This window comes from Trichomycterus rosablanca, chromosome 1, assembly GCF_030014385.1.
Source record: "Trichomycterus rosablanca isolate fTriRos1 chromosome 1, fTriRos1.hap1, whole genome shotgun sequence".
In the NCBI taxonomy this organism is placed as follows: domain Eukaryota; kingdom Metazoa; phylum Chordata; class Actinopteri; order Siluriformes; family Trichomycteridae; genus Trichomycterus; species Trichomycterus rosablanca.
In genome coordinates, this window is record NC_085988.1 from 71984232 (window position 1) to 72056320 (window position 72089).

At 37.7% G+C, this 72089-nt stretch overlaps 1 long non-coding RNA gene across 1 annotated transcript; it reads left to right on the forward strand.

The window, feature by feature from the left end:
* Positions 1-2225: 2225 nt before the first annotated feature.
* LOC134315100 (uncharacterized) lies at positions 2226-52567 on the forward strand. Its single transcript, XR_010012466.1, has 5 exons — positions 2226-2912; positions 5637-5700; positions 34182-34248; positions 51283-51386; positions 51998-52567. It is a non-coding gene; the product is annotated as an uncharacterized LOC134315100 (long non-coding RNA).
* Positions 52568-72089: the final 19522 nt, after the last annotated feature.

Here is a 72089-nt window from a genome sequence, read left to right on the forward strand (position 1 = left end):
TGTACTCCACAGAGCTGACACTCATGAAAACAAGCAATTCAAAATGTCGTGAAAGTGTAAAGGTAAACTAAAGGTAAAAGCCTTGGGATCTGTACAAATCCTATTCAATTCTGTTTCTTCAATGCTGTTTATTAGTTCATCTGTGTCAGTCAAATTTAACCATTTTAGTATAAAATATGGTAGTGGATTCACTGTAAGTGTTGCAAAATCTGAACCAATGTAATTCAGCTTTCTAGGCCAGTATCAGCACTGATACCAAAACTCGGCATCAGCCGGTTACCAAAATTCTAATAGACATTTACATTTAAAAGTTTTTCTAAAGTTTGTGTAGCAACAGTATTTACCTCAAGCTTTTTAGTTGCACATCTACAATCATTATACACAGCAGACCATATATAGCCCTTTTTTCCAAAAAAGACATACATTTACACAAATAATTAGGACAGTTAAAATACTGACATAGACTAATGCAGAAATAGTATATTATTTGTCATCAAACCCTGCTGCACCTGATACAACACACACCCATTTCATAATGTCATTATCACTCCAATAAAAAATGCAAATGCATCAGTTTAGGGTAACTAAACTGATGCATTTGCATTTTTTACATTTACACCTTACATTTTTTAAAAGGTACCTGACCTTATTTATTTCTTCAAAATAATACCTTACTACATTTTACATACATGGATTCAGATTATTTTTTTTACAAAAGCATTGGTAATTAATGTATCAATGTGCAGATTTGGGGGGAATAACCTGACCCTTAAAAACCTAAGTTTTTGTAATATGATTTACCTTAAATTAACAAGATTATTTTACTTTTCACTACAGGCTGTTTAGGCTTGTGGTTGTAACACACACGCACAAACACACACACACACACACACACTTATATAACGATTATAACACAAAAACGCAAACAAAATGATATTCTTTTGTTTTATCGTTGAATCATTCCTAAACTTATGCTTGTTTATTAAACTTTGCAAAATAACGATACTTAATTGTGAGTAAGCTTTGTTTGTAATTTTTAATGTGTTTATTGCCTCTAAACACTTTAAAGAAGCTGTGTTCAAAAGGTTTTTTAGTTTTAAGTTTAAGTTTTTTAAATGGTCTTTAGTATATGTACCATGCACATTTTACTACAATACACCTTAACGTTTACCTAAATTCTATTTAATTTGCTATTTAAAATGCTATTTAAAATTTTTAAGGTGTAAATTAAAGGGTTGTGTTTCGGATTGCTTCGATTTTTTTTCAGCATTTATTTCTGAGAATGTAAAGACACACACACACATGCAATGATCTGAATGATACAAAATATGTGTATTTGTTCTTGTATTTTTATATTTAATGTAATATTTGCTTCTTAGAGCTGCACTCTAATTAAAGGTTGTAAAATCATTTTTGCTCCTGGGTTGTTTCATCATTTGATTTTTTAAGTAAAATTTTAAGTTTTAAAGCTGTTCATTATGTTAACTTACTCAACCTGGTAAAATAAAAACCTGTCGCACTGAAGTCTCATTTCTGAGACAACGAATATACATTTTAGTCTGGATAGTTTCATTTAGGAGTCAGTACAGTCCAATACAGTTAACAATATTACACTTAAATGTTATTGCTGGTAATTTGCTTAATGCAAATCTAAATTTAAAATAAATATATGATGTTGATTTCAAATATTTTATCTTAGTAGCTCTTAAAGTGTAAGAACACAAAGTCAATTAGAGGTAATATGGTTAGGTTACAACCGTATAGTATGTATACTACAAAAGTACCTAACTGAACAGTGTACACGGCGTGTTTTTGCTGTTTGGCAATGATTGTGTTGATAGGTTTTATTTTAGATTTAATTTATGCTGCAGTGATGCTAACATTTGAGTTGATTTGAACAGAATATATTACTGCTATGCTGTTCTACTGTATACTTATTTTGGGCTTTGCAGTAGCTGGTGACATAACTGATTCTTAGTTTTTTATGGTTTTATCTTTTAGTAGTTTTTATATAAGGGAACATTTTTGATATGTTTATGTATATTTTAAATTTTTGGTTGTTTGCTAGTCTGGTATGTGGGGAAATTAGCATCTCTCTCTCTCACACACACACACACACGACGGGATAATTTCAAACTTCCTGACTTTGCTTAAAGTCTTACATTTGTCGTCGTTTTGCGAGTGTGTGTGTGTGTGTGTGTATGGGTGTGTGTTGTTTGTTCGCGCGTTTGTCTGTTTGCTAGTAAGTGAAACGGTTCTATATTTTATTTAGTTAGTGTTTAGTCAGGCTCAACCACTTCAGTATCAAATGGCGGCTGGTCTTATTTGCTTATTTTTAGAGCGAGTAGATACTGTAGAAGAGAAGCACAAGCAAGCGACCACCATTACGTTATACAGTGTAACCGCGGCTGTTTTATACATGATGAAATGTGTGAATACTATAAATGTGGACATTTGAAACGGTCTCGTTGGGAATATAATGTGTGTGATATTAAAAAAGGAAACGAGCTGTATTTAGGCTGAACAGAATGCTCTTGTGTAACGGGTCGCTCCGAATCCTCGTTCACCTTATTTGAACTTGAACTCGTTCACCAGCCACATGAACACTGACGGGCCGGTCTGGCTGCTGCGTGCCGCGGGGGAAAAAAGGATTATAAACACCCATACCGGATCGTTACGGCATTCTTAAAACATACTTATCTTAATGTTTAACAGTCATGGCAAACCTGCTTTTATCTTCGTTATTTTTAACAACAAGACGGATTGTTTGATTTTTTTCTTCTCGCTCCGAGACGCTCAACAAAAGGAAGACGGGACTTCATGGCCATTAATGACAGCTCTGAACCGACTCTTTTCACTCCTCAGCTTCGACTTAAACTTACACCGCCTCGTATTCCACACACCGAGCCTGTGTAAGTTTCTATTTCTATATTATACCTAAAAATAACGATTTCAGGACGTCTAATCGAGTTTATAGAGCGGCATAGTCGAGGAGAAGGCAAGAGAGCGAGTTTTACACTTAAATATACACTTCACTAGTCTGCACTAACTCATTGAACCGGTTTAGGTTTCTCTTTGGAGTTTTTATGTCCCAAAACAAAAGTTAATCCCTCACTTCAGTTGTGCTACACAAAGAACCTGATCAACTCAGTGACATTTAAGCACCAACTCTTGGTAATCAAATTCAGAGCAATGCCATAACCAAGAAGAGCCATTATTGGTTTCTCAAGAACCTTCAGACCTTTAGTGCAACAGAACATATATTTACCCCACCCTTGTGCAAAATCATCTGAGCTTTTAAATGGATTTATGTCCCAATATTCTACCTAGTGTAGTCCCTAATATTTACATAAACACACCATGCCTGTTAGAATTAAATCCAGTGTGTTATAGAAGTAAACCCAGCTAAGGACTGAAGAAAAGTTTAACTGCTTCGATGATCCTTAATGTCTATTATGTTATTTAGGTTCTCAGAGGACGTGACCAGAGCAAAGACTCAAATAATCCAGTCCTAAAACTAAATGGAACTAAAAAGCAAATCACAGCAATATTATAGATTAATAAAAACACATTATGGTTCCCAAGACCCTTCAGATTGTCTGGCAATTGTGCGTTTACATTTTTTTTAACCACCACTGGTGCAAACAATGTATAAATAGTGAAGAATTTGCATTAAAAATAAATATTTTTCAACACAGTAGGCAAACTTGACCCTGTAGTCCAAGTTTCTATGCTTTTTAGAAACTCTGCACATCAATGCCGTACCATCTTTATCTTATTAAAAATAATGAAATAACATTATTTATAAAGAATAAATGCTACTACTGTCAGAGACCAAATTGAAATTTCTGGTAATCGCAAGTGCCTATGTGCATATTTGAACAAATGGACAAGTTCGAATTACTCAAATTACTCAAAAGGGTTACTGATCCAGGCACCGAAAGGTTATTACAGGACAAGATATGACAAATAACTTTTACATTTAAGATTACACTTATTATTTAGGCAAAGATTTGACCTCCTAGCTAGAGTGGATCTGCTTTCCATAAAGTGCTGTAGTGGCTCTGCCTATTAATGCCACGTTACCTTGCATCCTAATAGAATAAGAAAAATAGGCATTTATATAGAATAAATAGTACTATTAGGAACTGAAAAACTGTAGTGAATTTATAATAGTCAATATACATTTTGCAACAAAAAATACCAAAGACGTGATTGAATAGAAGATAAAAAGCTTTTCACTAGGAACTGTTTAAAGCATCCTTATGTAAAATGTACAACTAAAACTTGACCTAGCCTTGGCCGATATGCTTTTCATAAATCTAGCAAAGCCGCATTGGCTTTTATTTCACTGGAATGATATGAAATAGTTCGCATAGCGAAATTTTACTCTTAAATGCTAAAAAAGAAAAATTGTAATACTAGTGTGCTGGAAAATGTTCATGTTCTTGGGGCCTGGTTTTTATTACACTAATCACAGCTAAAAAAGCCATATCTGCATATCCAGGAGAATGCATCTGGTACACACCAATGTGCAACTGATTAAAATGCTTGCTGGATTTACAATACAGGAGCTGTTTCGTAAGAAATTAGGCTAGTCCTTGTAAGACATTTAATAGCTAAGGTTAATGTAATGTCCCAGCAACACAGTCATATAGAGGATGTGACCAATTTGAAGACATTTAGAGTCACCGATCTTTTTAAAAGTGCCTGTAATACATATAAATCATATAAATATATAATTACTGTATAATTATTTCATGTTTGTATATATATATATATATATATATGCACTGTTCATGCAGTGTCTATTCATGAACTTTATTAGACTTATTGTGTCCTATGTTTATATTAGTTGCAAAAGGCATCGAGCTGTTTTCCTTGCTTTTCTCGATCTGCTTTTCACAAACCCTGCTTATTAAAGTGAAACTGCTTTGCAGTGTATTAAAATTAAATAAAACAAACATACTTGTATAAGACCTACTATTTTATGGGCTTTTAAAAACAAAGACATCTCATTGTCACTGTGTATTAGGAAAAAGGCTCCTGTTCTTGTGGCCTGGTTTTCTTGTGGGTTTGGTAATGACTCATGGCTGGTAGAAGCTAAAAAGCCATATCTGATTATCCAGAGTGAATAAACCTGGCACACCAATGTGCAATTGCTTAAAAAAGTTTTTTTTGCTACAAAAATTAGGTTATTTCTTGTAAGACATTTAATATGCTGGGCTACAAGCTGCCACAATATTTTATTACAAGCTAAACAGTCTGTACATTTATTTTGCTCTGACTGCATTTACAGCCTCTTGCTCAGCATTTTGTTAGTTTGTAAGATAACATATTAAGTTGTTGTTTTAACACTGATTTGGGGTACAGACCACGTTTAGTAGTCCGGAACTTAGATTTTGTTTAGAAAAAGCTGCTCTTGCCTTCTCATTTTTCCTGTTCGACTTCCATTTGCAGGCTGATTTATAGTCGCTAATTATGATCACAATAAGTAGAAACATACATCTTTGGGTTGAAAAGTCGATCTTGACAAATAAGTTTACATAATGTTAGTCAGAACAGATCTTTGTTTAAATCGTGGTGTGTATGTGTGTGTGTGTGTGTGCATGTGTGTGTGTGCATGTGTGTTACAGTGGTGCATAAAATGGCGTAAACTTGTGCACGTTGTCCTTCGATTGTTCGTCTGCTGTTAATCAGGTAAGCTTGTCTAAATAAAAAAAAAACCCAACAACTTAACCACTTGGTGGGACTTGAGATCGACAGCACAGATAATACAGAGTTTAATGTTTTGATGCTTTCACATAGACTTTCTTCATTTATTTTTGCAACTGTAAGAAAGTGCAAGGTGGTAACACGGGCTAAATGGGATACTTCACACAAATAGGGGGCTGTTACTGTCATTATTGGGTTAGTATGGCCAAATATGTAATATACATGAAGCTTTGGTTTTACATCTGTACTGAAACTAAGGCTACTAATGCACATGCTTAGCTTCAGACATTTGACCCAGAAGGCATTGCTAGTAATACAATTTAATGTGTATTAATATATCAATGCACGTATGTATAAATACTAATAATAACAATACTAGTGAAAACAATAATACACCAATAAATATAGGATCAAGAATATAGGACTGGTTCATATGGACAAAAACAAGATAATAGTTATTGAGATAATATAATATTATTTATACATATTGTGGCATGGTGGCACAGCAAATAGTGTAGGTGCTGTACAGCAGCAAGGTTTAAACCTCGCCGTTATAGGAAGCTTATTCACCCTCTGTTCGATTAGGTTTTCCCTAGGTGCTGCAGAATATGGACTGGTTGACTTAAACTGTGTAAGAAAATGGCTATGTGACAGATGCCTTCAATAGATTTGCTCCCTGTCCACAGTATATTTCTGCTATTATGAAAAATATATAGCTATAAATATTACAATAAATCTTATTTTTAGATTTTTTTTAAGTTAGCACTTTTAGCTTGACGCTAATGCTATTCGTTGGCACCTGTTCTACATTTCACACTGCACATCTCGTAGACCTTCTTGTAGAGGTTCAACTTGTGCTATCTTGTAGTTGTTGTATCTTGTAATTTTTCAGAAATATACTTTTAGCTCGTTTATCTGCTGAAGGTTGGCTTTCGTATTTCTAAAAAACATAAATGGCTCAAAGGCTGGCTGCATTTTAACCCTATCCCTATCTAAATGGTTTTTTTATTTTTATATATAATTTAATGGGCGTGGTAATGTGTGGTTGCAAAGGTATCAGATTGACTGTAAAAATGAATAATATTTAGAGAAAAGTTCCTTTCCTATTCTAGCATGACTGTGGCCCTGGGCACAAAATAAGATCAACAAAAACATTATTTGACAAGTTTGGTGTAAAAACTCCAGTGGCCTGCATTGTGCCCTGACCTTGATAGAAATACATTGATAGAAAACATGGTTTTACAAGTGGCTGATCTTACCAGTGACCATGGTAAGGTCAGCCATGGTAAGGTTATATTAATATTTAGAGAAAAGTTCCTTTCCTATATTTTTTCAATATCTTAATACTGGCACTGTAGCGAATATCTTAAATTACTGAATATCTTGCAAAAGCTTAATCTGATATCTCTAATATTTGATATTTTATATCCTCCAGTCCTAACTGTAACTTTAATAACATTCCAATAACTCCTGGTGTATAATTTCACCTTACAGTTAACCACACTTTGTACCAGAGTTTAATGATTGCCTGGAGTAAAACAAAACTATTGTGACAAAGAAACTGAATCATGCTTTCACGGCTTGTAACTCTTGCACATCTGTTGAAGCCTGGCTTTAGCTAATCCTAGGTTATACAATATTAGACACCATGTAGGTAAGTCAAAGTAAAAAAAATGCAATTTATTCACAGTGAACGTGATTCCAACAATTCCATTGTTTCTTTTCCATCGGACTGTTGACACCACATACACTACCATATGGTATATAGACACCCTAACATGAGCTCGTTGGGCATCCCATTCCAAAACATGGGCAGTGGTAAGGTCAGCAACTCGTTGTAGAAGCATGTTGTCAATCAATGTTCCAGTTCGTCTCAAAGATGTTGAATGAGGCTGAGGTCAGGGCACAATGCAACCACCTGGAGTTCTTCCACAGCAAATTTGTCAAACCATGTTCCCATGGACCTGCACAGTGGCACAGTCAAGGGTGTTTTCCCCAAATATGATTTATTTTATATAATTTATTTCATAGTAATTGGTGTTAAAACAACTGAAATAAAAATAAGAGAGGGTGTCCACATACTTTTGGTTATATACTGTATGTGTTGGCCAAGTGCCCAACAATTGGCACTTTGTCAATTGTAGGTTTACATTATAATGGTAATGATCATGTTCATGGAGCATTTTTGTGCTGTTACATAGATGTTACACACTGATCAGGCATAACATTAAAACCACTTCCTTGTTTCTACACTCACTGTCCATTTGATCAGCTCCACTTACCATATAGAAGCACTTTGTAGTTCTACAATTACTGACTGTAGTCCATCTGTTTCTCTGCATGCTTTGTTACCCCCTTTCACCCTGTTCTTCAATGGTCAGGACCACCATAGGACCATCACAGAGCAGGTATTATTTGGGTGGTGGATCATTCTCAGCACTGCAGTGACACTGACATGGTGGTGGTGTGTTAGTGTGTGTTGTGCTAGTATGCTGGAGTTTTTAAATACTGTGTTCACTCACTGTCCACTCTATTAGACACTCCTACCTAGTTGGTCCACCTTGTAGATGTAAAGTCAGAGACGATCGCTCATCTATTGCTGCCATCTTCTAGACCTTCATCAGTGGTCACAGGACGCTGCCCACGGAGTGCTGTTGGCTGGATGTTTTTGGTTGGTGGACTATTCTCAGTCCAGCAGTGACAGTGAGGTATTTAAAAACTCCAGCAGCGCTGCTGTGTCTTATCCACTCATACCAGCACAACACACACTAACACACCACCATGTCAGTGTCACTGCAGTGCTAAGAATGATCCACCACCCAAATAATACCTACTCTGTAGTGGTCCTGTGGGGGTCCTGACCATTATAGAACAGGGTGAAAGCAGGTTAAAAAGCATGTAGAGAAACAGATGAACTACAGTCAGTAATTGTAGAATAAATTTTTTTATTGTAGAATAAAATTAAGGTTTTTTATATTAATGATATACAATAGATGGACAAAATAACAAAAACTCATAGCAACATGTTACTAAATGACCCAATAAAAAAAAGAAGAGAGTTTTTTTTTTGTTAATAAAATTGGTCACCATGAAGCCCATGAAAGGCATTAACATACACCACTTGGGTGGCCAGGGTGCTTTCTGTGTGGAGTTTGCATGTTCTCCCTGTGTCTGCATGGGTTTCCTTCAGGTCCAAAGACAAGCAGGCAGGTCAATTGGAGCTGCCAAAATTGCCCTGTGAGTGTGTGTGTGTCTGCCCTGTGATGAACTGCTGACTTGTTTAGGGTGTTCTTGCTTTTTGCCCAATGAATCAGACCCACCATGACCCTGACCAGGATAAAGCATTGGTAAAACCGACAATGAATAAATGACTGAATGCAGCTGCACAGTAAACTAGTGCACCACTATCCGTGTCAGATTAAGCTTCCTGCAGGTCCTTTGCTGTCATATGAAAACTTTGCTTTATCTTTCCGGCCAGCATGCTAGTTGTTCTGTCCAAATATTTTCCGTTATTGTCTTAAATTCCACGGTTGGCATATATTTGCCTATTTTTTTTAAGTTGAATTTTTTTGTTTACCATCAGGGCTTCATTATTTTAAGTAGGACATTATTTTCCACCAAAGCCATTTCTCAAAGACATAATAGAGACTGTTACAGTTGCAAATAAGTAGCCAACTCAATGGGAATGCCAATGGGTTTGGAATGAGCTGTCCAACAAGCTCATAGCCGGGTGTCCACATACTTTTGGCCATATAGTGCTTGTTAGTGTGTGATCATGCCTCTTTAACTGCCTTAATCTAAAGACATTTTAGTAAGTAGAAAGTGCTATCTGAAAGCACCTTGATGTCTTTAGCTTTTCTTGGATTTATGGGAATCAATTAGATTTTTTATATCTTCAGTCAGGTACTTAGAGGAGCCCATGGAAGAGTAGAGTGAGAGCACAAGGTTTGAAGTTAGAGCATTTATTGCACTCTAGAAACGTCATCAGCTGACCGCTCCTAATGACATTTAACCTGCCCAACAAGGTCTGACAAGTGAATAAAGGTCTAACAAGTTAATAAAATTTTGGAAAACTGGAATGGTGTCCAAATTTTTGCATGTGCAAAAAGTACGAAATATTTTTTTAATGCATTTTCTCCCTTTTTTAGCGCGTCCTATTTTTACCCAATTGCATTATGCTCCCTCTCTACGTCCCGATTGTGAAGAGCGAATTGACACACACACCCTCTGACATGTGAGCAGTAGCCGACTGCATCTTTTCACCTGCACGAGGCGAGTTCATATGCGGATCAGCCTTGTGTACAGAGAGCCACACCCTGATCAATGCATTATTCCTCTACTCTGTGCAGACGCCATTAATCAGCCAGAAGAGGTCGTAATTGCATTAGTTATGAGGTCTCTATATGGCTCCCTCCCTGGATGAACAATAGCCAAACGTTGTTCATATAGCCACCCAGCCCAGCCGGATGGCAGAGCTGAGATTTGATACGATGTATTCGAAATCCCAGCTCTGGTGTGCTAGCGTATTTTACCACTGCGCCACCTGAGCGGCCTAAATATTTGAATATTTTGCTAAGATGTGATTACTTTTTTGATTAATTTTTCATTGTCTGTTTTACCACCACTTTATCCTGGTCAGGTTGCAGTGGGTCGGTTACATTGGGCGAAAGGTAGGAAACATCCCGGACAGGTTGCCAGTCTAACAGAGAGCATTCCCCTTATATCATGAACTAATTTTTCAGTTGTTGTAGGAAATGCTGTATAGGAATCTCACTCGTCATCGTGTTAAATGTTTTTTATTGTGTGTTGACATAATTTTATTTGTTGCAAAAATTCAACGTTGTTTGAGCTGTCAAAATTAATATTTATGTAAAGGACTGTAGATAATCCAAACACACAAACAGTGTAGTATTTTTCTTACTCTTCATAAAAATTGCCTGTGTTGCTAGTGTACACATTGCTCCATTATTGAGGTTGTACAAGGGTTGGTCTGTTTTTTTGCTATTTATTGTTTTTTGCCAATGAGTTTTGCATACTATGTTCTTTATTAAAATACATTTGATCCTCAGTCATCTAACTGCCCACTGAAAAAATATTTTGTTGTTCTGGTTTGTTTACTGGTCACTCAAGGCTGGGCTGTATTCGCTAGTGAGAACCTTGGATCTGTTTAGACCCGTCTAATGTGTATTATGATGCTTTGCAGGCTAATAAAAGAACAAAAAAAGAAGAGAAGAAACAATAGGATGAGTTTCCGGTGTGTATTATACGGAAACGAGAATCCGGGCTGATTTTTTTTTTAACAAACGGGAAGGTCATGCAGACTTCAGCTAGTAACTGAACGCATAAGCTTTTTATAGGCATCCCATGAAGCACTATCAATCACTGCTCTACCTGACACTAAAAAGAGAGCTTGAGAATGAACGGCATGGCAAACACAGACATATTACAACCTGAACCATTCTGGTACATCGCATGGAGCCTTATCCTGCCGCCCTGAGGTTACTAATGCAATAATCATGCTTTTAACTCTGCGGTTACCAGCACAATGATATTGCTTTTAATTCTGTGGTTACCAATGTAATAAGCATGCTTTTAACTCTGACATTATCAGTGGAATTCTAGATGTACATTATATAGGATTTAACATTAATGAAATATTGAGCAATATGCGTACTGCATAATGGAGGTAATATGGAATACTACATGGGGAATAGAAAAGAAAATTCACAGTGGTCCACTTGCAGCAAAAAGCTTTCCATTTTTAAATACATTACACAAACTGTTTTTTTTTTAGTATTCCTGTATTTGAATAGGCGTGTATTTTAATGTGAAGTGCAAGCCAATTCAAAGTAAATGCAAGACACACTGTTAGGTGTTTTAAATGTAGAATGCATACAATATGTAAAAAAGCAAAAAGAAAACTTGATGCTTAAAATCAACTGGTCACTTGTTCTACAAACCAGTGGTTTGACCCCTGAAATGTAAACAGTCTGCACATTGTTTTTGCTGACATGCTATTCATTGTTAAGTTTTTGGCATTAAACAGTTTTGAGCTACTCAGAATTTAATGGTGTCAAGGAGCCTAATTTACAGAGTGTATTTTACTATTTATTTATGCTAAATAAGTTTTAAGAAGCCAGTCGAGAAGTGGAAGTTTTGTACATGATGACAGGCTTTTCCAAATGTACTTGCTTCCAAAGTATACTCAATAAATGTTTTAATAATTATCTATGGACGGTTGGGTGGCTGATTCAAATCCCCAGCGGTGCTGTTGGCCGGTCGGGCGCCTGCATAGAAACATGATTGGCTATGTCTGAATGGAATAACCGAATGGCTCGTCTATGGCTTGGTGACCTGTCTGGTGTGTGTTACTGCATTGTGCCTAGTGACTCTGGAAAACTGTGCCCACTGTGGCCCAGACCTGGATAAAGCGATGGTAAAACAATTAATTTTGTTAATGAATTTATAAAGACTAGGACTAGTTATACGTGTAAATTATTAAATGCTATGATCAGGTTTAGATCTATAAAATTAAATTGCATATGACTAATTATGAGCTTAAATTATTGAAGGCTTTAATAGATTATATGTTTGAGATTTTACAGTATATAGGCAATTATTAATTAAAATGATGGATTAATATAGACAATAGTAAGTTATAAGTTTGTGATTTTTTGTAAAACTATTGAGTGTATAATGAATGATAGGTTTGTGAATGAATACAAAGGCTATGATTGATTTTAAGTCAGAAATTTACATCGACTATGAACAATATATTTGCACAGGCGTGATGCTAAGCAAAGTGCAAGCCAATTCAAGTAAATGCAAGACACACTGTTAGGTGTTTTAAATGTAGAATGCATACAATATGTAAAAAGCAAACAGAAAACTTGATGTTTAAACTCAGCTGGTCACTCGTTCTACAAACCAGTGGTTTGACCCCTGAAATGTAAAGGGTCTGCACATTGGTTTTACTAACATGCTGTTTATTGTGAAGTTTTTGGCATTAAACAGTAGCTATCGTGATGCTTTGAGCTACTGTATGCCATTAAAAAAATGGTGTAAAGGAGCCTGATTTAAAGAGTGTGTTTTAATATTTATTTATGCTAAATAAGTTTTAAGAAGCCATTTGAGACTGTAGAAGTTTTGTACATGATGACAGGCTTTTCCATGTAAACTTACTCTTTGGACTGTTTGGTTGCTCACGATTTAAATCCCCAGCAGTGCTGTCGGTCGGTCGGGGGTCCGCATAGAAACTTGATTGGCTATGTCTGAGTGAAATGGACGAATGACCTCGCTATGGATTGGCAACCTGTTTGGGCTGTGTTACTGCATTGTGCCTAGTGACTTCAGGAACCCGGGCCCACTATGGCCCAGACCTAGATAAAGCAATAGTAAAAGAATGACTTTATAAAGACTAGTATTAGTTATACCTCTAAATTATTATAAGCTTTAAGGTTTAGATCTATGAAATTAGATTGACTATGACTAATTATGAGCTTATGTTATTGAAGGCTTTAATAGATTATATGTTTAAGAATTTACAGTATATAGGCAATTATTGATTACAATTATGGATTAATATAGACAATAGTAAGTTATAAGTTTGTGATTCTTTTGTGAAACTATTGAGTGTATAATGAATTATAGGTTTGTGAATGAATACAAAGGCTGTGATTGATTTTACATTTGGAAATTTATATCGGCTATGAACAATTTCAAATTGGTAAATTAATTCAGGCAGGTATCAGTTTGTGGGCAGATACAACTTTGTGAATTTGTAGTGGCTAAGTAATTGTGATTTAGGCTGATTATAAATTTAAGTATATATAAAATATGACAGTTTTTTTAATATAAGTAAGTTATTATTGTCCATTTTATAAATTGATTTTAATGCTGCTGTATGCAGGAAGTGTTTTTGATGAAAGGAGCCATATACCAGTTATCAAACTTTCAGCTGTGTAAAGCTCATGTACAGGTTTTATTAAGATTGAGTCACAAAGGTCAGTTGTGTGGTCATTTTTTGGCTGTACTGTGTGAATGTTGTGGAACATTTAGCAACTATCCTGTGAAGTACCATCCGTTCTTGTTAGTGAGCTGTAACTTGCGTCCACTGTTTGCCATTTCACATAAGCTGCCATGAAATTTAGACTTTTAATTGTCGTCCATGCGCCAACAATTTGTGCATTTACTATTTGGGCACTTAGTATTATGGGACAGTGGAAGCCTATTGAGTATAGAGGTTTGGGCTATCAATTGAAAGGTTGAAAGTTTGAGTCCCTGGTCTGCCATGCAGCCACTGTCGGGCCCTTGAGCAAAGTACGTAACCCTTTCGGCTTCAGGGGTGCTGTACAATGGCTGACCCTGCGCTCTGACCACAGCTTCCAAATGAGCTAGCATACGTGGAAAACGAATTTCATTGTGATGTACATGTGTATATGTATATATAAATATGACAAATAAAGGCATTATCAGTTGACGCATGCTAGTTTAAACTCTTGGATCTGACCGTGCTATTTTTCAGAGCTTTTTCAGACCAGTAAAGCTCACCTGTGTTGGTCATTATGATTTAGTCACTACGTCAAGCTTATTTTTCATTTGTTTCAGTTATTTTGCTCACCACCTGTACAATTTGCTGACTCACACCAGAGGACTAGCCTCCACTCTTCTAATTTCTGTCATCTGAAACCTGCAGCGAATATGCAACATGGACTAAACCTTTTATTTAAATCTTACTTAATCAGGGGACAGAAAGGGGTAATGGCCTGGAAATTCCAAATTCACTTTCATAAATATTATAAATAGATGTTTTGTTATTGTAATTATGTAGTGTTGAGTGTGAACAGTTTGTTCTGGTTTTCAATACTGTGATATCTGTGTTGAAAATTCAACAGAGTGCATGTGCAGCCAGGTAACAGCACGCCCTTTATAAAGTATGCTGGTGGTAGCATCTACTCTGGGTTGTTACCATAATACACCGATCAGCCATAACATTAAAACCACCTCACTGTCCATTTGATCAGCTCCACTAAGCATATAGTAGCGCTTTGTAGTTCTACAATTACTTACTGTAGTCCATCTGTTTCTCTGCATGCTTTGTTAGTCTCTTTTCACCCTGTTCTTCAACACCCCCACAGGACCACCACAGAGTAGGTATTATTTGGGTGTTGGGTCATTCTCAGCACTGCAGTAACACTGACATGGTGGTGGTGTGTTAGTGTGTGTTGTTCTGGTGTGAGTGGATCAGACACAGCAGCGCTGCTGGATACCGTGTCCACTCACTGTCCACACTCCTACCTAGTTGGTTCACCTTGTAGATGTCAGTGTCACTGCAGTGCTGAGAATGATCCACCACCCAAATAATACCTGCTCTGTAGTGGCTCTGAAAGAGTCCTGACCATTGAAGAACAGCATGAAAGGGGATAACAAAGCATGCTGAGTAACAGATGGACTACAGTCAGTAATTGTAGAACTTCAAAGTGTTTCTGTGTGGTAAGTGGAGCTGATAAAATGGACAGTGAGTGTAGAAACAAGGAGGTGGTTTTAATGTTATGGCTGATCAGTGTAAATGACAGATTTTGTTAATTAGTGTTGCCTGTGATTAATTCTACACAATCAGCTGTTAAATGATTATGGTTGCAATTAAGTTCAGGTTTTTATTGATATATGCTGTAAGCTTTGTGAATGTTTGGTGAGCTAATCTAGGCTTCGGTACATGCAGTTTAAAGCTGAGGAACCTGTGAGAGAACTCCGAGCAGGCCGTCACACAGTGTGCGAGGCCAGTAAGCATCCAGTACAGCTGGCTGAATTTGTGCTGTGTGTGCACTGGAAGTGTCTTTCCACGACTAGCTGCTGAATCTTTGGCCATACCAAACTGTCAATCCCACAGGAATGTCTCCCCAAACTCTCTGCTGTAGCAACGGATGACAGAAAATTGGCTTTTGGAATTGCTGTGAGTTTTTTTTCTTCTCTCGGACTTTTTACTTGATTGCTCCTTGATTTTGCTTGTGTAAATAGTTTCCTCTTCCTTTGTTATTCTTCAGAAAGAGGTGCACTGTTTTAGTGCCATTAGTGACTAGTGTGACAGGGGATAAGCAGAATGACAATTACAGTCACTTTCAAACAAATGTAAAACACTCCACTACTTTATTTCAAACATTCAAATTCAATTAATGTATTAATAAGTGAAGTGGAACTATTTTGTGGTATAATTTGTAATCCCAAAAAAGCACAGGTGGACAGATTTCAAATTTGAATAAGATGAAGCATTTATTCCCATTATTGCTATTTTAATATTAATACATACACTGATCCTTGTTTTTACACACACTGTCCATTTTATCAGCTCCACTTACCATATAGAAGCACTTTGTAGTTCTACAATTACTGACTGTAGTCCATCTGTTACTCTGCATGCTTTGTTAGCCCCCTTTCATGCTGATCTTCAATGGTCAGGACCCCCACAGGTCCACTACAGAGCAGGTATTATTTGAGTGGTGGGTCATTCTCAGCACTGCAGTGACACTGACATGGTGGTGGTGTGTTAGTGTGTGTTGTGCTGGTATGAGTGGATAAGACACAGCAATTCTAATGGAGTTTTTAAACACTGCACTGTCACTGCTGGACTGAGAATAGTCCACCAACCAAAAATATCCAGCCAACAGCACCCCATAGGCAGCGTCTTGTGACCACTGATGAAGGTCTAGAAGATGAGCAATTCAAACAGCAGCAATAGATGAGCGATCATCTCTGACTTTACATCTACAAGGTGGACCAACTAGGTAGAAGTGTCTAATAGATTGGACAGTGAGTGGACATGGTATTTAAAAACTCCAGCAGCGCTGCTGTGTCTGAGCCAGTCATACCAGCACAACACACACTAACACCACCACCATGTCAGTGTCACTGCAGTGCTGAGAATGATCCACCACCTAAATAATATCTACTCTGTGGTGGTCCTGTGAGGGTCCTGACCATTGAAGAACAGGGTGAAAGCAGGCTAAAAAGGCATGTAGAGAAATATATGGACTACAGTTAGTAATTGTAGAGCTACAAAGTGCTTCTATATGGTAAGTGGAGCTGATAAAATGTAGAAACACGGAGGTGGTTTTAATTATTGTTTATTGTGGTTATTGCTGATCAGTGTGTGTGTGTGTGTGTGTGTATGTATATATATAGGTGCTGGTCATAAAATTAGAATATCATGAAAAAGTTGATTTATTTCAGTAATTCCATTCAAAAAGTGAAACTTGTATATTATATTCATTCATTACACACAGACTGATATATTTCAAATGTTTATCTCTTTTAATGTTGATGATTATAACTGACAACTAATGAAAACCCCAAATTCAGTATCTCAGAAAATTAGAATATTGTGACAAGGTACAATATTGAAGACACCTGGTGCCACACTCTAATCAGCTAATTAACTCAAAACACCTGCAAAGGCCTTTAAATGGTCTCTCAGTCTAGTTCTGTAGGCTACACAATCATGGGGAAGACTGCTGACTTGACAGTTGTCCAAAAGACGACCATTGACACCTTGCACAAGGAGGGCAAGACACAAAAGGTCATTGCTAAAGAGGCTGGCTGTTCACAGAGCTCTGTGTCCAAGCACATTAATAGAGAGGCGAAGGGAAGGAAAATATGTGGTAGAAAAAAGTGTACAAGCAATAACCGCACCCTGGAGAGGATTGTGAAACAAAACCCATTCAAAAATGTGGGGGAGATTCACAAAGAGTGGACTGCAGCTGGAGTCAGTGCTTCAAGAACCACCACGCACAGACGTATGCAAGACATGGGTTTCAGCTGTCGCATTCTTTGTGCCAAGCCACTCTTGAACAAGAGACAGCGTCAGAAGCGTCTCACCTGGGCTAAAGACAAAAAGGACTGCTGAGTGGTCCAAAGTTATGTTCTCTGATGAAAGTAAATTTTGCATTACCTTTGGAAATCAAGGTCCCAGAGTCTGGAGGATGAGAGGAGAGGCACAGAATCCATGTTGCTTGAGGTCCAGTGTAAAGTTTCCACAGTCAGTGATGGTTTGGAGTGCCATGTCATCTGCTGGTGTTGGTCCACTGTGTTTTCTGAGGTCCAAGGTCAACGCAGCCGTCTACCAGGAAGTTTATCAACTTTATGGAGATGCAGATTTCATTTTCCAACAGGACTTGGCACCTGCACACAGTGCCAAAGCTACCAGTACCTGGTTTAAGGACCATGGTATCCCTGTTCTTAATTGGCCAGCAAACTCGCCTGACCTTAACCCCATAGAAAATCTATGGGGTATTGTGAAGAGGAAGATGCGATACACCAGACCCAACAATTCAGAAGAGCTGAAGGCCACTATCAGAGCAACCTGGGCTCTCATAACACCTGAGCAGTGCCACAGACTGATGGACTCCATGCCACGCCACATTGCTGCAGTAATCCAGGCAAAAGGAGCCCCAACTAAGTATTGAGTGCTGTACATGCTCATACTTTTCATGTTCATACTTTTCAGCTGGCCAACATTTCTAAAAATCCTTTTTTTGTATTGGTCTTAAGTAATATTCCAATTTTCTGAGATACTGAATTTGGGGTTTTCATTAGTTGTCAGTTATAATCATCAACATTAAAAGAAATAAACATTTGCAATATATCAGTCTGTGTGTAATGAATGAATATAATATACAAGTTTCACTTTTTGAATGGAATTACTGAAATAAATCAACTTTTTCATGATATTCTAATTTTATGACCAGCACCTGTACATACGTATATACAGTGTATCACAAAAGTGAGTACACCCCTCACATTTCTGCAAATATTTCATTATATCTTTTCATGGGACAACACTATAGACATGAAACTTGGATATAACTTAGAGTAGTCAGTGTACAGCTTGTATAGCAGTGTAGATTTACTGTCTTCTGAAAATAACTCAACACACAGCCATTAATGTCTAAATAGCTGGCAACATAAGTGAGTACACCCCACAGTGAACATGTCCAAATTGTGCCCAAATGTGTCGTTGTCCCTCCCTGGTGTCATGTGTCAAGGTCCCAGGTGTAAATGGGGAGCAGGGCTGTTAAATTTGGTGTTTTGGGTACAATTCTCTCATACTGGCCACTGGATATTCAACATGGCACCTCATGGCAAAGAACTCTCTGAGGATGTGAGAAATAGAATTGTTGCTCTCCACAAAGATGGCCTAGGCTATAAGAAGATTGCTAACACCCTGAAACTGAGCTACAGCATGGTGGCCAAGGTCATACAGCGGTTTTCCAGGACAGGTTCCACTCGGAACAGGCTTCGCCAGGGTCGACCAAAGAAGTTGAGTCCACGTGTTCGGCGTCATATCCAGAGGTTGGCTTTAAAAAATAGACACATGAGTGCTGCCAGCATTGCTGCAGAGGTTGAAGACGTGGGAGGTCAGCCTGTCAGTGCTCAGACCATACGCCGCACACTGCATCAACTCGGTCTGCATGGTCGTCATCCCAGAAGGAAGCTGACGCACAAGAAAGCCCGCAAACAGTTTGCTGAAGACAAGCAGTCCAAGAACATGGATTACTGGAATGCCCTGTGGTCTGACGAGACCAAGATAAACTTGTTTGGCTCAGATGGTGTCCAGCATGTGTGGCGGCGCCCTGGTGAGAAGTACCAAGACAACTGTATCTTGCCTACAGTCAAGCATGGTGGTGGTAGCATCATGGTCTTGGGCTGCATGAGTGTTGCTGGCACTGGGGAGCTGCAGTTCATTGAGGGAAACATGAATTCCAACATGTACTGTGACATTCTGAAACAGAGCATGATCCCCTCCCTTCGAAAACTGGGCCTCATGGCAGTTTTCCAACAGGATAACGACCCCAAACACATCTCCAAGATGACAACTGCCTTGCTGAGGAAGCTGAAGGTAAAGGTGATGGACTAAACCCAATTGAGCACCTGTGGCGCATCCTCAAGTGGAAGGTGGAGGAGTTCAAGGTGTCTAACATCCACCAGCTCCGTGATGTCATCATGGAGGAGTGGAAGAGGATTCCAGTAGCAACCTGTGCAGCTCTGCTGAATTCCATGCCCAGGAGGGTTAAGGCAGTGCTGGATAATAATGGTGGTCACACAAAATATTGACACTTTGGGCACAATTTGGACATGTTCACTGTGGGGTGTACTCACTTATGTTGCCAGCCATTTAGACATTAATGGCTGTGTGTTGAGTTATTTTCAGAAGACAGTAAATCTACACTGCTATACAAGTTGTACACTGACTACAAGTTATATCCAAGTTTCATGTCTATAGTGTTGTCCCATGAAAAGATATAATAAAATATTTGCAGAAATGTGAGGGGTGTACTCACTTTTGTGATACACTGTATATTATAGTGGAAGCATTTTATCATTTACATTTTTTTTAAGTTGATTAAAGTGACTAGAAACTTTCAACCAGTAATCTATGACATCTGGTTTCCCTGGGGTATATAAACATTATATGGCCAAAAGTATTTGGACACCTGACCATGTTGGAGCTTGTTGGAGCTTGTTGGATGCCCCATTTAAAGAACAAATGGTATTAGAAAAGAGTGCCATATTTATCTGTGTCATCTTTTCAGCTAATTTGTGCCTGTTCATTTAAAATAAGATGGCATGGGACACTCAGGTGACACAGCGGTAAAAACACACGTTGAAACACCAGAGCTGGGATCTCGAATACATCGTATCGAGCAGCCACATGATTGGCCTGTTGTTCAGATAGGGGTGGGATATTAAAGCCAGATAGGGACTCTCTCATAACTGATGCAATTACGACCTCTGCTGGCTGATTGATGGCGCCTGCACAGAGACGGGAAAAGGGTGCTGTCAGGGTGTGTCTCTCCATACACAGTGCTGATCCGCATTGCACTCATCAAAGTGTAGGTTACAAAATGCGCTAAAAAGGGAGAAAAAGGAGAGAAAATGCATAAACTATATATATATATATATATATATATAAAATTATAAGATGGCATGGCTGGGCACTGATGTTGCTCAAAAAAGCCACAGTTGATATTCCAAGGCTGTTCAGTGGGGCTAATGTCAGGGCTCTTTGCAGGCCACTGGAGTTTACTTTTGTTTATATAATGTATATATAGTGTAGAGGTGAAATTTTCTCAGTCTTTTTTTTTTTTTTTTTTTTTTTTTTTTTTATTATCTATTTTTTCCCACTTTTTCCCCCAATTTTTATCCCAATTCTAGTCATATCCAATTACCCTGATTATGTCCTCTATACTGGTTCAACCCCTTGCCGCTGACTGAGGACGCCACTCAACCGAATTGCGCCCCCTCCGGCACGCAATCGGTACAGACTTGCATTTTACACCCGCACGAGCCGAGTTCATACACCGAGAGACACTGCGCACGGAGGGTCACACTCCCCTCAATGTTATTTCTCAGCCCTGTGCAGGCGCCATCAGTCAACCAGCAGGGGCCGCAGTTGCACCAGTTATGAGAACCAATGCTCCGACTCTACCCGCTAAACCCATGAACAACAGCCAAACGTTGTTCATACTGCCGCCCAACCCAGTCGGAAAGGTAGAGCTGAGTTTCGATACGACATGTCTAGAAACTCAACTCTGGTGCACTAGCGTACTTTACCGCTGCGCCACCTGAGCGGCCAATTTTCTCAGTCTTAAACATGAAAGACAAGAAAACACAATTCAAATTGAGAAAAAGTGTCTTGACTTTCATGAGGCAGGGAATGACTAAAAAAAGCTACTCACTTGAATACCCAGATCGACTGGAAATAAATTCCAGTCAGCTGGATGAGGACCAAGTTTGTTTTGCCCATGTACTCAGTGTAGTAAATGATAAAAAGGGCAAATCCTCAAGTATGACTATTGTAGAATTAAAGAAAAGAAAATGCAAATTGGGGTCACCAAGTCTTAAAAAGTACCATTAGATGCCACCTCCACACTCTTAAGTTTGCTAAACAATACTGCTAGTTTGACTGGAGCCATGTTCTGTGGTCAGATGAAATTAAACTGAGCTTTTTGGCTGGAAACACTTAAAGTGGGTTTGACATGAAGGTTGACTGAACTGAAAAGAATCTGTACCCCACGGTTAAGCATAGTGGAGGGTTGGTTGGCAACAAAAATGTTACATACATTTATCATCTTGATGTACAGTCGTTAAGTTGATCAGAACACATTAGGAGTACACTGTAGTTAGGTCGGGCCATGTACCCCCTCTAACACGTGCACAGTTGCTAATTTGCATCTTTTTGCCTGTCAGAGATGGGGTCTGACAGAGAGCAGTATTGCGTATGGAGCGTCACCTAATACTGTCTACAAATCTACCATCTCTCTTGCAGTTATGGCAGCAATGAGGAACATGGTTGACCATCTCATGGTTGACCATTATTTGGCAATAATGACGTGGGGTTTTCTAGGTATAATATCAGGATTGTAATATATATACATCGACCAGCCATAACATTAAAACCACCTCCTAGTTTCTACACACACTGTCCATTTTATCATATCCACTTATCATACATCTGTTTCTCTGCATGCTTTGTTACCCACTTTCATGCTGTTTTTCAATGGTCAGGACCAGTGTTGTGCCAGTTCACAGCTTTTCTGAACTAGTTCAAGTTCAGTTCATACATGCTCAAAGTGAACAGTTCACGTTCAAAGTTCACAATTTTAATTCTGAACTAGTTCAAAGTTCAGTTCATTTTACTTTTTTCGTGAGATATTCAAATAAATACTTTTTTTCACACTACAAGCTAGAAATCACTATACGTTCTTTGAAACTGCTCATTGTAGACATTTGCTCATGACACTGCAATTGTGGGTTTCTTACCAGGTGATGAAACTTGCAGCAGTACAGACAAGGTAGACCAGTTCTATACTTAGTGCAATGAAATCTACCAGCATTTAATTAAAAAAAGAATATATAATATGAAATATGTATATATTATTTGATATATATGATATTATATATACATATGTGTGTGTATGAAATGAAACTCTTGAATGAAGGTAATGAAGGCAAAACTCAAAGGCACAAAAAACTTTATTTTTAAGGAAACTGCGATGCATTGCGCACACAATGTCAAAACCATTTCTGTCTGGTGATACATGATTTAAGCGGCACCAGCGAGAATACAGGAGGGAGGAACTTTCTCTCGTTGCGTTTCAAAAGAGAAAACAGATGTCACTCAGTTTTCAATGGAAAACAAATTCCAACGTTCATTTACAGTGATGTCTGCCGTTCATGACACATAATGTGAACTAATTCACGTTCAAGTTCTTTATTAAAAATGTGTTGCGTTCAGTTCAACGTTCACGAAAAAATGAGCGTGTTCAATGAACGCGTTCTTTTGAACTCGTTCACGCACAACACTGGTCAGGACTCTCCCAGGACCACTACAGAGCAGGTATTATTTAGGTGGTGGATCATTCTCAGCACTGCAGTGACACTGACATGGTGCTGGTGTGTTAGTGTGTGTTGTGCTGGTATGAGTGGATCAGAAACAGCAGCGCTCCTGGAGTTTTTAAATACCGTGTCCACTCACTGTCCACTCTATTAGACACTCCTACCTGGTTGGTCCACCTTGTAGATGTAAAGTCAGAGACGATCGCTCATCTATTGCTGCTGTTTGAGTTGGTCATTTTCTAGACCATCAGTGGTCACAGGACGCTGCTCATGGGGCGCTGTTGGCTGGATGTTTTTGATTGGTGGACTATTCTCAGTCCAGCAGGGACAGTGAGGTGTTTAATAACTCCAGCAGCACTGCTGTGTCTTATCCACTCATACCAGCACAACACACACTAACACACCACCACCATGTCAGTGTCACTGCAGTGCTGAGAATGACCCACCACCCAAATAATACCTGCTCTGTGGTGGTCCTGTGGGGGTCCTGACCATTGAAGAACAGCATGAAAGGGGGCTAACAAAGCATGCAGAGAAACAGATGGATAACAATCAGTAATTGTAGAACAACAACGTGCTTCTATGTGGTCATAATGTTATGCCTTATCGGAATATATATATATATAATGAAAAGAAGTGTAGGATTGGCACAGAGGGAGCACTGCGGATGTGAGTGTGAACATGCCTATAACTGCAGGAGGAATGTGTCCACACGGAGTCTGATGGCAGCCGTGGGCATTGCAGGGCATTATGGGACTGGGAGTCGTTTAGATTCAGAGGGTAAAAGAGGACAAGCAGCAAAACTTAATGATACTTTCAATGACTGAGCTGTGGTTTTTACCAGTGACACATGAAGAAATCACATAACATGTTTTGTATGTGTGGCAGATTTGTATATGTGATTACGTGTTTTTGTTAGAGAGAAAGAAAACGAGAGCAAGCTTGTTTCTGAGTAAGGAGCTTTTAAGTGCTTGACCTAATTTTGCAGGCAGTAAAGAATTCGGCAGTGAAGGCCTTCCTCTGTGAGCATAAGTTTGCTGCGCTGGGTGTTTCCTCCCAGGGTCTAACAGGAAGCTCATGTTCGAGTTCATTTGAGGACAGGGAGAAGGCTTTTCTTTCCACTGTGGATCTTTTAAAGAGGGGGTGCCTGGGCCTCTTCTCTGAATCGGCCCTCTGCAATCTGGCATGCGTTTTAGCTCCCTATACTGCTTTATTGTCTATTTTGGCTGAACTGAAACATCTATTTTTCAGGCTACGTCGATTAGTCCAGAGTTTAATGTAAGTTTATTAGTTCTATTTCCATTTTACATTTTGGACTGCACTAAACCAATTAAATGACTCCAGTTGTATACTTCTTTGTATTTGTGGATTAAAGGGTTTGTACTTTAATCTAAATCAGGGGTGGGCAATTAAAGTTTCCAAGGGGCCACATAAGAAACTGGGACTGTTGTGGAGGGCCGGACCAATAAGGTGAACTTAATTCTGCTCAATATTAATTTTATCTCTTTATTTACATTTTCAGCATTTAGCGGACGCCTTTTTCCAAAGCGATTTACATTACAGTTACAGTATACAGTCTGAGTAATTGAGGGTTAAGGGCCTTGCTCAAGGGCCCAACAGCAGCAACCTGGCAGTGGTGGGGTTTGAACCAGCGACCTTCTAATTACTAGTCCAGTACCTTAAGCACTAGGCTACAACTGCCCCACTCTTTATGAAAAGCAGTAAATTGTGCAGTTCTAATAAGCTGTTAATGTTTAGATGTTACAATCAGAAAATTAGAAGTAGGCAGAGTAAAAACATCAACATTATTTCACTATTATTTGCCGGCTCGGGAGCAACTCGGGCGTTCGTTCGGGCAATCGAAACTCGGCTCTCAATCGCTATGTGTGAACTACTCAACAACTCGATCCGAGCGGCAAAGCGAGATTTCTAGCATGTCAGATATCTCAATCTGAGTTGCCCGACTGGCAATGAGTGCTATGTCCAACAGCCAATGAGAACGTAAGATACAGTGTGAGGGGAAACGCAGGGGAGGAGTTGTAAAAAGGTTGGACAGGAGCATAATATAGTTTCTATCAGAATACATCGGCACACACAAGTTTGACAGTTTTTCTGACCTTATCGTTCTCTGCAAAACATAACACCAACGTTGCATTGCAAAAATATTGATTAACCTCCAACTCACTATAGAACAATCCATGCTGTTCACTCAGATTCATTTATTTTTCCACTTTGATTTTATGCTGCACGTCGGCGCACAAACTTTGATCGCTCGCTACTTGTTGACGTGCATTTTTGGATGTGGTATCGTTAAACTTCTCGCGTTTGTTTTCGTGACAGAACGTAGTTTGGGAGACCAGAGAAGCTCGCCTGCGATTCCAGTTGGTGAAAGATTGTGTAGTGTGAAACCCCCTATCGCCGATCAGTCGTGTAGTGTGAAATACACACCGACTTGAAAGACTCCCGATTACAAGAGATCCAGTCATGTAGTGTGAACTGTACAGCGACCTGATGACTTGGAAAGTCGTGTAGTGTGAACTTGGAGTTAGAGCACAAGTTCTTATTCCCAATAGTGTTTCGATGTACATATACACCGACCAGGCATAACATTATGCACTATGGGAAGAAGGCAAGCCGGTGGAGGCGGTGTGATGCTTCGGGCAATGTTACTTTGACACGTACCACCTACCTAAGCATTGTTGCAGACCATGAACACCCTTTCATGGTAACGGTATTCCCTGATGGCTGTGGTCCCTTTCAGCAGGCTAATGCGCCCTGACACAAAGCAAAAATAGTTCAGGAATGGTTTGAGGAGCACAACAACGAGTTTGAGATGTTGACTTGGCCTCCAAATTCCCCAGATCTCAATCAAATCAAGCATCTGTGGGATTTGCTGGTCAAACAAGTCCGATCCATGGAGTTACCACAGCACACCTTCAGGGGTCTAGTGGAGTCCATGCCTCGACGGGTCAGGGCTGTTTTGGCAGCAAAAGGGGGACCATCACAATATTAGGAAGGTGGTCATAATGTTATGCCTGATCGGTGTACTTACTTTATATCTACAAATAACAAGTTCCAGAGAGTTTCTATAAAATATTCTTAAAAAATACATCAGTTAAAAAATAAATAAATGCATTATGTGATTTCTTTTCTTGTGTTATGGCCACAATTAATCATTCTTGTCCACATACACTATATTGCCAAAAGTATTCACTCACCCATCCAAATCATTGAATTCAGGTGTTCCAATCACTTCCATGGCCACAGGTGTATAAAACCAAGCACCTAGGCATGCAGACTGCTTCTACAAACATTAGTGAAAGAATGGGTCGCTCTCAGGAGCTCAGTGAATTCCAGCGTGGTAACGTGATAGGATGCCACCTGTGCAACAAGTCCAGTCGTGTAATTTCCTCGCTACTAAATATTCCACAGTCGACTGTCAGTGCTATTATAACAAAGTGGAAGTGATTGGGAACAACAGCAACTCAGCCATGAAGTGGTAGGCCATGTAAAATGACAGAGCGGGGTCAGTGGATGCTGAGGCGCATAGTGTGCAGAGGTCGCCAACTTTCAATCGCTACAGACCTCCAAACTTCATGTGGCCTTCAGATTAGCTCAAGAACAGAGCGTAGAGAGCTTCATGGAATGGGTTTCCATGGCCGAGCAGCTGCATCCAAGCCTTACTTGGTTCAAAGCACGCCGCCACTCAGTGTTCTATGAGTGACGAATTGCGCTTCTCCATCTGGCAATCCGGTGGACGAGTCTGGGTTTTGGTGGTTGCCAGGAGAACGGTACTTGTCTGACTGCATTGTGCCAAGTGTAAAGTTTGGTGGAGGGGGGGGTTATGGTGTGGGGTTGTTTTTCAGGAGTTGGGCTCGGCCCCTTAGTTCCAGTGAAAGGAACTCTTAATGCTTCAGCATACCAAGAGATTTTGGACAATTTCATGCGCCCAGCTTTGTGGGAACAGTTTGGGGATGGCCCCTTCCTGTTCCAACATGACTGCGCACCAGTGCACAAAGCAAGGTCCATAAAGACATGGATGAGCGAGTTTGGTGTGCAAGAACTTGACTGACCTGCATAGAGTTCTGACTTTAACCCCATAGAACACCTTGGGGATGAATTAGAGCGGAGACTGCGAGCCAGGCCTTCTCGTCCAACATCAGTGTCTGACCTCACAAATGCACTTCTGGAAGAATGGTCAAAAATTCTCATAAACACACTCCTAAACCCTGTAGAAAGCCTTCCTAGAAGAGTTGAAGCTGTTATAGCTGCAAAGGGTGGGCAAACATCATATTAAACCCAATGGATTACATTTACATTTACATTTTCAGCATTTAGCAGACGCTTTTATCCAAAGCGACTTACACAATGAGCGGAACCCGATGAGCAATTGAGGGTTAAGGGCCTTGCTCAGGGACCCAACAGTGGCAACTTGGTGGTGGCGGGGCTTGAACCGGCAACCTTCTGTTTACTAGTCCAGTACCTTAACCACTGAGCTATCACTGGCCCTTAATTAAGAATGGGATGTCACTCAAGTTCATATGCGTGTGAAGGCAGACGAGAGAATACTTTTGGCTATATAGTGTATGTGACAGTTTTTACGCCGGATGCCTTTCCATACACAATCCAGGCTTGGGATCAGCACTGACAGCGCACTGACAAGTGCACCTCCCAATTGCCTGGCCGTTCAGCTTAATCACTTATCTAAACTTCAACTAACTAGATCCCACTTGATCCCACTTCGTTACTGTGAAACTGACATGACAGAAAATATATTTTACTCCCATCCATTGCTTTCAGATTTGTCATTAAAATACTGTTTTAAACATTAAAGGTGTTTTCAGACAGAAGCTGCACAACTGCTTAACTCATTAAGTCTTCAAATGAAAACAATGAAATCAGATGTTTAGATTAGCAGAAAACCCAAGTAACTTACAATCTGTCTTAAAGAGACCTATGAAAATCATATGGTGCTTGGGTGGCGCAGTGGTCTAATACATTAGCCAACCACTGCCGAAGTTTTTAGCGATGCCACTGACTGCGTCAGGCACTCTACACACACAATTTGCAATGTTTTAGGAATGGAAGGCCAACTGGCGAGCAGTGATGCCTTGCAAAAAAATAAATAGAAAATAACGAATATAACAAAATGTGGGTGGGAAACCTCCAAGGTATAAGCACTGCTGAAGTAGTGGCTTCAATGTCTCACTCTTTGTTGGCAGTGACTATTGTACAGAAGGAAGGAAGCCAGGACCCTGATTAAGATGAAAACTTTAAAGTAGGTGTGAAGTAAATTCCGGATGAGATGCTCATAATGTGGCTAATTTTCCGTTGGGAATGAGTCAATGAGTTAGTAAGTGAATGATGTGTCAGGATGTGGCACATTGTGGTGGATCCAGGGTGTATTCCTGCCTCGCACCCAGTGTTTGAGAAATCTAGACTCGTCCTGAGCCTGACCATGGTAAGACCATTGTAGGATTAGGAATGAATAATTTCATGCTTATACGTAATATGGCATGTTATTAAAAAAAGGACAGATTTTTATCAGTCTATCTTCATGTTAAACTCATATTCATGTTCAGGACATGACATTCATGACAGTAAGTGTTCTAGTTTTAATCAGTGTAGCACTGTAGAAAGTCTATTTTTCACTTGGTCTAATTAGGGCTGGACAATATATCGCGAATATCGATATATTCGTTATTACTTTTTACACGATGTTAAAAATGGCCATATTCGATAGGCAGGTTACCTTTTGAGAACATTTAAAACAGAGCGCATAACGCTTTCTCTAGCGCATGTGCGGGTGGGCGAGTGCACGCACACACATGCAAACTGAATCACTGAGTAAAGAGTCCGAAATGACTCTTTTCAAACGAATTATTCATTGGAATCGAATCAGGGAGCTGTGCTCTTATCTATGGTAAAGATTCATTCGTTTTGCTTACACAAATGAATCAGTTCATTTGTGAAAGAGATTCATTCGTGGTTCAAGCCTTGAAAAACAGCTGTAGAAACCAATCAGAGCTTCTGAATTCAGATTTTGGGTGGAATTTCAATCTCTCACTTGATTGGTTTCAGCTTTTTACCTTATAGGAGGATAAACACAGTTGGAAATGGATTAATATATTCTGGAAATATTCTGGAAACATATAAGGTGGCCTTCAGGAAGAAAAACAAGATGATTATATCCCTAATGTAACAACACGCAGGTAAGCAGCGGTTATGATTTTATGCTGCTGTGCGGTTGATCTGGGTCGCGGTGCTGTTGTTTAACGTGCGCTTTCATTTTGCAATGATAGCAAAGCATTACCAAATATTGAACTTTTTCGGGATTTTTTTGATCATTTATTTGAAGTAAAATGGACAGCATAAATGTGAGATTCTGCTGGTTTGTTTGATATAAACGTTGTCAATATGAATACAAATACAGCCTTGTAATAATACAAAATATAAACACTGTAATTAGTCAGAATTGATCAGAACTACAGTCTTTTGTGTTTTAAGATAACTTATAAACAATATAAGCTAAAATACAAGCAGTGGTCTGCCACTTTACTTTAATTTTACATTATATCGTATCGTATATCACCACTTCTCAAAGGCATATCGAGATATGAGTTTTTTAGTCACATCGCCCAGCCCTAGGTCTAATTGCTGTCATTATGATTTTGTAATATGTCTAACTACAATGATTCACTCCTCAACACTTGAGACTTCTCAGGCCTTTTTTAAACCTTCTTTTCATTTTTTTACATTGCAAACCCTCATTCGAGCCTGAACTTTCTACACAATATCAATAACTCCTGCTTAATAACAGTTTAGCCAGACTGGATTATTACTTTATGGCTCGGTTCTATAATACGCCTGCAACTGAAACCCAAAATGAATTTTGAACTGGAGGGCAGCACTTTTCATCTACATTTCTCAAGGGCGTGAGGGTTGGAAAGAGGAGGAGGTCGAGAATGCCAGACAGAGCGATAATGCCAGACAGGTGGAGCCTGTGATGTGCCCTTTCAGACCACTCGATTATCCTGCTGTCTTTTAAACCTACTCTAACAAAATGTAACTATCTACGTATACTGTACATGTTCGTTCAGCGTAGACGTCTAGCAGGTTGTGGGCCATTTGCAGGTGCTGACCAGATGATTCCTTTCCTGGGGTTTGGTCTCATTTCAGAGAGAGAAAGGATTAGAGGCAAAACCAGGTGTAATGGAAAAGTGTCTATACCTAGGGCTGCCTTTAATATAAAGATAGCTTTTTTGTTTAGTAGAACAGTTTGGGTTTTGAAAAAAATTGCAATATTAAAAAGGCAGAGTAGTGCAATAATTCAGGTATCCCTAAATCCATAAGTCTTTCATTGATAATCCATTTTGGATCAACTACTGTATATTTTTTAGAGAAAATCACAGTGCAAAAGTGACATTTTTGTAGTTACAACCTACAACAATCAGCCATAACATTAAAACCACCTCCTTGTTTCTACACTCATTGTCCATTTTATCAGCTCCACTTACCATATAGAAGCACTTTGTAGTTCTACAATTACTGCCGGTAGTCCATCTGTTTCTCTACATATATCTGATTTCACCCTGTTTTTCAATGGTCAGGACCCCCACAGGACCACCACAGCACATGTATTATTTAGGTGGTGGATCATTCTCAGCCCTGCAGTTACAATAACATGGTGGTGGTGTGTTAGTATGTGTTGTGCTGGTATGAGTGGATCAGACACAGCAGCGCTGCTGGAGTTTTTAAATACCATCTCCACTCACTGTCCACTCTATTAGACACTCCTATCTAGCTGGTCCACCTTGTAGATGTAAAGTCAGAGACGATCTCTCATCTATTGCTGCTGTTTGAGTTGGTCATCTTCCAGACCTTCATCAGTGGTCACAGGACGCTGCTGGCTGGATATTTTTGTTTGGTGGACTATTCTCAGTCCAGCAGTGACAGTGAGGTGCTTTAAAACTCCATCAGCGCTGCTGTGTCTTATCCACTCATACCAGCACAACACACACTAACACACCACCACCATGTCAGTGTCAGTGCAGTGCTGAGAATGATCCACCACCCAAATAATACCTGCTCTGTAGTGGTCCTGTGGGGGTCCTGACCATTGAAGATCAGCATGAAAGGGGGCTAACAAAGCATGCAGAGAAACAGATGGACTACAGTCAGTACTTGCAGAACTTCAAAGTGCTTCTATATGGTAAGTGGAGCTGATAAAATGGACAGTGAGTGTAGAAACAAGGAGGTGGTTTTAATGTTATGGCTGATCAGTGTATTTAATCATGCAGTTAATAAAAACTTCTGACTTCAACTGTATAGATCTAGCAGTTTTAATGAGGGTAAAATGTAATAATGTTTTGCAAATTAAAAGGGTAAACAGTTGATTTAGCATGGTGTAAAATGTATTACAAGCTAAATAACCTGTGGCCCATATCACTTATGCGGTGTGCACTCTGTTAGCTTAACATTAGTGTGTGGCTGATAATTCATTCTGTTTGAATGACATCATTTGACCCTTATCACCCTTGGTTAGTCTCCTGACCATAAAGTCCACTGACCCGGAGCACTCTGACTCAGTGCCTTGATAATCTTCAGAGGTTTTCCAGGCTCAATGTAAGGAAAGCAGTTTTTCAGCACACCAGTCACAAAGAATGTATTGCAGCTATATCTATTGTTATACACACTGTCTAGATCACATTTTCACAAGAAAGCCTACAAAATACAAGCATGTTGATTAAAAATATTTGAATGCCTTTTTTTCCAGTTTTTTTTCCAATCTGGCCATATCCAATCACCCGATTACATTTTTACACCTACCAATCGGAGATATTACTGTACCCATGTAATACTGAATAGTTACTCTTCCCACTAGTAAAACACAAATAAACAAAAATAAAAACATTCATATTAAATCATTTATTTACATGTTCTGCTGAAATCCTAGTTTTGTTTCCAGGTGAGAACTAACAATCCCTTACTGAAAGAAGTTGTCATTAGAGGTTTGTCAATCATCAGAGCTTTTTTGGTTGTGCGTACAGGGGCTTTATGTATAGGATTAACTGTAATGTGAATGTGCTGTCGTGGGTTGAGCTGGGTGATGGATCAGGCTGTTCCAGACTGGGCCTCTGAGCTCGCAGACTGCCACCTCTCCATGGGTCGGCCACTCTAGCATTGTTGCCAGGGGGCTCATTTGAATAGCTCTTTATTAGTTTGTGTGAGCAAGTCAGCGCCATTTGCATTTGTTCCAGTCACAAAGGTTTACAGGTCAATAGAGACAGGCTGGAGAAGAAATACTGGACACAAGGAATCTTCTGCATTTTCTTTTCACCACTCGGGCTACCACACCTTTTTTTTTTACAACACTCTGCCTGTCAGGAAAAATGCTCCTTGTCAGTGCATGTATGTGAGCATGTGTGAGTGTTTATGTGTGTTTGTGCCTAAACACCTCAGATGTCTGGAGGGTGATTTACTCCCTGTTGAGGATAAGTTGCTGTAAAGGGGCCCCTGGTAACCCCTGACGAATGCTGAGAACAATTTGATTATCACACCTCAGCATGCCTATTAAGGCTGTTCATATGTGTGCATGTGTGTTTGTATGTCTACGCTGAGAGAACGTGAAAAGAGGGTGGGCCGGGGGAGACGGAGCATACCTGATTAAGTGGACTCTATTCAGGAGTGTTTGTGACTAGTTTGAATGGATGCAGTGCTGACACACAGCTTTTCAGACACTCAGACATAAACACAACCTGAAGATTCAGGTCCTTATAATTAATCCCACAGTGGGCACTGTCCCCCTCCCTCAAGCATTCACACTCTGCCCTCCATATGTCCTCCATATATCTGCTTTGCTTCACTTAACCTACCTTTAGGCATGTTGCAAGTCTGATAAAAAGCTGATAACTACAGTTGCTGCAGTTAATATTCCTTTGAATTGTTTTTCTGCTGATTTTTTATTATTTATAAATAATATATTATAATATTACACTATACTATGTTGTTTTATACACTGACCATAGTGTCTTTCTGCTGGTTTTATTATTTATAAATAATATATTATAATATTACACTATACTATGTTGTTTTATACACTGACCATAGTGTCTTTCTGCTAATTTTATTATTTATAAATAATATATTATAATATTACACTATACTGTGTTGTTTTATACAGTGAGCATAGTGTCTTTCTGCTGATCTTTATTATTTATAAATAATATATTATAATATTACACTATACTGTGTTGTTTTATACACTGACCATAGTGTCTTTCTGCTGATTTTATTATTTATTATTTATAAATAATATATTATAATATTACACTATACTGTGTTGTTTTATACAGTGAGCATAGTGTCTTTCTGCTGATTTTTATTATTTATAAATAATATATTATAATATAACGCTATACTATGTTTTTATACAATGACCATAGTGTCATTTCTTTTTGTCAGGTAGATGCACATTAATACTATACAGTAAATATGCAGTACAATATGCAGTTGACGTGTCTGACCCAATCAACAAAACATTAGAGGAATGGATGGGATGCCGTTGAATGGCCTGATAAATCGTAAAGCCAGTGATCTTTTAGCTTTGTCCCATGTTTTTTTGACTATTTTGAGAATTAAAGGGTGACTCTAAATGAATTTTATGTACTCCAATTAATTGGAATCATAGGGTGTTGAGGAAATGTCTTAGGGATGTGGTGGGGACATTTTTAAAAGTGTGAGTAGTTGACTAATACAATCTACATTATTCTAAACTTGTGTGCCAGGGCAATGGTAGCTCAGCAGTTAAGGTACTGGATAAGCAATCAGGAGGTCACTGGTTCAAGCCCCACCACTGCCAGGTTTCCACTGTTTGGTCCACGAGCAAGGCTCTTAACCCTCAGTTACTTGAATTTGGATGCAGTCACAATTGTAGGTCACTTTGGATAGAAGAGTGCTGGCAGTGCTGTAAATATAAACCTAAATGTGTGTGTGTGTGTGTGTGTGTGAAGAACAATAAAACAACCATAATATAACTAAAAACTAACGTTTACTTCTTTGTCTGTTTGACACAGGACCACAGAAAGCAAAGGAATGGACTTGACAGAAAACATGGACTAGAAAATGAGGAATAGATTTAAGGTACGTTGAGATTTAGAGTACAAAACAATCTGTTCCTAACTAGAGTTTAATCATTTATTAATTATGCAAGTGAAGGTTTTACAGCTACACATTTTCATTTTTTATTTATTACTTTTCACTGCACAACTCGATGTGGTCATCTCAAATAATCATGACTAGCTTAACATGTTATAATTGTAATATGCCCAGCCATAATTTGACGAGTTTTTAATTGGGCACTGCTTTGGCAGGTAACATGGTGGATTGCTGTAGTATTGCACATATTGCAAAAAAAAATCTACTTAAATACACAACAAATTATTGTGCATATATTTGCCTTTTTTTATCCCTGTTTTACAAAATTATTCATGGCAAATACCTGATCTGATAAAAGCAAATTTTGCAAGCTAACTGTGCTCATGCAAATCTCTCTTTAGAAACATATTGAATGAACCAGCTAATTCCTAGTATTCTAAAACCTATTACACTTGAAAATAAAAACATTTTACTGTCATAATAAAAAATCAGGCTACCACGAGGTCAACAGCAACATTAAAGGAGCTGCAAAAATTAATGCAAGTACTGGTTGTGTACTGCATACACCAACAATCTCCTGTATTCTTCATATGTCTGGGGTGTGGGATAGGGTGGCAAGAAAAACATCCAAGCCTGGCTACATTTTGTAGAAAACCTACATTAAGTCTGCAGAAAGCATGATAAGACCTTGAATTATGAACCTTGTAGCCATAATTCCAAAAACAACACTTTATTCACAGTGAAGCATGGTGGTGGGAGTATTATGTTATTAGTGCTGCTTTAGTCAAGGTGGAGGGAATTATGAACAGTTCCAAAAATCACTTAAGGCCTCTGCTAATAATAAAAGAAATATCACTCTTTAGCCTGACAACGACTCAAAGCATACCTCCACATCAATAAAAGTTTTGCAATGACCCAGCTAGTGCCCAGACTTCTGGGCATGGTCGAAGCCCCAGTGCTTCTCTCCTGAAGAAAATTAATGGGAAAATAACATGCGTAAGTAGAGAAGCCACCTGGAGTCGGTTTGTTAAATAGATTTGACAAAAGCTCTTATGGAAGTGGGTGGTAATGATTAAATGGCCAGGATTGGCAAATATCAAGAGATCTCTTAATTTACAAAAGCAAAAGAGAATGCATTCCAGCCATCTACCTTATCAGCTAAGAAAGATCAATGACTCAGCATTGCACTGGTGTATGGGATTTCTTTAAATAACCCAAAATCAGGTGTGATGTGGTAGCGCTCATTAGCACTACAGCTCCTGGGATCTGTAGTCTGTTTTTGACTACATTCTGATCTACACTTCCTGCCGTGCGACAATCAGATGAAGACCCGCTGCTTGATTGCACCGGAACTCTTGGTTTCAGAATGTGTTAGGCTGGCACCCTAGATCATTCTTCAGTATTTTTCTCAATCAGCTAGCTACTGGTTTGTGGTGGTGAGGGATTGAGTATGGGGGAGGGGTTCAGGGAGCTGCATAGTACCGGTTTAAGGCATGATATGTGGAAGTTTGGGTTAATTCTCATTGACCAAGGATAGCTGAAGAGTATAGGCTACCATGTTGACCTTTTAACAATTTTGAATGCTCCCACATATCTGGGTCCTAAGTTCTTCGACTCCAGAAGCAGAGAAAGTTCTTTAGTTGACAACAAAACTTGTTGCCCTGGGCAACCCAAGTGCCTTTTTTTCTGTTGGCAGAAGCAGTTTTTTAGGCAGTGGTGGCTCTTAGAATGTGGCATGCCTTCTGCCAGACTCTCTTTAAAAAGCCCTTTGAAAAAGTTCAAACCATGTGACGGGTATGAGGGGAAAACCCTGAGCATGGTGCACTTTCACTTGTGTATGTGTTAAGCATGGCCACAGGAAGGCAGTGTGAGTCCCCGTCTGGCTTGTGTACCCGTCACTGTAGCTGTCCTGCTCTCTCAGGGCCACATGAGTAAAATTAAGCACAAATGGAGGGGGGTGGCATGTATCTTCTTTATCTATGTGCATGCTACATAAAGACTATGCTACGTAAAAACCAGAAATTTATGGACCACATGCTCATGACTGTTGGCATCTATAGCACAACTTGTCCTAGCAAGTCCTACTAGGTTGATTACCAGAGTGTATAGAGAAAAAATAGAATAATATATAAAGTTATCAGAAAAAATACAAATGATAGATAGATAGATAGATAGATAGATAGATAGATAGATAGATAGATAGATAGATAGATAGATAGATAGATAGATAGATACTTTTTGCATAATAAGTTATGTCTAGGGCAAATATTTCATATACACTGATCAGCCATACCATTAAACATCCTTGTTTCTACACTCACTGTCCATTTTATCAGCTCCATTTACCATATAGAAGCACTTTGTAGTTCTACAATAACTGACTGTCGTCCATCTGTTTCTCTACATACCATTTTAGCCTGCTTTCACCCTCTTCCTCAATGGTCAGGACCCCCACAGGGCAGGTATTATTTAGATGGTGGATCATTCTCAGCACTGCAGTGACACTGACATGGTGGTGGTGTGTTAGTGTGTGTTGTGCTGGTATGAGTGGATCAGACACAGCAGCGTTGCTGGAGTTTTGAAATACCATGTCCACTCACTGTCCACTCTATTAGACACTCCTACCTAGTTGGTCCACCTTGTAGATGTAAAGTCAAAGACGATCGCTCATCTATTGCTGCTGTTTGAGTTGGTCATCTTCTAGACCTTTATCAGTGGTCACAGGACGCTGCCCACGGGGAGCTGTTGGCTGGATAATTTTGGTTGGTGGACTATTCTCAGTCCAGCAGTGACAGTGAGGTGTTTAAAAACTCCAGCAGTGCTGTTGTGTCTGATTCACTCATACCAGCACAACACACACTAACACACCACCACCATGTCAGTGTCACTGCAGTGCTGAGAATGATCCACCACCTAAATAATACCTGCTCTGTAGTGGTCCTCTGGGGGTCCTGACCATTGAAGAACAGGGTAAAAGGGGGCTAACAAAGCATGCAGAGAAACAGATGGACTACAGTCAGTAGTTGCAGAACTTCAAAGTGCTTCTATATGGTAAGTGGAGCTGATAAAATGGACAGGGTGTATAGAAACAAAGAGGTGGTTTTAATGTTATGGCTGATCGGTGTATGACTTAATTACATGAATTACAATGTAATTAAATCAAGATGTACGAATATTAAATATAAGTTTTTATTTTTCTCCACCTTATGGTTAAGCTAATAATTCTGTTACTGTTTGAAGAAACAGACATTTGATGAGTATAAATAAAGATTTTATCAACCAATAATTAGACAGGTGACAACACGAAAATCAGATAATACTTCATAAGTTATTTAATGATATTTCCTGTTTACTTCATACTAAAATAAATGCTATAGTAAGTATGCTAAGTATTACCAGAATACAGCGCTTGTGTAGTGCAGTGGTCTATTGCGCTTACCCACCACCACTGAGATGCGTGTTTGAATCTGGCCTGTTGTGTACACATACATGATTGGCCATTTCTGAAGAAAGAGGATGGTCAAAGCCCTGCGATGGATCCGCACCCTGCCTTGGGTATTCCTGCCTTGCGCCAATTTTTCCCGGTGGAACTGGACCTGCCACGGCCCTGACCATGATAAAACAGTTAATAAAATAAAAAATGAACAAACAAAAAGGTAACAAATAAGCTATATGTACATTTAAGGCATTTCAAATACCCTTTTTATATAAAGCAGCTTACAATTGTGACCTAATACAATGCAAGCTCAAGGTCCAAACTGTGGCAACTTGATCCAGCAACCTCATGATCAATAGTTTAGATCAATACTGTACTCTACATGGTTTATGGTTTTGAAACTTTTTATGACAGTAATCACACACTGTGATTTTATTTTATTCATAAAGTCATTAATCATGAACTGTTTCTGTTTGTCAGCATGAAACAAACAGATACACTGACTAGGCATAACATTATGACCACTGACAGGTGAAGTGAATAACACTGATTAATTCTTCATCACGGCACCTGTTAGTAGGTGGGATATATTAGGCAGCAAGTGAACATTTTATCCTCACAGTTGATGTGTTAGAAGCAGGAAAAATGAGCAAGCGTAAGGATTTGAGCGAGTTTGACAAGGGCCAAATTGTGATGGCTAGACGACTGGGTCAGAGCATCTCCAAAACTGCAGCTCTTGTGGGGTCTTCAAGGTCTGCAGTGGTCAGTATCTATCAAAAGTGGTCCAAGGAGGTAACAGTGGTAAACCGGCGACAGGATCATGTGGGGATGCACGTGGGGAGTGAAGGCTGGCCTGTGTGGTTCGATCCAATACAAAGCAAAAATGGTTCAGAAATGGTTTGAGGAGCACAAAAATGAGTTTAAGGTGTTGACTTGGCCTCCAAATTCCCCAGGTCAGGGCTGTTTTGGCAGCATATATACAGTATATATAGATTGATTGGAAATATGAAGATTGTGGAATGATGCTGTTTCATTTAATACAATTTTTTTATCAATTGTAAAAGTTTTATCAATTAATTTTTTATTAATAGTCAAAATTTTTTATCTCATATAATATAATGAACCATTTAAAGACTTTATGTACCTAATATATTTGTTGCATCTATGTAATAACTGATAATAACTACATGATCGATTTGCTTTATGCATTTAATGCAGATAATCCTAAAAGTAAATAGCACTATTCGTAAATCCACTTTTAATCTGTGTATAAAAATTGAACTGCGAGCTGTATCCTAGTTTCTAAAAAATATTTTAGCCATTTATATTTCATATACTTTCATATTTAATTAATCTTGTGGACAAAACTATTCCTGAAATACTTGAATTAAAAGTCACCACTGTTTAACATGTAATTGTTGTTTAATTGAATGTGTATTTTAAGGTTAAAGCATCCTTTTACATTACAGTCAGTTAAAAATGAACGATGGCTCGAGGTGGATGTGGCATTTTGCTTTTACTGGTACTAACTGGTCAATGTATGTATTTTCCCTTATATAATGCAGTTAAGATCATGTGAAAAGTTAGCACTATGTAACAATGTGCTGGGAATAATGTCAGTATGAACTCTATAATACAAAATGCTGAGTTTTGCCAAAAAGCATTATTTTTAAGCTTTGAACACCCCGGTCAAAGTTTTACTAATTTTACAAAGGAAAATAATGCTGTATTTTTTATTTATTACTTTGCTCCAGCAACCTTATGATTTGCAAGTTCAGTACCTTAACCACTAAATTCACATACACTTGTAAAGAACATGAACATGTCATGGGGTTTTAGTGAGTTCTGCGACTGCTCTCTGTCATACTGTTAAACACCTGTTAAACCTCTGTCCAAAAATAATTAATGTGTCTTTTCTAAAAATTTGCTAGGTCAAATATTCATACAGCAACTTAATTGATCATTTGTTGGAAAGTTTTATAATTTAATCTTTGTGGCATGACCTCTTAATTCCTTGTTAGTGATTATAATTGACTCATGACTTCTGTGTGTTAAAATAAATGAAGCTTTGCTGACCGCATATATTAAAAGAATACATGGAACCTCTGCCTTTTTGCCTGGCAGCCCATGGCAATGTGAAGCGTAACCTTTTAATGGTATGATTTACCATTTGTCTGAGTTTACTTTGAGTCTGAATACTTGGGTACAAATAAGCTGTATTTAAATAATCTTGTTTGGGCCGAATGTAACCCTTGGTTGACGTGTTAAACTCAAACATATTGATAGATGGTTTTAAGAAAACAGCCTTTCTAGCTTTAACTTGAAGCTAGCAGCTGAAAAATCATCCATGAAAGTTGCATGATTTTTGTGATCATCTCAACTGTTTGGTAGAGGCTCATTAAAAATACTGTGTGCACTAGTAAAAATATTAATTGTTGTTTGTTGAGATAGTCCCAAGAAACTAAGAAATGCAAAGAAGCCGCTCAGGTGGTGCAGCGGTAAAAACACACGCAGGAACCAGAGCTGGGATCTCGTATCGAATCTCAGCTCTGCCTGCCAGCTAGGCTGAGCGGCCACATGAACAACGATTGGCCTGTTGTTCAAATTTGGGTGGGATTAAGCCGGATGGGGTCTCTTTCTCATAACTGATGCAGTTACTGCTGGCTGATTGATGGCGCCTGCACAGAGATGAGAAAAGAGTGCTCTCAGGGTGTGTCTCTCCGTACACAGTGCTGAGCTGCACTGCACTCGTCAAAGTGTAGGTGATAAGATGCATACGGCATGCTGCCCACATTTCTGAGGGGGCGTGGGTTAGCTTCATTCTCCTCACTCAGAGCAGGGATCGGCATTGGTGGAGAGGAAGCATGACGCAATCGGGCAATTGGACGTGCTAAAAGGGAGAAATATATATATATGGAATGCAAATAATTTTTTTAAACATTATTTTCTTGGTGAGATCATTAAAGGGTTAATTGACTGAAGACAGGTTTACCCATGTTCCAGAAGCTTCTTATTGTTGGAAGTTCTACTCATTTTGACAATGCAGACATTTTTATTAGTATGGGATTTTTATTTCTGAACTTGCTAAGTGACTACTGTTTCATATATTTTGTAATCAATGCAGGCAAACTAGCCCTATTTATATTGGCGCAGAGAAGTAAACAGCTGGAGTCAGTTAAAATTACCAAAAAGAAATTAGTTGATACATGATTGCATATTCCTTAAAAGTGTATGTTATCAAAAAAACTTCAAAGGCATTTAAATAAATAAAAATTAGGCTGTTATTCTGCAAGTATCTTACATTCAGACATAGCATGTTTATAAAAAACACCACAAACTTCACTTATTGTTCATGCTCAAGGTGTAGAAGCTTGAACATAAAGCATGCACATAATCCCTTGACTTAGTTGTTGGTAGATACACATTAAAGTGCCGAGTGATGAAGCTAAAGACACGAGAAACAGATTAGTATTACACCATTATTACCTCATCCTATTAAAGGTTGGAATTCCCACCGGGAGCATGCTTGCACAAAGACAATTAAAATAAAAAATAAAAATGAAGTTAGGATAATGTGTTTGCAATTACGTGTCTCTTCAGCTGACCTATATCATGGGTTTAGAATTATACTTAATGGGGTTAATAGCCTGGAGAAGGAATGACAAGGGTAGCGCACTTGTAGGAGTGCTGTGTGAGAGGCAGAAAGGTGCTCGGTGCTTTTTCTAATCCTCACTTCAGCTTTTTTATAGTTTTAAGCAAACATTTGAACAACATAAATACATTTCAGTTTGAATGCTGAACACGTTCACTTTATAAAAGAAACACATTTACATTGGCTGTACATTTTCTATTTAATGTGGCAGGTTATATCTTATGTGGAATTTTTCCCTTATATGGAAAATTGAACTAATAAACAGTAATCAGAGGTTTGTTGACATTGTAGTTCTGTTCACTTGAAACAAACCACAACAAAAAAACATATCATTTCACCAGGCACGTCCAGATTTTGCATAAGACGTTATCTGCCTTTTGAACTGCTTGGGTGAAATGATCTATTAACTGTTTAGCTGTTGGCGTCTGACTAATCGGACCAACCCTTGTAATAAATGGATGATAAATTTGCATTGCAGTTCGGCAGTTAACTGATGCATAGCCACAACTTTTATAATGGATTCTTAAACATCTGAGGAAAAATTAGTCAAAATACGAGAGGTATGTCTTTTTTAGTCTAATTTAGCCTTTTAAGAATCCTGTGCTAAAACAGCAGAACAATCTTACAGGTTCTAATGTGATTATATGATAATTACAAATAAATGTTAATATATAAGGTATTTACAATATGAGAGGACTGTATTCTTGTGTATTGCACATATGTTAATATTCTAGTGATATAATTAGTATTTCTTGTAATTATTTGGACAGAATATTACTGGTAATTAGTGCTGCTTGAACAGGCATTAGCAAACCAAAAAGTTGATGTAGTGAGTGTATTTGTAGTACAAAAGTGTCTTTACACTTCAGCTGAAGACTTTAATAATATGCAAACAATTTTCATTTTATCTCATATCACTGATGTACCCTGGTCAGAGATGCAGTGGGTCCTGTTTCCATGGAATCACTGAGCACAATGCAGTAACACACCCCGGACAGGATGCTAATACATTGTGGGGTCTTGGTCACCCAACACGACAACTTATGCATGCAAGCAAATACCAAACTGGCCGATAGCAACGCTGGGGATTCGAACCCTGGATTCCAGTAATAGTGAAGAATAATTTATTGCTGCACCACCTAAGCACTAACATACAGAAGATGTTCATTTAAAATTACATTTATGCCATTTTTTACTATTTTTTACTATTTAACTGCTCTCATTTGATCTCTCACTTTTTCAGAATAGAAATACGTTCCTAAAATAGTACAATTTGGTAAAATATGGACAGAGAAGCCAAATTAAAAAATTCATTTGTTTAGCTTTTGGCGTCTGACTAACCGGACCAACCCTTGTAATAAATGGATGTTAGATTTGCATTGCAGTTCGGCAGTTAACTGATGCATAGCCACAACTTTTATAATGGGTCTCAAACATCTGTAGAGAAATTAGCCAAAATACGAGAGGTATGTCATTTTTTAGTCTAATTTCACCTTTTAAGAATCCTGTGCTAAAATGTTACTGAATAAGGTATTTACAATATTAGAGGACTGTATTCTTGTATTCATGTTTGTAGATGTGTATTGTGCATATGTTAATATTTTAGTGGAATATTCAGTATTTCTTGTAATTATTTGGACAGAATATTACTGTTAATTAGTGCTGCTTGAACAGGCATTAGCAAACCAAAAAACTGATATAGTGAGAGTGTATTTGTACTGTCTTGACAATTCAATTGAAGACTTCATTTAATTTCATATTACTGATTTACCCTGGTCAGAGATGCAGTGGGTCCGGTTTCCATGGAATCACTGAGCACAATGCAGTAACACACCCTGGACAGGATGCTAATACATTGTGGGGTCTCGATCCTCAGACACGGCAACTTATGCATGCAAGAAAAAACCCAACTGGCCAATAGCAACGCTGGAGATTCGAACCCTGGATTCCAGTAGTAGTGAAGAATAATTTATTGCTGCACCACCTAAGCACTAACATAAAGAAAATGTTCATTTAAAATTACATTATGCCATTTTTTATTATTTTTTTTACTATTTTAGAGGATTTAACTGCTCTCATTTGATCTCTCACTTTTTCAGAATAGAAATACGTTCCTAAAATAGTAAAATTTGGTAAAATTTGGGCAGAGAAGCAACATTTAAAAATTCAGTTGTTTAGCTATTGGAGTCTGACTAACCGGACCAACCCTTGTAATAAATGGATGTTAGATTTGCATTGCAGTTCGGCAGTTCACTGATGCATAGCCACAACTTTTATAATGGATTCTTAAACATCTGAAGAAAAATTTGCCAAAATACGAGAGGTATGTCTTTTTTTTAGTCTAATTTCACCTTTTAAGGATCCTGTGCTAAAACAGCAGAACAATCTTACAGGTTCTAATGTGATGACATGATAATTACAAATAAATGTTAATACATAAGGTATTTACAATATTAGATGACTGTATTCTTTATTCATGTTTGTAGATGTGTATTGTGCATATGTTAATATTCTAGTGATATAATTAGTATTTCTTGTAATTATTTGGACAGAATATTACTGTTAATTAGTGCTGCTTGAACAGGCATTAGCAAACCAAAAAGTTGAGTAATTGCATATAGTGAGAGTGATTTTGTACTACAAAAGTGTCTTCACACTTCAGCTGAAGACTTCAGTAACATGCAAACAATTTTCATTTTGTCTCACATCACTGCTTTATCCTGGTCAGAGATGCAATGGGTCCTGTTTCCTTGGAATCACTGAGCACAATGCAGTAACACACCCTGGACTGAATGCTAATACATTGTGGGGTCTCTGTCACCCGACACGGCAAATTACGCCATTTATTCATTTATGCTAATTCTTTATACTATTTTTTGTACTATTATTAGATGATTTAACTGCTCTCATTTGATCATAGCCACAACTTTTATAATGAGTTCTTAAACATCTGAAGAAAAATTTGCCAAAATACGAGAGGTATGTCATTTTTTAGTCTAATTTAGCCATTTAAGAATCCTGTGCTAAAACAGCAGAACAATCTTACAGGTTCTAATGTGATTATATGATAAATACAAATCATAAATAATTACAAATGTTACTGAATTGTATACTGTATACAATTCTGTATTCTTGTATTCATGTTTGTAGATGTGTATTGCACATATGTTAATATTCTAGTGATATAATTAGTATTTCTTGTAATTATTTGGACAGAATATTACTGTTAATTAGTGCTGCTTGAACAGGCATTAGCAAACCAAAAAGTTGATGTAGTGAGTGTATTTGTAGTACAAAAGTGTCTTTACACTTCAGTTGAAGACCTCAGTAACATGCAAACTATTTTCATTTCATCTCATATCACTGCTTTATCCTGGTCAGACATGCAGTGGGTCCTGTTTCCTTGGAATCACTGAGCACAATGCAGTAACACACCCCGGACAGGATGCTAACACAGTGTAGGGTCTCGGTCCTCAGACACGGCAACTTTTGCAACCGGACGATAACTACACTGGAGATTCGAACCCTGGATTCCAGCAGTAGTGAGCTAGAATAATTTATTGCTGCACCACCCAAGCGCTTACATACAGAAGATGTTCATTTAAAATTACATTTATGCCATTTTTTAAATATTTTTACTATTTTTAGAGGATTTAACTGCTCTCATTTGATCTCTCACTTTTTCAGAATAGAAATACGTTCCTAAAATAGTACAATTTGGTAAAATATGGACAGAGAAGCAACATTTAAAAATCTTCTTGTAATTATTTGGACAGAACATTACTGGTAATTAGTGCTGCTTGAACAGGCATTAGCAAACCAAAAAGTTGATGTAGTGAGTGTATTTGTAGTACAAAAGTGTCTTTACACTTCAGTTGAAGACTTTAATAATATGCAAACAATTTTCATTTTATCTCATATCACTGATGTACTCTGGTCAGAGATGCAGTGGGTCCTGTTTCCATGGAATCACAGGGCACAATGCAGTAACACACCCCGGACAGGATGCTAATACATTGTGGGGTCTTGGTCACCCAACACGACAACTTATGCATGCAAGCAAATACCAAACTGGCCGATAGCAACGCTGGGGATTCGAACCCTGGATTCCAGTAATAGTGAAGAATAATTTATTGCTGCACCACCTAAGCACTAACATACAGAAGATGTTCATTTAAAATACATTACATTTATCTAAAATAAATTACATTTATGCCATTTTTTAAACTATTTTTTACTATTTTTAAAAGATTTAACTGCTATCATTTGATCTCTCACTTTTTTAGAATAGAAATACGTTCCTAAAATAGTACAATTTGGTAAAATATGGACAGAGAAGCAGCATTTAAAATTCAGTTGTTTAGCTTTTGGAGTCTGACTAACTGTTTGTATTCATGTTTGTAGATGTGTATTGTGCATATGTTAATATTCAAGTGATATAATTAGTATTTCTTGTAATTATTTGGACAGAATATTACTGTTAATTAGTGCTGCTTGAACAGGCATTAGCAAAAGTTGATGTAGTGAGTGTATTTGTAGTACAAATGTGTCTTCACACTTTAGGTCATTTTATCCTACATTACTGCTTTATCCTGGTCAGAGATGCAGTGGGTCCTGTTTCCTTGGAATCACTGAGCACAATGCAGTAACACACCCTGGACAGGATGCTAATACATTGTGGGGTCTCGGTCCTCAGACACGGCAACTTATGCATGCAAGAAAAAACCAAACTGGACGATAGCAATGCTGGAGATTCGAACCCTGGATTCCAGCAGTAGTGAAGAATAATTTATTGCTGCACCACCTAAGCACTAACATACAGAAGATGTTCATTTAAAATTACATTCATGCAATTTTTTACTGTTTTTTACTATTTAACTGCTCTCATTTGATCTCTCACTTTTTCAGAATAGAAATACGTTCCTAAAATAGTACAATTTGGTAAAATTTGGGCAGAGAAGCAAAATTTTAAAATTCATTTGTTTAGCTTTTGGCGTCTGACTAACCGGACCAACCCTTGTAATAAATGGATGTTAGATTTGCATTGCAGTTTGGCAGTTAACTGATGCATAGCCACAACTTTTATAATGGGTCTCAAACATCTGTAGAGGAATTAGCCAAAATACGAGAGGTATGTCATTTTTTAGTCTAATTTAGCCTTCTAAGGATCCTGTGCTAAAACAGCAGAACAATCTTACAGGTTCTAATGTGATGACATGATAATTACAAATAAATGTTACTGAGTTTGGTATTCACAATATTAGAGGACTGTGTTCACAGGATGCTAATACATTGTGGGGTCTCAGTCACCCGACACAGCAACTTATGCATGCAAGCAAAAAACCCAACCAGCCGATAGCAACGCTAGAGGTTCGAACTCTGGATACCAGTAGTTACGGGCTAGCATAATTTATAGCTGCACCACCCAAGCGCTTACATGCAATAGATGTTCATTTAAAATTATATTTATGCCAATCTTTACTATTTTTTACCTTTTACCTTCTTTTACCATATTTTACAATCTATCTATTTTTAGAGGATTTAACTGCTCTTATTTGATCTCTCACTTTGATCTATTCCACAGAATAGAAATAAGTTCCTAAAATAGTACAAATTGGTAAAATATGGGCAGATTGAAAAATTCAGTTGTTGCTAATGTGTTCTTCATGGCTTCCACTGTGTAGATAATTAATTCATGCAAATATGAGGTAAAAACATGAACCACACATTTTACTCATCACTACAAGCTAGATTAAATGCACTGATTTTACATGAACTGCTTCTACTTTTGCCACAATGGGACAAGAGTTTTTGGTTGATCTGTACAAAGCTTCCAGCATGTCTTGTACTTAATAGCTTAGCAACTAATCCAAATTAGGTCTGTGGAGTTTATCGAAAGACCTTGTCGGACCCTGATTTCCCTGTTAAAGGGGTAAAGGTCGCTTCTACATGGGGCAGTTATAAGATTTGGGGTAGTAGTGGATTGGGTGTAGAGGGCTTGGCTGGGGCAACTCGTTGATGTCCTGTTCATGTCGGTGGGTCATGACGTGGCATATGACAGGACAAGCTACAAAGGCCGGGAGACTTTAAGGGCCAGCAGTGTTACTGTTCTCCCCCACACACACACTTCTCCAGCTCTGGCCTGCACACACAGAGATGAAAACACTGCATGTTAAATAGCTGTTGTCGCCAGCAGAGCAGGATGGACAAACGCCTTGGCAAAACAGGTAGAAATATAGAAGTAAATTGTTTTCAGTGTAACCCTGCCTTTATGGAGCAGGAATAATTTGTGTGTGACAGTTTGTAAGGTTATTACATTTTGGGTCTTAAAGTTAGGATTTTTTTTTTTGATAAGGTGCTCTAAAGACAGGTTTGCTGGCTGAGGGGGTTGTTAAAAAACATAATCTAATTTAAAACATTAAATGTAAAACAACTTTTATTAACTAGTTTTTGGTAAAACAATGACTCCTCCAATAATTATATTTTTCTTAAAATATATGCGCTTTTTAATATTTAATTAAAGATAATATTTCAGGCTTGCAAAGTTTAAAATCACGTTACAGTGAGGTGGAGTTTTTAGCCCTTAACTAAATATTTGCATAACCTTTTGTCAGAATTATGACTTGTGTGTTTAGAACTGTAGAGGTTGCTTAGCACCTTCGTCCTTGTTGTTTCCTAAGTTTTTCAGACCCAGAATAATTGATTTATGCCTTAGTATTTTTTTAATTCTGTATAAAGGAGTCAGCGGAGAGCCATCTGCTTCTCCCATAATTTGAATGAACTTTCCTGTCTTTCTCAAGCCACTGCTCCTGTGCCAGAGCATTTGGAAAGCCAAAGTTAATGAGCATGTGGGATAATGGCCCAGAGTCCTACGCGACTCCTGGAGTACTGTGTGCAACACGGACGCTTCTGCAGACACAGCTGTGTTGCTTTTAGCCACAGAACGAATTAGTCCTATAACATTTGTGATGGACACTGGTCTGGATGTGTATTTTAACCTATGTCCTTTAACTTTTTAATCAAGCTGAATTATGAAACAACTTTATTTCTTTAAACATATTAAGCTGTTGTTCAGCATTAAACCGTTTTTTATTTTGTATAGAAGTCCTGAGCAAACTGGATTTTCTTTGCTGGGACTGGAATTATAATGCTGTAGTTCAAGTTATACAAGTGCAAATTACACATCAAAGGTAAAAAAAAAAAAAAAAACGTATTAATCACTGTATTTCACTGTATTGGCTGCTGTAATTCTAAAATGTTATAATTATATTAAATATGACATTATTTTAAATATACTTCATAATTTGCTTAACATTACATTACAATTCAAATTACAATTTAATATAACCTTAATACTCTTAAAGACTAATATATACTAGATATATACATTTGAAAACTTTATTATTCTATAAGAAAAGCATTAATTATTAAATTATTAATTATTATTAAATTAATAATTAAATTATTTAATGCTATAATTTCTTATTCATATAGGTTTTTATTCATTTGGATGTGTACACACAGTAAAACAGTACATGTGATGTATTTCCTCAAAATAGGAACGAAGTTTTATAGGAATGTAGTAGTTACATTTTGCTAAAGGGAATCGGAGATGAGATCATAATAAATAATAAAAAGTCATAAAAGCGCTTTCATGTGTGTTACGACAACTTTTTATCATTTCATTTTATCATTTAAATTAAATTAAATATCATTTTTTACTTTACATATTTTACTTTTACCTAATACATTACACATTAAAATTTTGCATAATGCTTTCAGAAATATGTCAAAGGAATAAAAAGCATTTCTCGAACCATAAACATTTTTTCTGCAGTATGGGGAAAACCAGGGTGTTTTTTTTTTAATTATCACACACACACAAACACACACATGACAATGGTTTTTTATAACAGGAATTTATAATCGAGATACATTTTGAATGAAGTTTTATTAATTTGTTTATATACTTTAATTCATTGTGTTGTTTTAATTAGATACTCTACAGAAAGCCTTGTTTTTGTTTAAATGAATCATTAATTTTAAGTAGATAATTAAATCATTTTAATATCAAATATCTTGTGCTTATAACTGTTCTAAGGAGAAATTTTGTTTACATTAATTTAGTGCTTTACTTTTATTTATGGGTATATTCAGAATATTAGAGGTGTGCATTTGTCTTTATGTGGTGATCCCTCACTGTGCTGTTTTCAAATATTTTAATTAATAAAAGTGTAATTAATAGAAGTTTTGTAGTTTTTTAGCATGAATAAATAAATATATATATATATATATATATATATTTATATATATATATATATATATATATATATATATATATATATATATATGTATAATATACAGATGTTTTAAACAGTCCTGGGTATTTAATATAATTTTCTTTTATCTTTGCAATTTAATTGCAGTTCTCTTACATTCTCTAAATCATTTAAATCGTCTTTAAAGTACTAAAAAACTTCTAAAAATGTGGTGTTCTAGTCAGAGCTGCTAATAGTTAACAGAGAAGCACTGGAGAGTGTTTAAGACCACTTGAAATTCTGCTGTTGTACTTAGGATTTTTTTTTACCAGGCTGGATTTTAATCTGGATTTTAATCATGTATAACATAAATTCAGCATTATTTAAAATCCCGTCTTCTTAAATATAAAGCATCATTTAAAAAAAAAATCGAAATAAATAAGCGCCATGTTGTCTCTGTGTCCTCCATTTTGTTATAGCAGCACTTCCCTGCAGCCCTGCCCCACCCTCCCAAAATTATGTGCCTGCATGCCAATTGATCCTTAATGCATACACTAAAACTAAAACCCTTTTCCATGACACACTGTTTTAGCCATGTATTAAGATACCCAGTGGTTATGTTACATCATTACATTTTATTTTAGTCTATTGATCCTGCTTGCACCACTGTTTCTGTATTTCAATTTGAGAAATTTAGATTTATATTATCTCTTTTATTTGAGTATTAACTTACTGGAGTGCATTATAGGAAACTGCACTTAAAAGGAAACAGGAAAGTATCGTTAGCGTTTTCATTATGTGAGGAAGGTGAGGACGTGGTAAGTGCTCTGTCAATATTAATCCCACTTATTCAAGGTATTTTTGGTGATAGGTAATAAAATCAGATAACATTTGAGATAGACGCTATATGATTGGCTAAAGATTTTTGTGTTGGTTCAAGGTTTGTATTTAAAGTAATTTATATACATATTTTTAAATGTGTATTTAACTTAAAAATGATTCTGTTTTTTATATTAGTTTTTTCTATTAAGACACTAACACATTTGACTTTTGTACATGACATGTATTATCTGCTTGAAATAGCCTTCTTTTTAGTTTTAATAAGGCATAAGGTGTTGGGGTTAATGAAATATTTAAGCAAAACTAGTGGAGAGTAAAATGAATAAATTTTTTTAGGTTAATGTAGAAAAAACTAATTATTTTTAATAATTTTATATATTACATATTGTCTAATACCACACACACACTATTTATATATATATACATATTTGTATGAATATTTATATATCAAATATGTGTGAATGTATATATAATGTGTGTATATATTTAATATGTGTGTATATATAATGTGTATTTATATATATATATATATATATATATATATATATATATATATATGCAACAGGTGTAACATTTGTAGCTTTTTTTAAGCTCTGAGCAGGCTGCAAGGTGAGCAAACTTGGCTTTTTCGGCTCCTAATGGGAGCAGTCGGGTCAGGGGCCAGCTGTGGATGACAGCCCTAAGGGGATAACTTCCTAATCCCTATTAGTCAATGTTTTAGTGCTCTTTACCTACACTAAGCAAACAGAACACTCAGTTTGAATGGGGGCCGGCCTGCTCCCAGCGTAACACTTTTGACCCCAGGGTCACGCCCTTTGTTCCTCTTTATACAGAGGCTGACCCTAAAGTTCACAGCTGTAATTGAGAGGTCTTGCAGACACGCGTACTCAGGGGCCCAGGACAGACCACCACCGAAGAGCAGCCCGCTGTCAAAAAGGTGAGTAAAAAAGGTGTATTTTTTCCTGCAAACTTAAACTAAATAATTGTTTTTTAGTTTATTTTAAAAGCTCATATATTTTAATACATTTTGATTATCTGTAGTAGTAAGTGCTAAAAAGTTTCCGCATTATCATTAATGTCAAAGTGTTAAGCTCACTTGAGCTGAGCTCACTTTTAAAGTTTTATGGGTGAAATTGAGTAGTATACAGTGCCCTTAGTGGCAATAAACCCTGCAGTGATTAAACACAGCCCACCAGTCACTGTTTAAATATTAACTGTAATTAAAAAAGCTATCAGGTTATTGTCATAACTTACTTTTTTTGTAGAAAAACACAGATTTGTCATATTTACAAAGCTATTAAATCATTTTATTAGTGTTGAACTCTATAGAATAACATAATAATAACAAGTTTATTAAAATATGAAATAATGTAATGAAACTTTTTAAAGATTAATAATTATCAATGCATGTATTGTCTTATATATTACCCAGCACTTGTTAAGTATTACTCCATCTGGGAGCTAAATATTATTCGTTTTGAGATCTGTATGTAAGGTTTATGGGCAACTTATATTTTTAATTTCTGTTAATCCTGATAACTTGAACAGAACATTCGGTGCAATGCAACAGATTGGACACATCGGACAAACAGACCTGGATATGGCATTTTTACACAAATATTTGTGCACAATTTATATGTATTGGCTAAATATTACATTAAAGGATCCCTACTTTGTTGTCTTAATTCAGCAAATAAACAGTAATGTGTAATACAGTATGCAAAAGTTTACATAAACCTGTTTTCACGTGAAATGTGCTGGTTTACACTGCACAGCTGGACAGCTGTATAGCTAATAAATAGTGGAAAAAAAACTACCTAGCAAACGTTTTGTTTCTTCATACATGCAGTTTTTTAGTTACAAAAATGCCCTTACAGAAATGTAATAGTATATAAACATCATAATTAATTAGAAGGTGTAAGTAATTAAAGAGAAGTGTACTTTTCTTCCCAGGTCTGATTTATAAGTGTGTAGAATTTGGATTGTACATGTGCTGTACATGTGTTTTGCCTCTGTTACGAGGATGAATGAAATGTCATGTATGCTGCTAATTTCTTTCTTTTTCTAAATCATTACATTTATTTTAACTGGCTGTATAATAAATGGCTAAAAACTTTGAACACATATAACCAAAATGGTGTTTTTTATTATACATATGTAGTTTCTGTACTGCATTCCAACAACACTGACTTGAGTTTGCACAATTAAAACTATAAGTGTTTGTTGTAATTAACACTAGTGCTTCTGGTCCATCATTTTTCTGAATGACAGGCCTTGTAAAGCCACATACTGCATTAAAAAAACAGAATTGTACCCTCAAGTAAAGTCAGCAGTGTATGACACTACACACCAGTGGTAAACAAGCAGCATATTTGGACAGAATCATTTTACCAGTACTGATCCTAAGGTAATATGTCCAACAAGTTCTCATTTCACCTCACTCATCATACACTTTTTTAGTCATTGTGTAAGACGAGCAAACTCGAATTTCTGTTTTGTGATTGGTCAAGAGATGTGGCGAGAGGTGACATCACAGCGCTGTCGGCCTTGCCAAAACACGTGCGTATCTGCTCTTGTTGTGTAGAATTGGAATAAAACAGAGAACATGCTTACTTTTAGTTTTTACGCTTTTCTCCTTTTGACATGGTGTCCTGCAGGACAGATTTGCTGTTAGACTGAAGGTGTGGTGAGTGTTTTGTGCCGGACGATTGAACGTACGTCTGTCTCAATTGTGTGCTAAGGGCCAGCAGGAGAGCTGAGGATGAGGGGAGAAAGCTAGTCGAGGTGGCCCGGGATGAAACAGTGAGAGAGGGAGTCTGGGCGGACCGTGTCCCTCCTTCTCGTTAGAAAGGGTGTTTGTGTGATGTTTTCGACGAGAGAGAGTGGCAACGGTGTTTGTGCGCCTGCGCAAGGTGGACGTGGCGCAGTCTTTTGTCACATTGATAACTGCTTCATGCAGAAAGCCACATCAGCTGAACACAGCAAAGCATTAAAAGCAGCAGTAAATGTCTGTGAACTGTCAACATGTTTTCCCTTCAAAGTTTTTTCTTCATGTTTACTTCGTTTATGATTGGATCAATTTAGTTTTTATTTACGCAAACCCTGTTTTTAGGAAAAGTTGGGACACTCTTAAATACAGTAAAAGCTTAAATTGTAATTTGTTAAATCACTTGAACTTTTATTTAACTGAGAAAAAGTACAAAGAAAACAAAATAGCATTTTGTAAATATAAATATAAAAAGTAATAGAAAGTGATGCCTGCAACACACTCAAAAAAAGTTGGGACAGAGGCAAAATAAGGCTGAGGTTACACAAATAACACTGTTCTGGAAGGTTCCACAAAAAGCTCGGAACTCGGAACAGGTGAAAACATCAAGACTGAGTAAAAAATGAGCATCCACCAAAGGCTTAACCTTTGCAAGCAAGCATGGGTCGTGGTTCACCACCTTGTGCCAAATTGTGTGCATTTAGTTTAAAGACATTGTTTCTCAGAAAAAGATTGAAAAGAACCATCTACAGTTCAAAATACCATGAACAGATTTGGGGGTCAGGAGAAAACCTGGTGTGTCAAAGCCAAATATGGAAACTGCTGCTAATTGTGCATGACTGTCAGGCGATATTGTTTTTGAAACTGTCATGCTACCATTATGGACATAGCCACATGGGCTTGGGAGTACTTTGTAAAATCATTGTCACTTAACACAGCCACTGTATCAATAAATGCAACCTAAAACTGCATTATGAAAAGTGGAGGCCTTGAATTAATTTTGCACAGATATGGGCCTGGGCCTGAAGTGGAAACGTTGGATTCTATAAAGAACTGGCGTTGGATTCTATGTGCGAAAAACACAAAAAGACCATCCAGACTTTTACCCATGAAAAAACCCTCAAAAAACCAGCATCTGTGATGGCGTGTGGGTGCATGAGTGCCCACAGCATGGGTGATCTGCATATATGTAAAGGTGTAATTGATGTGGAGACTATTATTGTTTTTTTCGAGAGACATATGCTGCCGTTTAGACGACATCTTTTCCCAGAAACTCCATGTCTATTTCAGCAGGACAATGACAGGCTTTATTTTGAAAAAGTTTGTAGATATAGAGTGCGTGTGCCGGACTGGCCTGCCTGCAGTCCAGATTTGTCTTCTGTTAAAAATGTATTGCGCATCATGAAGAGGAGAATCAGACAACAGTGACCATGGGCTGTTAAGCAGCTGAAGTCTCATATACAGCAAAAATAGGCAAAATTTCCACTTTAATTAGTATGTTCAATTTTCAAACGATTAAAAAGTGTAATTAAATAAAAAAGTGATGTGACCCAGTGGTAAATATGCCTCTGTCCTGGCTTTTTTTTTTTTAGTGTGTTGCAGGCATCAATTTTTAAAATGTGTTTATGTTCAACAATTAATATTAAGTTCTGCAGTGAAAACACTGGAAATCTTTTCTTTGTCATTTTGCCTGTTAAATAAAGGTTCAATTAAACTAACATGTTACAAATATTAGATGTTATTGCATTTTTGAGTGTCCGAATTTTTCTGGAAATAGGATTTGTATAAAAATGGTTGGACATCCGATCATGCCAGAAGCGACAAGTGGCTAAAGAAAACTCCATGAAACACTTAGGGGAAAAAAGTAATAGCAACCAGGCTTAAAAGGGAAACCTGTCCTCCTTTGGGTAACGCCCCACACTGATATTATGTTCTTAAAAACGTATTTATATAACATTCTAAAACGAAAAGTGAAAAGTCATTTATAATAAAAATGAAATATAAAACATAGCATATACTGTATTTTAGAAGAATGTACAGTTTGTAAAGTTAAACAGAATAAAAAGGTTTATCAGATTGCAAGAGTTAACATTATAATTAGCTGAAACTCTCTGGGATGTCAAGGTAGGATAATTCGTAGTGCTTTAGGGTTCATGGTTTCAAGGTAAATAAATAAAATAGGAAAAATCTGGAAACTCAAATATAATTTGATAATAAATTACAAATAATTATTTACATTGCAGCATAAAAATTAATATCTATTTATTTTAAATGTGTAATTGTATAAAAATCTAATAAATACATATTAATTATTAATTTACCTTACAGCAGATAAAACATAATTTAAAAGTGTGTTAAAAAATACAATCACATAATCTTACTTTTAATAAATCCCAACATTGGATGCAATAAATTTTTTACGACAAAATTACATCCACAAAACAGGTAAATGTCAGATACTGATGTCGATGGCTATAAATATCCACAATTCTCCAGCTACTTCTGTTAATTTTACATTTTCTCCCTTTCGGCTCATCTCTCAGTAAAAAGCTTAGCTCCCATTTGGCTCTGTTAAACACACACCTCTGCCTGGTGTGAGTGATCCTGCAGAAGTGAAAATAATCACATAAGGCCAGATTATACTTTTTATATCATGAAATTTAACACCATGTAACTTTAAAACAATGTATTACTTATTAGGAGATCAAATAGTTTTAAGATGCCGTTTTAGACAAATAAAAACGATTTAAAGATACAGACACCCTGTTTAATAAAAGCAGAAGTGAATTGCAGTATTTTGTGTAGAATGTGTACGTGTACGTATTTGCATTTACATTTTACAGTCTAGTACATTAAATTTGCAATAGCATTACGCTCAGCAGACCTTTCAAGGGATGTAAATGCCGTTCGTGTTCTGTCACAACGAAGGACGTGATTTGGTTAATACAGCACCCACATAAACCCCTCCTTTAGTTCTTCTCTTCCTCTACAACTTCTCAACCTTGGGCACAGAGTCAGGTAGGCTGTGCCTTGTGGTGTGGCTACAATGTGTGATTGTGTGTGTGTGTCGGTGTTACTGCCGAGTTCTTGCTGCAAATAACAGCAGCTGGTTTACCTCCAGCATAGCCTTTTTTTCCTTTCAGCTTCTGATTGGTGGTGTTACATTGTAAGAGGTCTGTTTTCCAGTCTGACCCACTGGTGAATTGCAATAGTTACTCACAAATCCGAATTTGTGAAGCTTATCAGTATTGGATCCCCCCTTTCTGTATGCGGCAATGGACTCGACCAGACCATTTTGAAAATGGTTCAAGCCCTGGTTGCATGTATCATTTTTAGCAGCCACTACCATTTTGTGATGTTATTTGTTCAAATCTGATTATGCCGACATAATATACACTGTAAGTTAAAAAGGGACTTCTGTATCTTTGCTTATAACTTTGGCAAATGTTGATCCATTTTTAAAATTCTTTCACATGAATTCACAATGTCGTAAATTGGCATTTTACTGTTCACAGTTAAAGTTATTAAGAAAATATCGTTTGTGAGAATGAGCATTTCACAACGTATTGTAACTACACAATTAAGGTGTGGTGGGTTATGAGCAAAGATACAATTATGCCTTTTTTGACTCCCCCATGTGCACTAATTTCACACTGAATTGAGATCCCCTCAGTTCAAACTAGTAAAGCTATCGCCTTAGTGGACCCGACCTTCCCAACCCATACAACCCTCGCCCCGCCCATCTGAAGTCATAATGAACTTCACTGTACCTTGAAAATACTTCATGCTGTGCTTTTTGTTTGTCCTTTATATAAGAAGCCAGCCTCATTCTGTTGCATGTATAGTTTTCTGAAGCCAGTCCTATTCAGTTGCGTTGAATAAACATTAAGTTTATAGAATTTCCATTGCACATTTAGGTGCAACAGCCTCAGCCGTTTTGCTCATAAAAGGACATTTTGCTTGAGCATGACATTTAATGAGTGAGATTTTATGTTTTTTTATGGTTAACTATGCTCTAAAAGAATGTTGAATTTATTATTCATTTATTCTAAATAAAATTACATATTCTACATATAGAATTTAATGTAGTAACTAGGGATGTAACGGTACACTCTACCCACGATGGGATGTGATTCACGATACTGAGTTCACGATATGATTTTTCCAGATTTTTTTAAAACTGAACTTAAGGACAAATTATGACAAAGTTTCCTTTTATTATTTTTCTTAAAAAAAGAAAATATACTGTATTTGTGTTTATCTTTTATTTATCTATATAATGAATGCCCTTTTATTTCTGAGGTAGGTACAAACTATGCGAAACAACTTTGAATTAAGCCCAATTTGGCTGAAAACCCCCGAATTAGGCAACCAGGCGTATAGCGCCAGTGTTGTCAACCAGGCAAGGTGAATAGCGCCAGTGCCCACTGCTGTTTAAAGTGAATATCGATTCATTTTACATGTCAAATTGATTTGAATCGTGGAATTTTTTAATCGGTTATTAACTGTCTTGTGGTGAATCGTAACATCCCTAGTAGTAACTACATTGACAAACTGATTTACTGCTGCTCCTAAAATTTTTTTAATTTAAATAGAAATTCTGTCTAATGCTTTTTTAAAATTAATTAAAAACATATTCTAATTGGAGGCACGATAATTATTATTTATTTAATTTTAATTATTTAATTTTATTAAATTTTTTGTGGCCTTAATGAACACATGAAACACACCAGTATATTTACAGTACTATATATTAGATGCAGCATAAATAATAATTTGGAGTTGACTTTTTGGTTTACGTGTAGCTAGCAGAAGCAATGATGCGTCAATTTCCTGGCTCATGTTATTTACATCATAAAATCTCAACAAAGATCAGCCTACCAAAAAATAAAAAATATCTGCAGATTGTGAGTCCAAATCTAATAGTAATGTATGGGGTAAGGGTGTAGATTTCAGCTTCTGATTGTGGCAGTACAGTGTGAGGCGTCTGTTACATTTGAAAATATGAGAAAAAATACCAATGAACGCAGATCTAACTAAATGCACCCCCCTTTCCGGATCAGCAATGGATTCGACCGCACCTTCTCGAAAAATTGGTGGAGCCACGCTTTTTCTTATGCTTTGTATTCACCGACAGTACCTTTCTACTGTACGTCTAACTGCATAGATACTAGAGAAACAACTTTTATTTCATTCAGTGAGTAGGTGCAAGTTGTTTTAATAGTTAGCTCCCAGTTGGGAGAACTGGAGTCACTTTTGTCTCTTTCCCTTCGCGCCCTCTCTCGTAACTCCGTCGTTCTCTTCGCTTTTCTCTCGTGGCTTTTCTCACTGACTGTGGGGAGGAATATTAAAAGCTGCTTTGCACGTGTTCTCTGCAGCTCCCTTATTTCATCATCCACTTACTCCATTACTTTCGTACGCTCTTTCGTTCGCTTCCTCTCTTCCCTCCATCACTGTCCCCCCACCCCCCACCGCACCCCACCCCAACTCCTCCGAACTCAACTACTCGCATGTGAGTAGTAGAACGGAGAGAGAGCATGCAGATAAAATAAAAAAAAAGGCTGCTGCTATTTCTACAGCAGGATCCTCCCCTTCAGGCAGCCTGTGCCAGGAGGAGGGTTTTCACAACTCACTAGATATTAACCCTCTGCCTCTTCCAACCGCTTGTGAACTTCTACATTTCTGCCTCCCTTTTACCATATTTTAAATCTTTTTATTGGGTTTCTCCTGTTTTGTGACGTATATCCTGTTAGATTTCTTTATTTAAGTGTCAGTACATGATGACTCCATATGCTGGCTGGTTTTGTGTAGATCTGGTGTGCAGGTGTTTGCCGTCCTTGCTCAGGTTTCTTGGCCGGTTGTTTGTAATGCTGAGGTTTGAAAAAGGCTTTGGTCTTTCAGCTTGTTGCATGTCTCCGAGTGGGGAGGTGCCAACCGCTCCATCTCTAAAGCGCCACCCTCTTTCGCTTTCTCTCTCTCTCGCTCTCTCGCTCACTCCCAGCTCACATTCTCTCGCCCGCCCTTTCCTCCCTCTCTCTCCGGCACACAACTACAGTGCTTCTTTTACGCTCGTCTCGCTCTCCCTCTTTGAAAGGAGAGCAGGAGGGGTGGTGCAGTGGCGGAGCTTTTTCTGGGACAGGTGCCAATTCCAAACAAAAGACATAAAAAGGCAATGAGTGAGAGATGCGTCCATCGAAAGAAATATGTTGCATGTTGAAACCAAAGCGCAGATCTGCAGCGGTATGTGTGCGTGCATGAGTGCGTGTGTGTGATTGGGTGTTTATTCAGCTGGACATTAAAGTGGACCTTCAGCACGCAAAGGCCGAGGAAGTAAGCTCAGTGAGATTTGGAATGACTTTTTCTTCGTCTCTCTGTCTCTCCCCTCGCGCTCACACTGTCCACTGAAGGCATTTCAGGCACATGGGGTGTGGAGGGAAGGGGGTTAAAGGGGGAGGTGGCTCACTTTTCGGGCTTGTTGAATTATTCATGCGAGCGGGCTAATGCTGCAAGCTGACTGGCTGGATCATTAGCATGCAGCGGGCATTCTGTTTGTCTGTTTGCTAACATTCCTCATTCAAAGACTTGTTAACTAGCAGACGGGAGGACCCACGCGCCTCCCTGTTGAGCCTCATGGCCTCCTATTGTAGGCTGAGGCCTGCCAGTCCCTGGCCAGCGGTAGAGGACAGGCATGTGGCCCAGTGTTGGTGGCTGCAACTGGGGTAGAACGACTGACTCGGCCCCCGTTGGGCCAGCCTCCTCCACCACAGCTCACTGCCTGCTCTCTCTCGCTCTCTCTCTCTCTCTCTCTCACTCTCTCTCTCTCTCTCTCTCTGTTTCTGTCTCTGTATCTCCTCCCAATCGCAGGCCTTCAGTACCAGTCTGGAACGCCTCTGTCCATGTCTGCCCATGCTTTCCTCCTTTGTGTGGTAAGTTCCTCATCTACATGAGTTTTGTGCATATTTTGTTTACTGTTTACTGTAAGCCTGTTGTTGCTATCGATCACATGTGTTCCGAATTTTTTTTAAACGTACGCCTACATGTGCTTTTCTCAGGAAGACGTTTTGTTGCAATTATGGCCTTGATTTAAACTTGCCTCGTTAAGACCGAACAGGAACCTTTAGAATAAAATACTAATTCGGTGCTCTGCGTATGATGCCTGACCATCTTTTTAATGCTCTTTTTAATCACACTATATCAACTTCATACAAATTGAGACACTTTTAATTAGAAACCTTGCTTCATATCATTTAAACATTCAGATCAACTGTCTGTTTCGGGCTCGTTTCATTTCACTAAATGAGGCTGAGAGGGAAGTTCAGTTTTTAAGCAACATTAAGGCTGGGCCAAATTCTAGTACCATTCGGTGTTCAGTAAGTAAACATTTCCTTTTTTTTGTGGCCGCCATGACTACAGATTTATATAGGTTTTTCTTTAGCGTGCTTGGCATGTTGTAATGTGCTGCGTTTTAATAAAATACAAAAAGAGAATTTATATTTACTATGGACAAACAGCATAGCGTGTCCGAATATTAAAGATCCAAATTTTACTCCTTAATGCTCATAGTAATATTACATAGTGACTAACTTTTCACTATGAATTATGTGTTATAACATAGTAGTGAAATAACATTTAATCAATGAGAAATCTGAAAAATGTTGCTTTTGCAAGCGCTATCCTGTAAAATATTTTCTATACTTATATCGTATTAGGTTGAAATAATAAATTCTATATAACATGCTGTACATCCTGAATTCTGTAAAGTTGCTTTGATATGATGTCTATTGTAAAAAGCACTATACAATTTAATTTGAATTGACGACTGTATTATTATTAATATCAGTAGGTGAATATTTAATACAAAAAATCATATCATTTACATTTTTAATACAAATTTTTTATCACTTACTGTCTTATTTGGTAGACTTGCAATTAATCAGCTGTAAAAAAAATCCCTGTTTTATTTTAAATTCATATTATTAAATGCACTCTTAGCCGGAATAATCTTTGTATTTCCATAAAAAAGCCTGCAAATTATTCCACTAGGTTAATTGTGGTCGCACTTATGATAAAATAATAATCAGCTATAATCTTAAAAAAATATAAAATAAAACAGCATGATATACAACAGATATTTGCATACACACACACTTCAGTGTTTATTCACATTTTGTAGTTGGTGTTGCAATTGCATTTCAATGAAATCTTTTCTCTACACACAAGAATAAAATGTATAGGAATGTAGTAGCTTCGGCTGATTTGGTTTAATACAAACTTCAGCACAAGAAAAATGATTCAACATGAAAGAGAGAGGACTAGAAATGTTTTTGCACATAAGTGCCATACTGGGCTGGCAGTCCGCCCCTTCCAGCCTCCCTGTTTTTTATGAGGTGAATGGATCAGCCCAAAATGGTGTATGGTGTGAGCACAGAGCAGGTGGCATCATCGGAAAAGGAAGACGGTTCAGTTGTGATTGCAGCTTAAGGTTACTTAGCCTTTATATATATTTATGATATATATGTGGGGATGTTTTGTTTTTTTCGAACAGGGATGTGCATCAACAGAAATATTGCGATGACTAAATCATTTAGAATATTTTAAATACAATTGTTTAAAAAATGAATAAATAAGTTTGTATATTTTTATATTGTTAGTACTGTTAGAAATGTATGCATACTGGATTTCTTCTGTCTTTAAATCCCCATAATGCATTCTCAAACATGCCAAAGGACAAACACACTCCCTCACTGTTATGTACAAACACACACTTTCTCACACACACCTAGACACACTTGCTGCCATGTGCCCCACAAGAGGACTTTAATTCAGCCCTGAATGGAATTCCCACGCCTTTAGTGTGTGTGTGTATGTGTGTGTATGAGACTAAAGGGTCTAGCCCACCCCCCCGAAAGACACTCATGCATACACAGTCTAGACAGATGATGTCTAGTGCAGAATGTCAACCTACTACATGTTAGTAATGTAAAAAATGAATAAATAGACTGAATTTTGGACATACATTTCGAGATCACTTGACAATTAATAAAGCTTATAAAAAATGTATTATTTATGGAAATAGAGCGTATTCAGTAGTGGGTATTTAATTTGTAATTATATATATATATATATTGCAGTAAACAAATTTGTTTACTCGAAAGTTTATAAAATATAAGTACTTTAAGTATAATTTTACTTTCATTATAAATAATTATATGTAAATGTAGGTTTCAAAAAATGATACATTCTGAGATTTAATATTTTTTTTATATTAAAAAAAAAGATAATGCTTGCATTTTTATTGATTCATTATTTTGAATCAGTGTGTGTGTGTATGTGAGTATGTGTGTGTGTGTGTGAGAGAGAGAGAGAGTGTGTGTGTGTGTGTGTGTGTGTGAATAAGGTTTGGTGCAGTTATTTTGCAAACGTCGTAAACTTTGGTGTTTTGGATTTATTGTTATAGGAAATCATAAAAATAATTATTTTAATTAGTACTTACGTTTATTTGTTCTAACATGTTTGTATCAGCAGTTTGTCAATCACTGTTTCCATATAAATCAAGATAAAAAAAATGAAATGTTTATTTATTGTTTGAGATGTGCCGAAGTTTAAAATATATTTTAGTAGGTCATCATTTTAATCATGTCATTTCAATCAATGACATAGTAATTAGCGCAAATATATATTTACTAAATCTCCCACAATGCAGGCTTCTTTTTCTCTTTCTATCTTTCTTACTGTGGTGTGTGTGTGTGTGTGTGTGTGTGTGTGTGTGTGTGTGTGTGTGGAAAGGGTGCATAGATATTTTCCAGCAAAATGCTGACTTGCATGGAGCTACGTGTCTCAGTTTTACAAATGTGATAAATCACGGTGGGAAATCCAATAATCTGGTTATACCAGAGAGTGAAATCGTATCCAATAATGTGTTTTAGCTGCACTTTAGAACATTCAGATATTTTATTCTTCATCTTATTACTATTATTATTGGCATTATATATGTTATATTGCCACATTATTACTTGTATGATATTAAACAAATTTAATATTACTCATTCTAAAATATTTAATATTACAATTTGAATTGTGAACGATTGATCAGTCTGATTGGGGGAAAAAATTATAGTGCCCGCTCTAAAAAATTAAGTCAAATAAAAAAATGAAATAGCCATTTTCAGACATGATGTGTGTGTGTGTTGGAAAACAAAATAAGTGTTACTGTTTTAATCAAGCAATACAAGAGGCTGAAGGAATTAATGGGCAGGACACGGACATGCATTAATGTATTGCAATAACCTACGATAGGCCTACAGTATAAAACCAAGGACTGCAAACATGTATTAATGTAAAGTATTAATCGGCCTACTGTACTAAGTAGGGACTGCGAACAGGCATTAATATATACTAGCAAGCATATATTATAGAAGTGAGAACTGCATACTCGCACTATAAGGGCAAAAATATTGGGACACCCGTTCTAATTTTTTAATTCATGTGTTTCAGCAACAACAGTTGCTGACGTGTTATAAATCACTTATATATAAAAAAATACATTATATGCTTTCAACTTTGCAGCAACAGTTTAGGGAAGTAGTCTTTCCTGTTCCACCATGATTGTGCCCCTGTGCACCAAGCAAGGTCTATAGAGACATAAAGAAAAGCTTGGTTTAAAGAAACTTCAGTGCCCAGCACCGAGCCCTTATCTCAGCCCCAGCTACCAGCTTTGGAATTAACTAGAAAATTAATTGAGACTTGCGACCAACATCAGTGCCCAGCCATACAAACGCTGTTTTGGCCTAATGGGCAGAAATTCCCATAGACATACTTTAAAGTCTCATGAGAAGCCTTTTCAGAAAAGTGGCTGTGAAAATGCCACATAGAGGTCACACTATTTTATTATTGTTTGTTTTTTAAGTTGAATGTCCAGTAAGCTCATGGTCAAGTGTCCAAATACTGTTGGCCATATAGTGTACACTAATGTATACTGACAAGCATGTAGTATAGAAGTAAGGGATGCATACAAATATTAATGTACAGTAATAAGCATATTACACAGATATAAGGGTATTTGTCATACCGATGTTTAGTAATGACAGACCTATTGTATAAAAGTATGCATATAGTAATGAACAACCTTATTTTTTAAGGTATAAAAATAAGGGCCAAATACATGCGTCAGTGGGAGTATTTAACCTAATTGCTTCTCTAGGTTTTAAGGAAATAAAATGGTAAAATATAATATTCATATAGTAAATATAATGAGTTAAAAAAAAGTTTGACTTGGCATCACGATGGTGACGCTGGTAGAATGCTTAAAGCAACATCAGTTTTAGATTCGATCCTTGGCTATGTTCACCATCTGTAAGAAACTTAGCAAGTTCTCCCTGTGTACATATGAGTTTTCTCTTTTTTCTTTTACCTTCCTAAGACATGCAGAAAGTGTACTGGTTCCTCTAAATGCCACCTATGTGTGAACGAATGAGAATTGCACCGCTGTGGACCAGCGCCCCGTCCAGAGTGTATTAGTGCTTTGCGCCCGGTGTTGTTGTGCAGCACGGTACTCAACGTGACCCTGACTAAAATGAAGCAGGTACTGGGAATAAATACATTAAAAAAATAAACAAGTAAATTTGAATGGATTGAAGTCCCAGTTCCTCCCTTTTTGGGTTGCAAGTAACTTATCACACTAAGGACGACTGATTTATGGTTTAGAAGGACAGGCCGCACCTTTATGGATCATAAGCCGCAGATTCAGAAGCACAGAGATTTTGTGAGGTTTTTGCATAGTTTTTCGGAATGGAGAAATGACAAGAAGTGTAACAATGAGGAATGGTGGAAAAAAGATCCTGATTGAAGGATTAAGGGTTTCTGTTTGGTTGTGCGTAGTGCATTTGAAAGTGCAGGCGTATATACAGAATATACTTGTGGTCAGTTTTTGGATTATGAAGTAATTTGTTGTTTTTTAGTACTTATGTTGTGGCCTTGTGGTTTGTAAACTGGATGCTTTGGTGCCTCTTTATGGAATCTGTATTGTGGTGATTTAAGGAGGTGGTATTGTTTGTTGATCTGGCTAATCTATGAGTATGTTAACTGTGCATCACATCAATCTGCACTGAAAGATAAAAAACCTTTGCGATTTGCTAAATTGGACACATTTATTGTCACCTCATTTGACTGATGATATTAAGCAAATAGCAAATAGCCTTGAATATGATTACTGCAGGCAGTGTGCAGCAGTGTTCATGCACCCCGGCAAATAACAGTTCTCCTTAAAGGTTGTGACGGAAGGCAGGTTTCTTACTGCAGCTTGGTAACAGAAATGAGTTACATAAATAAGTGAAAGTGACTCCAGCACCCAAAGGTCAAACGGGGATTAATGGAAACGGGACTCTGGAGCGGTACGGTGAGTTGCCTCTTGTTCTGCATAAAAGCTCTATTGTCACAAAGCTCTGCTCTCTCTGACTGGAGCATACAGGGGGGTTTTCAGGAGTACTGCACCACCTACTGGCTAAAATAGCTTCACACTTGGTATCTTCACCAAGCTCCGTAGGGTCATACGAGAGACGTAGTAACAATAGACAATAACACACATCTGATCTTTGTGCACACAATGACCACATTCTGTTTCAGCTTGGAGAAAATAAACTAAAGATATTACAGGTTACAGCTTATTGTTCGACTTGTGCAGTTTAACCTTTTGAAAATGGGACTCTGCAGCACATATTTAACAATTAAAATTTTCAAAAGGTGTCTAATTATATATGTATGTACGTTGTATATAGATTAAATTTTATTCATTATATATATTTTTGTTTTTACAAGTCGTCAAGGGTACACACAATTGGTATCTGTATTTGTAATAGAGCGATGCGCGCCTCACCTTGAAGGTGCCCGGTGCAGCCCCACACCTGAGATGTTATGAAGAATGAACCCGTTTGCAGAATACTTAACCTAGGTAGAACAGTACTGTGACTTAAGAGCCACAAAAAGAATTAAAACAAATGATCACTAAACTAATAAAGCCAAAAGTCAAACTTCTGTAAGTCACTCTGGATGAGAGCGTCTGCTAAACGCCAAACATGTAAATGTAAATGAAAAAGGAAAAAAACCCACCGAAGCAAACCATAAGCTGAAGCTGAAAGATGATAGAACACATGGGTGAATGCATTTGTTGGAGTAGACAACACCACACTCCGCTCAATCAGACACCAGAAACAGAAAAGTGTGCCGGCAAAGAAGCAGGCAGAGAAAAAAAACAGGCAGGTCCAAGTCTAAAACCATTAGCCTGGTCTATCTGTCTCAAAAAGAGAAGAAGTATGCACTCTAACAAAAAGCTGGAAATGAGAGAAGCCAGCATTAATTTGGTCAAAGATATATCCACCTTTAACAAGGACTGGTGGTGTTGCTTTTATTTTAATTTTATGATCTAAAATTAAGCACAGAGAGAGAGAGATATTTCTTTCTTACTGTAGTAGATTTAAGTTCAAAAGAGAATAACACTGAATGGGTTAGAACATGTAGGAGTGAGCAGAAGTAAACACTGTAGAAGTGAAAACACTTTTACTGATAAAATGTAAGTTTTAGCTCTATGGAATTACAGCACCATCAGGCTTGTTTGTTCTGTCCTGGATATATATTAGGGTTCGGCACAGCAGATTTGGTCTGTATACCAGACTTGGCACAGTTTGTACACCAGGTGCCCTTTTTGGAGCAACCCTCATGTTTTCATTATAAATCCAGGCTAGGGACAATCATTGAGAGCGCAAGCAAGTCCACCTCCCAATGATTAGACTGTTTCTGCCACCCCTCACCCCACAAGACACTAGCCAATCATGTCAGAGCAGACGTCCAACTGACCGATAGCACTGCTGAGATCCGAACAATGAATCCAAATATACATTCTGTGTTGTAAGCACACAATGGACAGTAATTATATCTATTAAAATGATATGTGGTGCAATTATCTGTTTGTCCATGTGCATGCCACCCATAGAACCCAAAGTCAAACCCAAATATAAAAGCTTTATTCTGGTGAGGGTTGTGGTGATTCCTGAGCCTAAGATGGAAACACAGGGTGCAAAGTTGGAGTACACACTGTGCAGGACACAGGTTCATTCCAGGGGAATCACATTTAACACCTTGAAGCAGTTTAGAGTAGCCAAACCTGCTTGCGTAACTTTGAAGGTTAAAGAAAATACCAAACTTCTCACATACAGTAAGCAGAGACTAAGATAGATGCTAGGTTGCAATTTTAATAGGTATAATATACGGGCAAGTCCTGAGTAGTACAATCTTAAAGCAAAGCGTTCCCCCTTGTGCCTGCTTTTAGAATCCTGTCTGTGTGGAATGGTGGCAGGTTATCAGTGTACACCTAGGTTTCCTTTAGGTAGTCCCAAGGAGTGTTTGGTATATAGATATTCGCCTTGTGCCCTGTGTTCCAAATATAGGACCCACCGCAAGCTTGATCAAGATATAACAGTCACTTCATGACTGCATCCCAGCCTGAGCGCCTGGGCATATCTGTCTCTCTGTAGCTTTCTCTCGTATGCTCTGGGATTCATACCCTAATACCATGAATAACTCTGACACGCTGAGGTGGCTCACAGGTCATGCTATGGTACAGCCGCACCTTCTAATGTTACAGTGGTGCCACTGAGATGGAGGGAGAATAAAAGGGAGTAAATCCAGCCCTGCCTTGCAGCTCCTGTGTGGGATAAAACAAGGCTTGAAGTTTATCTCTCAGTCTATTAAAAGTACAGCACAAACAGCTCATGCTATGCCAAACATCGTTAGACAACCAGGACTGTGCGTTATCCACAGGGAGTGGAGCTCATGTTAACTCTTCTTACTCCGACCGGTCTTTCAAGGTCACCGAGGCCTTGTAATTACTCCCACCACAGCTTGATGTGGATGGATGATTTGGCTTGAGGGACGTTGTTAATTCTGCCACTTTGTTGTAAAGGTGGTTGATTTTTTAAACGCCCTTCATGAGGAGTGCATTTATAGATCATGATTCAGAGTAGGTTACTCCTCCTTGCTGCTGTCCAATAAAAAGCCACAGACAGGTCGGACAGAGAGCAACTGTCTCATTTATCTGAATTTACATTGGGTTTTTCGAAGATAGACACACAACGCTGTTGGGATGAGCGTGTTTGGAAACGCTTATTTTAGTCACTGTGAGATTGTGTTTAGTGTGTACAATGAGTCAGTGCTGTGGTAACTGTGGGATTTGGGGTAGTATGAGTAAGCTGCATGTGTGTGCCTGAGGTAAACCACAACGTAGCCCACACTTTCACTCATACACACATGACTAACTTTTTATCCTAACTGCAGACCTCCAGTGCTGTTCCTCACACACGGACACTTACGTACACACACTTGCCTGCACACATAGTATCCACACAATGCAGAATCGCGCCAGCACGTCAAAGCCTACCTGGGCAGCGGCCGAGCGGAACGTGCTTTAAGAGATGGTGCTATCCGATCTTCTTCAGGATCATCGGGCACAACTGTAAACAAGGATTCCATTAATAATAGAACGAGCTCGAGAAACATCACACCATGCAAAGTAGCCAAAGACAGAGTGAGAGCAGGAGTGTCACTGCTCTGTTCACTGTGGTACATGTAAATATATACGCTGACATCTCAGTCTCTATTTAACTTAACTTTCTGTTTCTTGTTTTTTTTTCTCTTTCTCCATTACAGATGGCCAAGTAGTTCTAACTTCTTATAAAGAAGCGGTCTCCTGAGACTCTTCCTGATGAAGTGGAGCTGCACGTGATATTAGATGGTATTAAGAATTGTCAGTTAGGTACACTGTCCACATTCATGTTCTCTGTGAAAGATACTTTTGAATATCACCAACTGTATAATTCATTAATTAGTCCTTAATCACAGATTTGGCACCTGACCACATGAAATTCAGTTCATTTAATTAGATTCAGTTAACATGTACCAATTAAAAATTTGATTGGAAAAAGAACATGAATAAGCATTTTTAGTTCAGTAGGGGCAGCACGGTAGCACAGAGGGTATTGCTGTCACCTCACAGCAAGAAGAGCCTGGGTACGATTGGACCCCGGGGTCTTTTCTGTGTTGTGTGCATGTTCTCCCTGTGTCTGTGTAAGTCCAAAGACATGCAGTCAAACCAATCAAAGCTATTAACAATTGCCGTAGTTTAAATATGTATGAGAGAGTGTGTGTGTGTGTGTGTGTCTGTGATGGACTGTCGACCTGTCTGAGGTGTTTCCTGCTCTTTTCCCGATGAATTAGGCTCCCCGCGACCCTGACCAGGACAAAGCGGTGGTAAAACAGACAGTAAATGAATGAAAGAAAGTCAGTACATTAAAAAGCTCCATATAAAAGTTGATTTTATGTAATGGCAGTTGGATTAACTGTTAATTTAACTACCAATGATTCAAATTCAGGACATTTTACTGCTTTTAACATTTAAAGCACTTTAAAAATGGTAAATATTTAAATATTTTGCACCAGCTTGAGGTCATTGGGTTAAAATGTCTAATCCAAAATGCAGAAATTGTTCAAAAAATTGCTTATTTTTACACATGCTTTCCTAGATGCCATATTTGCTTTTATGTTGGAGAATGGAAGAGTCCAGCCTAAGGAGAGACACTGTCCTTTGGGGTGAGGTAGTAGGTTGTATAGTTTTAGGGTAAATCCCTTGCTGTGAGATAACTATACAACTTACTGTCTTTCCTGAAGTGGCCGTAATGTCATCGATCAGCGGATGCTTCAACAGAGAGAGACTCACCCAGAAGCTTTAAGGATTCACTGACCTGCAAATACATGTCAAATTCATTTTTGTTTTACACAGGAGATCTGAAATGAAGTGAATATTAAGTTGGCAGAATGTTAGGTTAGTCAGATATCTGTCGAGTTAGGCAGCTCTCCTTTGGGTTCTACAGATGTTTGTTCATCTGTGAGTTCAAACGGGACTTGCTGTGCACTGAAAAAGACTTATCGATGATGTTCGTACAGGGTGAGGTAGTAGGTTGTGTGGTTTCAGGGTCGTGATTTTGCCCCATCAGGAGATAACTATACAACCTACTGCCTTCCCTGAAGGGCAGCATAACGTCACTGGATACCAATGGTTAGATGGCACCACGCGAATCTGAAAGCTGAGTAATAATGATTTTATTAATAATGCAACTTTTGGAGCTTAAAAAGGTACTTAATTTTTTTCACTCTTTGAATTGAGCTTAATTTTTCACTGTAGAATCAAAATTAATAATAAAATATTTGACCATGACTACTATGCTGTGTTTGTTTTGTTTAAATACCTGTAGTACTTTGAGAACCTGTAGTACTTTGAGTATTATCATTATTTTAATGATGTGATGATGGTGAACACTGTGTTACCAGTATTCTTAATTGCTGTAGTTTTAGAACCAAAGTTATAGTTTGGCCATTAAAATTAATATAAATATTTTATGTCAGTCACATTAATATTTCTTATAGAGAAGAAACGAATTGTTAAAATAATAAGAAATGTGGCTCAGCGGTCTATTACACTAGACCACCACTGAGACCGGGTTCGAATCTCAGCTGTGTGAATCTGCACTTACATGATTGGTTGAGGATTGACCTGGATGGTGCCATGGATTGACGATCTGTCCAGGGTATTCCTGTCTTGTGTCCAGTGTTTCCCAGTAAAACTAGACCCGCCGTGACCCTGACCAGGATAAAACTAGAGGTCGATGAAATAAAGAGATCAATGAAACTCTTTAGTCATTTCTATTTTTGGTTTTGGCAAGTCATCCATATATTCTAAGAGTATACAATATAATGGTTTCATTAAAAGAAAAACATCTTGTTAACTGTCACAGGCTTATTAAACTGTGAGAATTTAGAATGGAACAGCAATATTCTGTCAGTCAGGATCAATTTCAATCTGTTTTGCAATCATAAGGGGTCTTGTGATTTTTTTTTTTTACAGTGACTCATGGATTCCTGGCTGATGTATTAACCAAATCCATTTATATCTAAAGTACGGTGTTATTATTGCCTCTTAAAATTAGAAATGTTATTACAAGCTTAGAAGACGTGGACCTAAATCATGAGAAATACATCAAACTGTTTTCCAGAGCATTCATCGTGTTGCCTGAAGCAGCTGGTTTTATTAGCAATGCTATTATCCAGGGCTACGAGAGCAGTTACATTGCTGCAGGCTGGCCAACCTTTTACTGTTTATAGAATTTATGGACACTGGTGGGCATCTTAGAGGACACGCAGAGACTGGCACACACAACAGCACAGACGGCGGGGCACACAGGAAGTGACAGCACTAGCATTGGACCAATTTAAGCTTGTTGTCATGGCATCACGAGATGTGGCTGCAGAATCTCAGTATTCTGTGCCAACATCAAGAAATAATAAAAGAAGGTTCCACCACTTTTTTCAACAGGATCTCAGTCCTGCATGTTGGTAGCATATGGGCAAATACTCCAGTCAAACAAAACATACATAAAAACTATCAATTATTTAACATGAAAAGTAATAATAAAAAAAACTGTTAACAAATTTGTTACAAACAATCCAATGTTAAGAATAATGAGTAAAATATGATAGTGTAATGATTTAACAATAAAGTGTTTCAATAATAAAGCCAATTCATGAAAACATAGAACCTAGCAAATCATTAATATTACTCGGAATAATTTTAATGTAACAGGCATAAATTATATATATATATATATATATATACACTGATCAGCCATAACATTAAAACCACCTCCTTGTTTCTACACTCACTGTGTCCTCTCACTGTCCACTCTATCAGACCCTCCTACCTAGTTGGTCCACCTTGTAGATGTAAAGTCAGAGACGATCGCACATCTGTTGCTGCTGTTTGAGTTAGTCATC